This window comes from Tinamus guttatus, unplaced genomic scaffold (genome assembly GCF_059628265.1).
Source record: "Tinamus guttatus ecotype Peru unplaced genomic scaffold, ASM5962826v1 Tinamus_guttatus_pri_ptg000293l, whole genome shotgun sequence".
Classification (NCBI taxonomy): Eukaryota; Metazoa; Chordata; class Aves; order Tinamiformes; family Tinamidae; genus Tinamus; species Tinamus guttatus.
In genome coordinates this window covers 1,668,206-1,730,801 of record NW_028288827.1, presented here as the reverse complement: position 1 = coordinate 1,730,801, position 62,596 = coordinate 1,668,206, and the positions used below count along the sequence as shown (strand labels likewise).

The 62,596-nt window shown below is 48.5% G+C and overlaps 1 protein-coding gene across 1 annotated transcript; it reads right to left on the bottom strand.

Annotated features, from left to right (window-relative positions):
* Positions 1–20,069: 20,069 nt before the first annotated feature.
* Positions 20,070–50,949, bottom strand: MALT1 (MALT1 paracaspase). Its single transcript, XM_088527861.1, is given in 18 exon segments — positions 20,070–20,534; positions 21,591–21,716; positions 22,484–22,641; positions 23,997–24,146; positions 25,910–26,037; positions 26,401–26,475; positions 27,781–27,958; positions 34,291–34,494; positions 35,397–35,438; positions 36,305–36,331; positions 37,763–37,795; positions 38,500–38,596; positions 39,294–39,472; positions 43,405–43,452; positions 43,455–43,554; positions 44,500–44,621; positions 50,015–50,181; positions 50,789–50,949. Coding segments are annotated over 18 exon segments (2,460 nt in total).
* Between the last annotated feature and the right edge of the window lie 11,647 nt (positions 50,950–62,596).

The window sequence follows — 62,596 nt, the reverse complement described above, 5'->3', positions numbered from 1 at the left end:
CGCGAGGCGTGCGGCCGCGCTGCGGGTGCGGGCTGGGCGCTGTGCGGAGCACAGGCCATGGTCAGCGCGAGCCGTGCGCGGCCGGGCCCCGCGGAGCCCAAGTCCCCCACAAAGCCGCCTCCTTGGCGCAGCGGCGCGGCGGGGAGGTAGAGCCGTGCGGTGAATCGTTGTGCGGGAGCACAGCTCTGAGACAGCAACATCTGCCTCACCCGTATGAGCGAAGCGTGACCTTTTGGGTTTCGTGCAGACCACATAAATGACTGCGCGCGCCATGTGTGCCAGCGTCCCCTGCTCGCCCGCCCGCCCTCGGGCCGCCCGACGTGTGCGGACGGGCAGGTGCTGGTGCCTCCACGTGGCCTTGCTGGCGCAGCGGGCGCCAGCCTGGCCACGGCCACCGCCTGCACAGCCGCCAGCTCGGGCAAGCGGGCAGCCCCAGGAATCTACAGCATTTCCATAGAATGGACCCATCTGATAAGTTATATTGAACAGAAACAGATTTGTGCTCTGCGCAAAGGAAGGCCCCATCGTTTAGTTTGCAGAAGCCTGCAAGGAGCTTCCTCATCCTGCAGGAGACTGGTAGAATCAGGCCATAATATTTTAATACAATATTGTCTTCCCCATTAACTAATAGACTGTGGTTTGATTAAAAAAAAGAAAAAAGTGAGAACTACTTTCCTTATCTTAGATTTCTGTGGTCTGCTTGCATAATGCTATAAGTAAAATGGCAGCTGCTCAAAGTATTAGTATCTAAAATATTATGTTAATTGGTTTCACAGTTTATACATGGCATAAAGGTCTCTGTGCCTGCTGTCTTTCAGACTGATTTACTGTTTTCCTTCCAGCCAGGTGTCTCTGACATCCCCATGGAAGGAAGTCTGCCACTGCAAATATTTAACTGAAAAATAATAAAATAAGAGATTTATAGTATCATTTACAAATGGTGCCAGGCTGACAGCCTTTCCTTCAATTCCTTTTTCGTTCCAACACACAATAACAGGCAGTTTCAATGCAAGTGTCCCTAAAAAGCTACAGCTAAAAAGCATCCCTTTTGCTCCAAAAGGTTTCTGTGGGTTTTTAGTTCATTGACCTTGTATTACAGGTTTGAGGTTCAGTTCCTAAGCGCCCTCAGGAGCCTCATGACGCTGCAGGTAAAGTCAGTGGCCTAGGAGGCACAGGTAGTTTGAGTTACTGCACCTTTTCCACGGGAGCTAGAGCTGGCACCTCTGGCTTGTCCTGTCTCGGCCCTTGGTCAGCCCAGGGACGTAACCTGCATAGTCACCCAGGAGAGTTTTGGTGTCCACAGCTGCCCACCCTTGACATCATCTCAAAGTATTTTCTCTGTCCACCCCTCACCACCTTGCAGCCAGCTAGAAATGTGATACCACAGTCCCGCTGTGCCGATGAGGATGCCCCGAGGATGCCGTGAGGAAGACCGGGTGCTGCAGGAGCACCTTCTCCCAGCCCCGGCTCGGGCTGCCGGCAGCCCTGGGTGGCACCACAGGCTGTTGACCACCTTAGGGTAAGACCTGCCCTTCTTCATCTGCCAGAGAGTGTTGGAAACAGAAGCCCTTTCATTTCGCTACAGACACTGTGCACTGTGCACTATAGTCCCCTCTCTGAGGGCAGAGGATCCAGCTCCGACACTTGTCTGTGCTGTGTAGTGTCTGCAGTGGAGGGTCTGCAAACACAAGTGGAAGCACCAACGTACTCCAGTTAGTTACCCTCTGAACTGCCCCGAGGTCGGGGAACATTTGCTGCCTGCACTGGGGAGGCAGGAAGCCTGGCTGTTAGATTGCATGCTGTGCCTTTCATTCATACAAGAACCATCAATTTTAACCACATCTTGCCTATTTCCAGAAAAAAAAGACAAATAGAGGCTGCTCTCCACCAGTCAGCAGAAAGGAGTGCTCCAAATCAAGACATTCTCCCTTTGATGTTGCAGTAAATGCTGTATTTGTGCTCCATAGTAACTTTTTAATTATTTATTTTTCAAGGATATTTAAGACTCCCAAAATACAGACCTCTGAAACCTGCTCTATTCTTTCTACTTTCAGTATTGGAATCTGATTTAGCTGTATCAACTATAAACAGCTAAAACATAGCTTTTACAAATTAAAAATATGTTGGAGCCAAATATAATTTTGCAGGTGGATTTACACAATTAAAAATGAAACCTACTTATGTTTAATTTTTACTTAAGCCAATTTACATTTAATTTTTTGCTTTCAGAGCCTCTCCCATTCTCCCATTTTTGCTTGTTCTTTTTCCAATAAAATAACATTTCCCTCCTGGCTAGTGAAACATCCTTAGTTTAAGCAAAAAGGGTAATATATATATTCCATATTTGCAATCCTAAATTTCTTTTCTGACCCATAACTCTCTAACTTCCGGAAAATATTTCATAGTATCTGTCAAATTCAGTTTTTTTTTTAAGGTTTTCACCTGGAGAGTTCCTGTATCATGTTATCCACAAGAACACGGTGGAAGCCAGTAGTTCTTTTTGTATTGTACTTCTTTTTTCCTTTAATCACCATTAAGAATGCAAGGGCACTTTTCTTTAACACCGTCCTTTAAAAGTCAGTATTTTAGAAAAATGCTTAAAACTAAACTTCCCTTTTTTTGTTTCCTAGGCATTTTCTTGGCAAAACGACTTTCTTTTCTTGCTTATTAAAATAAATGTCCTGTTATGTTTCAAGCTAAAAGCTCTGAAATTGCTTCTAGAAAAGCGTAATAGACTTTTAATAAGTGTAGATTGCTTCTAGACTTAATAAGAGAAAGTGATCCTAGACAAGATAACACAGAAGAACGTTTGTAGGGAGAATTTGATTCAAAACCTGCATCTACATCAACAAAGTTTAGATTGTAAATGGCTTCTTTTAAGATAGCTCCTAGCAAAAGAGCGCCCTAAAACCTAAAAATTTGTCGTGCAATGTGTTTATCAAAGTGCTGTAGCATTTTGGCAGCTGGCCTCCAGCAGACTGCAGTGCCCTGATCTACAGCTGAGACCAGAGCAGCAGGAGGATGCAGGGGTTAGATATCACCTAGTTCTCTCTCTGGAGGCCTGAATCCAATCTGTGATTCTCTGAACTCCCACACAGCAGCCGGCTAACCTAAGGAGTGATGTTAATTCCTGCTCGTGCCTGGGCTTCGGCACTGCTCAGAGGCAGCCCTGGTCTCCGGGTGAGCTGAAGGACCCCTGCTCCTGCTGCCTTCCTTGCAGCATGGCAGCAGCTGCACGCGTGCAAAGCGTCCTTAGAAACTGTGCTCCCAAATACTCCATAGTTAGGAGTATTCCCAGGGTACAGAGGAATTGCTCCCTTTGCTCTCTTGTAATATTCAAACTTCCATCTTCTGTCTCCTAGAACGTGCCAGACTGGAAGGAAGCTCTGGCCGAGGTGCTCTGCTTGTGTCGCTGTGTCGAATGGAGCAAGGAGAGCAAGAAGCCATGACCCCAGCACCCCTCAGTGCGTGTGAGGGGAGCTTGGCTCCACGCCACTGCTGCACATCAGAGCGCTGCAACCCTCAGGAGTCTGGTACCGCGAGGGCCGGGCTATCCGTAGTCCAAGGAACATTGTGCTGCTCCGTGGGGGATGGAGCCGTGACCTCAAAAGGGATCGGGAGAACCTTATGAGCTGCTGGTAACCCCGTCCTGAGGTGTGCAGACACGAGCTGTGTGCTCTTCCAGTTCACCTGCATCTTCACAGGCACCCATGCCTCAGGAATTCATCGGAATGGGGAGGCATTTTCCTTAGGCCTTTAGTCCCTCTCTTCTGCTGCAAGTCAAATCCTATATATGTCACATGCACTACAGAGAACAGAGGACTCCTGCCCAGGGTCTGTCTGTCATTTTTCAGGAGGAAGCTTAGCAACATTTTCAAGGATGCTATACAGATTTAGACAGCTAATGTAAGTCCCATGTTCAACCTTGACTAAGATGGTAGAACCCCAAAAGTGGCTTAGACCACTTTTGTCTGATTAAGATATAAAGGAGGTCCCACTCTCTATTGTTGCTTAGTTCTGACCCTACCCATTTCCAACATTAAAGGTTTTTTTTTTATATATTAATGGACCTCCAAGCTGTACATCTTATTTCAGCCTAGGAAAGGTCTGCACACTAGTGAGTGTGCTGTGCTGAACTAGGGACAAGTTGAGGAGGATCTAAGGCCTCAGTGGAGATGGCCTTTTAGAGAAACTGATGGGGAAAGGAACTGTTTTCCACGGCTTCAGTACATTCTGCCCTTTGCATCTGTTAAAATAGCATACACAGCTGCTAACCTTTAACAGAACTCAACATGGAAAAGTACCTCAGCCAAGTCTGTTTAAACAGAACAAACATAAAATGCAGTGATACTAGTCTTCCAATAAATAAATAAATAAACAAACAGAAGATGGACTGGTTGGTTTTGAGCTTTATTTTTTTTGTAAAACAAACAAACAAAAATAGATATATGCTAGTTCTACAGGACTTTTGAAGTAAAATTTGGTAATCCTTCTAAAGACTATACTGCAGAACCAATGGACTTTGGGGTCCATTTGAGTTATCTCAAAAAAAACCCATGGAATTATTGTCAGTAATTACAAAAATATGGTGATAGAAAAGATGTTCAGGATGTGTACAAATGTATTCTATCATCTCCTAGGCCCTGAAGTACAAGCAATGGACTTTAAATTAGAGAGGTCTTCCTGTTTGATAGACACACTTTACAGTTTAGTTTTAGATGAGTGGGCAGTTGAATCGCTTTTATCCAACTCATTAGAGATTAAGAAATACCCTACTTATGTAAATGTATAAATGGCTGCTTCATTTAAGAAGTAAGATGATATTTAATCTGAAAATTGTCCAACTGCCTGCTAATTTTGTGGCAATGCATACATTACAGCATGAAAAGTAGAGCCATTTTTCTTTTAGAGATCATAAATCACTGTTATGAAAATATGACACCGAATCACTGAAAATGAAAATATGAAAATACTAACAGCCTTTGCAACCATGTCCTGATGGCAGTTACCCAATGCAGCGCACAAGTCCCTGTGCTGTGAGCTGAAAACCCCCAAGAAAGGGCAGGTCTCAGCCTGGGCTTGTGCTGTGCAGAACAGGAGGAGAAGGAAATAGAAAGAGCCTGTGCCTAAAAGCAGCCATGGATACCCCCTGCCAGGGAAACTTGAATGAGAAAACCAAGATTTTGCCCAGATTAGGTGAAGTTCTAGAGGAGCCAAGGGCATGGAACACAGATACCACAGGGGAGGGATGCTGTGGGGGACGGACACGAGAGGGAATGGACACCATGGAGGACCCGGGACGGACCACATGGAACATGGCTGCCACAGGGGACAGATGCCACGGAGGATGGACACCACAGAGGACAGATGCTAAGGTGGACAGATGCCAAAGAGGATGGATGCAACATGGAAGAGACAAGATGGGAGATGGATGCAATGGGGGACAGATGTGACAGGAGACAAAGCAAACATTTACAAGGCTGTGAAAACTAGCCATTATTCACATAAATCACTCTTTCTGAGTAAAAAGTATGGCCCTAAAAAGGTTCCATAAGTAAAAGAGATACAGGGCAATACACTGAGATGTGAGCATAACGCCATGCTGAAGAGGTTGCCACTGCTATGAAACTACCCGCAGCCGCAGAGCTGTGAACTGCCAGCTGTGGACGGCAGTTTGCCTTTCGCCCGCATACAAGGGCAGTTAAGCCCTATTCCTCAGGGGACAGGTTGGAGCAGGGGCAGCCCTCGTCCTCAAGGTTTCTGGAGAGCCTGGAGCGGAGGCAGAGAGGGGAAACGGCCCAGGTGGACTCGGGCCTGGCCAGCACGCAGCAGGCCAAAGGGAGCGGGCAGCGCCGCAGCCGCCTGCCTGCCCAGTGCGCGTGGGACCCGCAGGGCTGCTATCCCGGCGCGCCATCCGCTTTCCCTGTGCATTCCCTGGAATGCAGATGGACTCTGCCACAGAAATGCTTCACAGCTCTCCTTTATTTCCGCCGCTACAAGCCAGTCTGTAAGGCCCTGCATATCAGCTAGCAAAGCCAGCCGTGGAGGCTGCGATAGCGTAACTCATGCCTGCACTAATGGTGTCTCTCTGGGAGAGCTGTTCCACGGATGTGAAAATAGGGAATCACCCAGAGCAGATGTGAGAAGACCTCAAAGTTGTTCCAACAGCAATATCCACTTGCTATGATTTTCTGAGAACATCCTTGATTTGCTTTTCATGAAACAATTTATAGAAGTGAGGCTGCATTCACCCTGGTGACTGACAGACCAGCTGAGCTATTTTAGCAGATCTCCATTGCAGACTTTTTGGCAAAATTTGCCGGGCAGAAACTGAAGCTGCCGTGCCCTGGCAGGGCTTTCCTGGCCCGGTGACAGCTGAAGGGCTCCACGGAGGGCTGCACGTGCAAGGTGCCCTCCGTGGAGGCGCCCACAAGCAGCACGAGGTGCGGAGCTGGCTGCAGGCCGCACTCCGCAGGGCACCCACGCAGTGAGCAAGAGGAGCCTCGCAGCTCTTCCAAGGGCCGGAGCAGAGAGCCTGTGTGCGCCCTGGGGCAGAGCGAGGCCACATCAGTCTCTGCAGCGCGCAGATGATGAACAGCTGAGCAGCAGAGATGCTTCCTGGAGCCCATGCAGGCCTCAATCCAGCCCCCTCTTCAGCCGTACCTGCTACGCTTGGCAGATGTGTGGATCTCATCCTGCCAGAGCATCCATCTGAACTATGGCTGTGTTTGCAACATGGCATGAAGGGTTACAATGGCATCCCTCTTCACCCCTTAGTACTGCATGGTCACTGCATATAGACAAGGGGCCCGTTTATGGAGGAATCTGAGACCCAGTACTTATACAGAGGGAATACTTGATTGCCTGAGAAGAGGAAAGAGAAGAAATGTGTATCTGAGTCCTCAAAAAGGATGTGTGGAAAATAGACAGTTACTCCTCGCCAGAAGAGTACCTAATACAGGACACCCAAATCTCCAGATCCGCACTGTGCCCTTCCAGTAGCACTGCCAGAAGGGCTAGACATCACACTTGGCAGTGTCAGTGTTTTTGCAGTGAGGTTTAAGGACAACTCTGGGTCACTGTCTGCAACTGAGGTTTTAATGCAGTCAGAGAAATCCTCATGGGTTACATCAGTGCCAGACATGGTGCTCTGACCAACAGTGATTTGGGGACAGCCAGTTTTCCAGCCCAGAATGTCCTTATGGAGTTTTATAACAAAGTGATGGTCAAACCTTGGCAAGGCCTTTATTCTGTGCTGCAGTAATGCTTTCAAAGAACACAGGATTGCAACAGCCACAGGAGAGGCGCAGTCCCTGCTGAACCAACCCTTGTTCCAACTCCTCTCACGCTCCTCCAGCCCCCTTATGTGAGCACATCCCGAAGGACTTGCCTTTGCTGCCACGCTGGCTTGCATTAGCCGCGCTGGCTTGCATTAGCCATGCTGGCTTGCATTAGCCACGCTGGCTTGCATTAGCTGCGCTTTGCCCTCGCCTGCCGGCTATTCGTGTTTTGCACTAAGGCGCTCTCAAACAACTGGAATTGTTTATAGCATCTGTATCAGCTGCACAGAGGCCCCACCAGAAAAAAAAAAAATCAGCTTGACAATCAGCATTGCAAATGTGCCACACCATGCACTCCAGCACAACAGTTAAATGCTGCTTAACTGCAGTGATGGGGCACAGGTATTCACACGTGGAAGGACAGCACACACCGATCAAAGCCACCTGCCTAGTGACACAGCACAGCGCTATAGAAGGCCAGACAAGGACCTAGGTTTTCTCAGCTTTCAGCTCACAAGTTTGGACCTCTACCTATGTCACCAGCAAACTGCACGGCAGGGCTATGTAAAGATTACAAAATGCAGAGCTAACAGATCTACTCACAAGCAGTATAGTCTTTTCTGCTTACTAACACCTTCCAAATGCTGGGCCAGAAACCTCTTGCTCAGCTTTCTCTGCAGGCATTAGCCACCTGCATGATTAACATCCAGTATAACGAAGCTCATCAGCCTAGGACTTTGAAAAATGCCTGTTTTGTTCCCTTAATATGCCATATGTATGGGTTTTTTTTCCCTCCCTTCTCTTGATATTTATTCAAAGATACGAGGATTATTTCTGAATTATTCATCATACAATATCTGATTAGGCTGTGGCTCCCACTGCTTAATGAATGAGCCATTAGCCTTTTGCAGATGGTGCTATCAACAGCTATTTGAATGCTGCATGTTCACCTGCATTTACACAGCGCTCTGAGGAAAAGGCTGGAGCAGAGCCTTGTGCAAGGTTATGAGATAATTTTTTACTGTAACATCCATTTAGGTGTCATGTTCCTGGTTCACTCATTTTCAGACTGTCCTCTGCATGGCATTGCCTCTTCAAGCGCTCCTTATAGAACTGTAGATCGCAGCCTTCCAAACTGCCTCTTCTGAAGGTCTCTTTTGTCAGGCTAGAATCCTGTAATCCAGACAAGAAGGACAAAATTTACAACATACAAATTTTGTTCTTAAAAATACCTGACACAATGTCCTCAGTCTAGAAAACCTTTGTGTAGTTGAGTATATATCCTACTAACTACCTATTAGGTCACTTCAAGTGATGAAGCATGTACATAAAAATAAACTGCCCACAGACATGTTTACTTACATATACACTGCCCTTCTGCTCCCAAGCATCCTACAAGATTTGGTCTCTTGCTGTTTCTGCGCTATGACTCACCTGCCTGAGCAGACACAGACACCACCAATGGCCCCCTCGCTGCTGCCCTGGCATGGGCAGGTGACGTGCAGCGTGCTGGGCCACCCGCACCTCCCTCTGCCCACATGGACATCAGCTGGGCCCGAGGCCAGTTTGGAGGATGTGGCCTGGGGAGGTCACACCAAGTCCGGCTGCACTAACCCCTCTGCACCCCTGATCTGTGGACAGCAGTGAGCGACGTCACTAGCCCCAGATGTGGCTGTCACTGCTGCACTCCCCGCAGGATGCATTGGCCTTTTGTTCGCAACAGCTGCCCCAATCGCAGCTAAGAAGGTGCAGTGACCTCCTGGATGGAAAAGAGCAGAGGAAGCAGCACGGCTCGGAGGCACAGGGTCCCCCGGGCTCGTGACTGCCGAGCACTTCTGGGCACTGAGCCCAGGGCAGGCCATGGTGCGTGGGGACATCTGCGGCAGCTAAGAGATCTGGCAAACTTAGAGCTAGGAAGTGGTTTTGAAGCCATGAATTTATGCAAGGAACATCATGGAAATATTCCGAAGCGTGAAGCTGATTTTTCCCATGGTGTGGGAGGACATCTGCGGTTACCAAGTCTACAGTTTGAAGGGAAAAAAGGCTAGAAACAGCAATTAATGAGCAGTCAGGCAGGAAAAAGGGAGTTTGTCTCTTTTTCACTAAAGGCAGGTGCAAAATCCTGTACTGACTTGGAACCACGGGATACCAGGTTGAAGTAAGCTGGGCAAGCAGGGCTGAACCTTCCCTGTTCCTGAACAGCATTGCATGGAAACCTCAACACTGACGCAAGATCCTGGCCCTCCCTGAAGGCAGCAGCTCTAGCAACTCCCCTGCAGTGCAGTAAGTGCAAAATCAGAATGGTTAATCCCACTCAGCAGCTGCCTTAAAGCTCATTTTGCCAAACTCAGAGCTTTTGGGCACAGGAGTTCCCAGCTAGTCTCTGGCTGCCTGCTGAAGGGATGCTGCTTCTTGCAGTGCAGAGATCAGCACTTTTGTGAGGTGGAGCAGGAAAAGCAACTGCTGAACAGAATAGCCAAAGAGAAAACTAAAATTAATCCTAGAAATGAAACCAAATAAACCTCAATCCTTCAGCTTTCTGGAGAACTGTTTTTATCACAGCCAGATCACAGACATCTGTTTCTGCAGCAGTTAAGAGACCCTGCAAACTTAGAACTAGGAAGTGGTTTTGAAGCCACGAGTTTATGCCAGGACCAGCATGGCAATATTCTGAAGCATGCAGCTGATTATCCCCTTTCTGCTGAGCTGTCTCTAGCTGGAGGCAGGTATACAAATAGGGGTCTGAAACCATAACTTTGAAATCTTTTCTTCCCGCCTCCCTGCCCTGCTTTCCTGGGAGATGTAGGCCTGCACACATTGATGCTGTGGGGAATTTCTTTCCCTTTTGAACGCAGAGAGGATGAGGTCTCATCCCCTGCGCGTGCCACCGATGCTCCTGACAAGACGGGGCGGATACACTTGTTGTTTCCAGCTCAGCCACAGAGAGCAGCCCATTTAAGCACTGGTCGCCTGGCCTAGCTGCTCGTGTCCAAAACCTCATCACACAGATCCCTGCTGGTCCCTGGGCTTGCAGTTTTGCAGGGAGCATCTGCTGCTGTCAGCCATGGGACCACCACAGGGACAGGAACCAGATACAGAGAATTCTGCACTCTGGGTACGTCTTTCCTCCGAAATTACAAACTCAAAAGTGCGAGAAGACATTATGCTAAAGAACCCACTTGGGATTGAGAGCAGGCGTGCTGGTACTGGCACATCTATCTTTGAGGAAGATCTGTGACAGATGTTGGAAGAACGTTTCTTTATTTGTTGCATTTTGGAGCACCACAAAGCTCATGATGTCCATGAGCTTGTGAAATGCAGAGGTGAGTACATGGGTTGGTGTCCTGAGGGCCAGACGGGCACCGAAACAGCCCGAGAACGGGTCAGCTGGGAGGCGAGGAGCGGTGGGTCACGCTTGGTACCCGGCAGGTGCCTCCGTCACTGACAGCAGTTCTTGCCCAAGTAAACGGCAAGTTCAAAGAGGCAGAAGGAGGCTTCGACTTCCGCCTTTGCAGAGTGTGCCCCATAAAATGGAATAAGCGCATAATAAAATAAGGATAAAATAAACCCCACAACATCCAGTGCTGGGCTCTGAACAAGTCATCAGACGAATTAGGTGTGAAAAGAGAGCCCCTGGCAGCCAATTAGGAACCTTTAGAAAAGTCTGGATTAGCTGCAGGATTGTTTCCCACAAGAGCGATTTTCCCTGCTATTTGTCTATTGTGTTTACCTCGGAAAATACTGTCCTCACAGAAGAAGGCACCTTTAGCAGCTTCTGCGGTTGTGGCTGGGGCCGTCCGTTGTGTCGCTGCTGCAGCTGAGGCAGGAGCAAACACAAAGGCGCCTTGCTGTTCAGCAGCAGAGCGCAGAGCCTCCCAGCCAGCTCAAACTGCTCTGCTGGTTCCTGGTGTCTCCTGCTGGAGAAAGGACGTCTGATTCATCACCTCCAAAGGTTACGAAAGATGAGTCAGGATTATACAAATTCCACTTGTATAATAACTCTACTTTCTGGGCTTCAGGACTGCCTTTTCTGCTGCCATGAAGATCTCTGCCTGGGATTCAGGTAACTGTGAGTCCCATGGGGCTCAGCTCCAAGGCGGCAGAACCTCGACGCTGGCAAAGCTTCCTGATGGAAATGCTGGCTGGTATTGGCTAGCTATTGGCTAGTATCTAAATATACAATTAATGGAAGAAATATGAGAATTCCTACAATAAGTGACACTATGTGTTTCCTCTTACATCCCAATCCTGGTTATGTAGAAGACAGAAATAACTTTGATCAAGTATTTTGGTAAGATGAGGGTAAAATGCCTAAGTAGTTTATATTTGAATATTAAATTTGGTATATACTGATTTAGAACCCTGGATTAAATCAAGAATATTCAAAATATTGCCAAGCTCTTGTGTTTGTTACACAGTGTTAACCAGCCCCACCCCAAACCCCTTACAACCTTTGCTATTACACACATAATTTTTCCCTATTGATCATCTTAAGAAAATATAATGTTTTACAAAAGGTTTGTAGAGATCTAAACTCCTCAGTTTGTTGCTCTTTTGACAGTTGGGCACTCCAGTCACCTCCCATGGTACAAAGATGGAAAATGAACTCTCCTTGGGGGAAACTGGTACTATTATCACCATTTCCATTTCTTTAAAATTTCAAATATTGTTACCTCTTCTGTGACTCTTCCACCCAACCGTATTTAATGACATTCATGCATGACAGCTAAGCTGGTTTCTGTGCTAATGGTGATTTGGGGGATAAGTCAAGAATTAAGTTCATCAACCTCTGCTTTTTTCCTGTGAATTATCAATATTGTGAGGTTATAACAAAAACAAATCTGTCTATATTGCCATTTGTTTAATGGTGAGCTCTTTACTGACAATAATTCACATATTTTTGTGCTTTATATCATTTAGCATGTCTGTCACAGTGTGAGTTCCAAGTTAATAAAGCACTAGCTGGATACGAAGCCCCCCGGTGTGATGCTAAATTCAGTTTCTATAATCAAATAGCAAAGCACACAAACCAGAGGTGTGCAGATGTAATAGAACTGTATGATTTTGTCCATAGATAATCTCTCCCCTTCAAACTTGAGAAAACCTGAACCCTTCCTAAATGGCAAATTCCAAACCACCAACTGCCAGAAGATAACAGCCTGATGAGGAATGTTTTTGCAGCTTTAGGAGATAGGACGGTTTTTATTGAAATAAATATAATCACAGAACGTTACCCCCAGTTTCACCTGTGAGCCGTGGATGTGCCCAGGCTGGTTCCTGAGCTGCGTTACGAGGAAGACCCAGCCCAGCTGGTGGAGGGGGCAGAGGACAAGGACGACACCTCACGATTGTCACGACTGGGTTGGGCTGGGGAGCAGGGACACAGCGAGCCCCAGCTGGGGGGCCGCGCTGCGCCCCGTCCCTGGAGCTGGCCCTGCTGCGAGGAGTGGGGCTCCGGGGCACATTGCTGCCACAGAAAGGACACGCGGGGAACGAGGCGCACGAAGCAAGTGTGGGAAAGCAGGCGCTGAGGAGCGCGTCTGCGCGGGGCCCTCTCACGGCCTGCGCGAGGGCCCTGCCGCCTGCACCGGCAGGCTGGCTGCGCAGGAGGCGCTGACGGCCCCACCGCCGTTGTTATCTTCACACTTGTTTTGGGAGTAGTTGGCACCTTTTGGAGCTCTGCCTCTAAATGTGCTGTCTCTGCTCAGAGCGGGTGTTCATCCTGCTCAAGAACAGGAGGGATAAATCCAGGCCTGCTGCCAGTGCTGCCAGCCCTGCGAGGGCAGGCTGGGCACAAGCAGGGAGCCCCTCCTTGCTGCTCCCTCCTGATGCTCCCAGGAGATGCCCCTGTCCCGAGGAGCCGCCCTCAGAGCAGATGGGGACATGCCGGGATCAGACAGCCTGACCTGCTGCCACCACAGAGGGGCCTGCCGCTGACATTTGGGTTTGGGGTCTCAGATCCTCTCTGCTATCAGGCACCACAATAATCTCACAAGGGTCTTCTGCTTTGTTCAGAAGTCCTTGAGGACACATGTAAGGCAGAAGGACCAGGTCCAACAGAAGAGGGAGGGAGATGAACCAGGGGGTGATCCAGCCCAAGCCCAGATGCAGTTCAGAAGGTTTGAACGTCCATGGCAGCCCATGTTTACAGCGTTATCAGCCTTCTTTGAGACAGTCTCTAATGGCCTTCCCTTCTTTTGTGCGAAAGGGCAGGTGGTGCGCGTCTTTTGGTGTGTTTCAACAAAAGGAACAAATACAGGATAGTTATCTTGCTGGAAGGGGTCCCCAGGTGATGGAGCGGTCCCTGTGGGATGGCGAGGTGGGTTAGCAGCACATCCCCACCCCCAGCTGCTCTGGCCCAGTTACCTCCCAATAGAACGAGCGTGTTTTCCAGGCCCTGCCATGGCGAGCGGCTGTTCCCTGGCAAGACATCCGTTGCTGTCAGCGGTGACAATGCCTGCGTCTGCTTGCACCTGCTGTGGCCCTGATTAGATTGTGTTTAATTCCAGCCTGCTTGGGAAGATTGTGAGCATGTGGCGGGCAGCGGCGCCCCCAGCACGTGCCCACATTGTCCGCGGGGGCTAATCCACTGTTTCAGATGTGGAGTGTCTTGCCTTTGTCTCTTCTCCCCTCGGAAATTACTCTCCCACGCAGCTGCTGCTCCTTCCCCAGCGCCTGCCACACCACGGGGCTCAGCAGCTGCTGTTTTATTCCAGACTGGCCCTCCCTGTACCCCTGCCATCCCTCAGGGTCACGTCCTGTCCCCCTGCCAGCATGTCCTGAGGTGGCAGAGATGGCCAGGGCAGGTGGGAGATGTTGTCAAACCCCCTCGGCCGCCAGACAGCCAAGCTAAAGAAACTCTGAAGTTTGGGTTCCACAGAAAGACTTTCTTTTCACTACTTTTGAGTGGAACTACTTAAGTTCTCAAAAATCCTTCTCACATAGCATAATCTTAACAGTTCAATACCAGAAATTCACATTGTTACCCAAATGCCTGCTAGGAAAAGAAAATTAGTAGCTCAGTTAACCAGAGGACCAGGACAGACTGAAGAGCAGCCCAACACAGAAGTGGGACTGCAGAAAAACATTGACACCTGGTGGCTAATTCAGCCAACTGCTCAGGACGCAGTCTCGGGTGGAGTGTCAGGTTTTGTTTCAAATCAATTTTAGCAATTAAACAAAATAATTAAAGAAATAAGGTAAAGTTTTCCTGGCGTTAACCATGTGTCAACCTGTGTTAATGCATGTGGCAGAGAGCTGTGCAGATGTGGAGAACGCCGGGAGATGGAGTTTCTGTCAATGGGCTTTTCAGAGCTGTCTACAACCACAGTAAAACCCATCTGCTCAACAAACCCTGCAAGCACATTAGCGCCTTAAGCCTAAAAAGCTTCCTCTAGGTTCAAACTACTCTCCGCTAAAAATACTACTTTAGGTCTCCTTAATGACAAGGAGTAGCACTTATTCCTTTTGTACTATGATGCTACATTTTCCCATCAGCTTCCCTTTCATAATGGTGTGGCTGCATCCCAGCTGTCTCATTTGGGAGCATGGGGGTCTCTGGGAGGGCAAAACCCATGCTCTGGGAGACAGGATCTTACTTTGAAAGCAAACAAAAGCAATAGAGGCATATGACCCCTTTGTCTTTGTTTGCAGGTATCTATCTATAGCCACATTCACAGCCCAGGGACAATGTGAAATTTCAGGCTGTGTTAAAAAAAAATTACATAAAAAGGGATTTGAACATGCCTTTTTCATTAGTACCACACCTCCCTCCCCCAGAGGCTCCAGAAATTAATCCATTTCATCAGCAGGCACTCAGACAAGCTGCTGATGAATTCCAAAGAAGAATATGGTATAGGCAAGATTAGAATTAACAGGATGAAGTGTGTTGCTATTACTCCTCTAGAATTAGAGCTCAGAGAATAACACATCTGCACAACTCAATGGCAAACTGTAAACAGGCGACTGCTTTGTTTCTGGGTTATTTCAAACCCTTTCCTTATTAATAAATACATTTAAGACACTCTCGAAGCATGGGCATTATGCCAACAACAGTATAAAAGCACAGCATATTGGTTTTATTGAAACAGTTCCCTTCTTTTTTTCTGTCAAAACTATTTCCTAAGCATTAGTCACAGCTTTGCATGTTGCTGACATCCTTCCTCCCTTCCAAACTGTCTCAGTGAAGGAAGGAACAAACTTCTGACAATAGAACTGATGCCTGGGTCATAACTACAGTTACAACAGCACCTGGAATCTCAGCACAAGGCTGGGGAATTCGAGAGTTTATGACGTGAAACTCGGGCCCCGAGAGCAGGCGCAGAGGCACAAGCGGATGGAGGAGCACGGCGAGGGCTCCCTGCCTGCACGCCGAGGACCGTGCGCCTTGCGGCCACGCGGCACAAGGACCTCGGCAGGATGGAGCAGGAGCTGAGCGGGCCCTGACCCGCTGCAGCGCTGCGAGGAGCGGGAGCTGAGTGGGCCCTGACCCGCTGCAGCGCTGCGAGGAGCAGGAGCTGAGCGCGCGAGGTAACGTAGTCACCGAGACCCCGCCGTGGGCTTGGTAACTACCTGCTGCCGCTCGTGCTCATCGCGCCCAGGGCACCACGGAGCCTGGGCAGCCCCTCCGTGAGGGTCTTTGCCCCTTGTCTCGGTGCAATGGGGCTTGATTGCCAACTTTAGAAAAGTCAATTCATTTATAAAGCACGAATCTGTGTTGAGAGCCCTGTGTCATTTGGGGTGACAAAAATAACAACCTCGCAACATTATGTTTAACACTTTGCTGAATAGGTAACAAATATTTAATCAGTGAGTTGTTCTGCTGTGGTAACAAAAGAGGGGTAAACTGCAAAAAGCTGCTCTGAACCTGCTAGTTGTGTTTTATCTCTGAGACAGGTTTCAATGCCACAGCACAACCTTTGCAGGCAGAGGAGCCGGATTCACCCGTTCTGAAAGCCTTTCCTGACCACCCTTCCAAGGGAACAACACAAATTCTTACAAAGGCCTAACATGCAAGGAATGGCTTGGTAAAAAATAAGACAGAAATTACATTTTGCACTGCATGCATGCAGGTAATAATCTAAATACCAAATTAACTATTGGCATCATATCTCTTTGTCACTGCACTTCTTATTCCCTCTTTTCTAAAAGCTGCCCATAAAGAGTGGTCCGCCTTACATGTTAAAAGCAACATGAGCATGTGTTACCTCAAATTCTAATTATACTTTTTTTCCCCTATATATACAGCATGGTTTCAGATGTGCCAGGCAGATGGAGTTTAACAGGAAATATTACATCAACAGATGCTACTACCTAGTTATCTTTGTTCAGTCTGGAAATAAATTGAGGGGTAAAGCATGAAAACATGTTTTCTTCTAGGGCCACCATCTGCTAATTTTAGAAGTAGCTGTCACTGGTGACTCAGTATCATTTGTGTATGTAAAAACATTACTAATATCATTCTCAAGGTAGCTATTATTGTATGATCATTGCAACAATTGACTAGTACCGAGATGACAGCATATAAAAAAATGTGACTAATGATTTTAAAAGGAAAACAATTTTGAATAGGATTATGTGAGAAAGGACAGGGGTTTTCATGGGAAGTTTTAGAAAATAAAACTTGTTTTTATCCTTCCTTTCAATCATACTCTGTTAAGAAAGGAAAATGTTTGTAGTTTGACATCAGATAGAGCTTTTCCAGTTTCAGAAGTGTATGGTCTTCACAAAAGAAATGTGTTTGGCTGTCAGAGTTTGTAAAACAAAGGGTTAACAGACTGACAGCGGCAGTGTCCACGGGTTCCAGTGGTGTGTTTTATAAAACAAGATGAGGGTGACGGTGTTCCAGCACATGGGGTGGCCACGCGGCTCATCCCAGAGGACCACGGGAAGGGAAGGGGAGCGGATGGGCAGAGCAGAGCTGAGCGGGGGGTTTGCTCCTACGCAGCTGACACCAAAACGCGTCGCGTGCCTGTTGGGCCCGTCCGATGGGCAACGAGTGGAGGGGGCACCTCAGCAGTGGAACCGCGGGCTCCCTCGCCAGCCACAGCTGCACCGTCCGCACCGCAGCCGCAGTGCCCGAGGGGACACGGAGCTCCCAGCTCCCGGGAGGGCGCTGTCTGCCACTCGTGTGGGGCAGAACCGGGGCAAACGCCATTCCTTGCATCCATTAAGCAGGTGAACACAAAACTGTGGCTCAGGGCGGCTCACATTCTGCACTGTGCGCGGATGCAACAAACCACTAGCCAAACCCAGCCACCTCTCTGACTGATAAGGAATGATCTTTCAAAATCCACTCTCCTTCCTGCTGCCCTCTGCGCTTTGCCGACTCACGCCAAGTCCTCTCCTGCTGCAGCTTACGCAGGTTTCACTGACATTTATCGAACTACATCTCTTGGGCTCTCTGTTGTCTTATCTGACTCCAGGGCCAGGGAGCGCTGCTCTAAAAATAAACCCCAAACAAAATATATTGCTTTGTTAATATAAGAAAATCTGCAGGGAGAAGAGAAATTATCTGCTTCCCTTGTCATCCAGCAACGAACGCACATGGACTGCCTTTTCCTGCACTTTACTGCACAGCGAATAAGAACAAGGGACGAATTTAGCACAGATGCCTGGGAAGGAGGAAGCGCCCTCCTCACCGGTGCCCTGGGAGGGCTTGTGCTGAGGAGCGCGGCGCTGGACAGCCCTATGGGTGCACGTGCCAGGGAGGTTGTTCTCTGCAAACTGCCCATCACAGTCTCAGTTTTTAGTTTTAGCAAATACTTGGGGTGGTGCATTACCCAATCATCTGGCTTTTAAGTGAAAATTCACGTGCTTCCAGTGATTATGAGCAAGATGAGCAGCATTCAGCAGTAAATGGGCACCTCCTGTGACCTTCACCCTTGCTGTTGCGCCGCGCGCAGGGCTGTGGCAGCAGGACCGGCCCTGTCCTTCCCCCGCAGGGCACTCACGCTCCTGAGCGCCTCGGCAGCCCCAGCTCCTCTCGCATCACCCAGATCTCTGGACTCCTGCGCAGTTCCTGCCGATACGGAAAGTGCATTTTGAATCCCTTAGTAAGATAGGGACTGTCACAGAGTTACAGATGCATCTGCGCAGGCAGCGAGGCGGACGGGAGGGTGTCAGCGGCCGGGCCCCATGCAGGTTTGAGGCAGGAACACTGGCCCTAATGCAGTGGTTCCTGGCCTGAACTGCTCTGATCTGTGTCTGCTTCTAAAGAGTCCCCACAAGAAACCCAAGACAAGCAGGACTAGAGGAACTACCATTTTATTTATAAATCAATTCTGCAGAACAATTAATGCATAGGTACATCTTTCATTAAAAGTATCTAATACTGTCCAAACTTAGCCCATTTGCAGAATACTTCAGCCATGTCTCTCCTTATGAAACACACACAGGAACATGCAGGCACGGCCGCTAGCAAGGCGGGCACGAAGGTGCTCAGGCCTGGCGCTCGCTGCGTTACCGCTGCGGCCAGGAGCGCCTTGAGCCGCTGGTGGCGCCTCCCGCTCAGGCCTGGTGCTCACAGCGTTGGCGCTCGCTGCGTTACCGCTGCGGCCGGGACCGGACCACCTCGAGCCGCCGGCAGCGCCTCCCGCTCAGGCCTGGCGCTCGCTGCGTTGGCGCTCGCTGCGTTACCGCTCCGGCCGGGACCACCTCGAGCCGCCTGCGGTGCCTCCCGCGCGGCGGCTGCCTCGGCCAGGCCCCAGGGAGCCGCGTCCTCGGCGGGACGGCTATGACGGCCTCTCAACCCCGTGAGCCGGTCACTGGCCCAGCTCCTCTTTCCTCCTCACAAGGTCTGTTGCCCCTGCACTGCCCTTCCGCCATCCGTCAGCTTCTCCCACAGCCTGGACACCCGGCCAGGGAGGAGAAGGCAGAAGGCAATGGAGGCCGAGCACCAGCTGCCTCCAAGGGAGGGGAGCATCGAGACTGATGGAAAAGAAACTGAGCCCCCAACGAGAGGCGATTTTAACACTGAAATATTAAAATACTCGCCACATCTTCACTTCTGGAAAAGCTCCTTCTTTGCTCAGTTCAGTGACATTATGTATTATCCTATTTGCTCAACAGGAGGTTTTTATAACATACAGTAATACATAAAATATTGTTTTAATGTGGTATGTATGAAAATACCTGCATATCAAAAATATCTATCATTTCGTGGCTAGCAGATTTTTTAAAAATCAAGTTAAAAGCATACAGAACATGGAAATTCCTTTTCCTGTTTACTTTTGTTAGCATTTTTCCTCTGACTGCTATACAGGGCTATTTTACTTTTGTACAGAATGAACAATGCCCCTGTCAACTAAAACCGCAAGACTGAGGAAACGCAGGAGTTACTGTAAACGTGTAAGGGCAGCAGGTCCCACGGGAGCCGCGGGAGGCTCCAAGGCTCCGCGCTCGGGAGAGGAGGCAGCGGCACCAGCGCCCGGCGCGTTCAGCTCCCGAGCTGCAGCCTCCTCCTCGCGGGGACAAGTGTTCGCCCCTCCGAGCGCGTTCACGTCCCGTCACCAAGGGGCAACTCAGGGGAGCTCAGGTTTTTACCTGCATCTCACTTCAAGTAGCAGGAGGAAATATAAAATCCCTGTTTTTTATTCCTAAAAATACCAGTCCAGTTTTATCTCCTCGGATCTGAGCTTTACCCGAGAGTAAAAGAGACCAATCCCCAACATGGGCACCATCTCTAGGTGCTCCGACCCCTCTGTCGCCAAGGGCTCCGGCTCTAGGAGATGGATGAAGAGCGGCCATTCCGAGCCCCCAGCGACGCTGTCCACGCTGCACCCGTCCCAGCTACTGCCGCCGGGAGAAGCGGAGGCTGTGGGAGAGCAGGAGCTCCAGGTCAGCAGTGTCATCCGTTGTCTCTACGGGCACGTTGCTCTTTTCCGCAGGGGGTGAGTAACTCTGCACTTCGTGTCTTGAAGTCAACATACCTGAAGTCCCATTGCAAGAACATGCCCCTGGTTGCCTAATGCTGTCTGAACAAACAGTGGTTGGATGATAACCCCCTGGACAGGGATTTGCTCGGTCATGACTAGGGAAATAGTACTTGGCTGCCACTGGACTTGATTCCACTTGTTTAAGAAAAGGGTTATTAGGCACGCAGCAGGTCTGAAGACAGCTATTACTTTTGAATCCATGATGAAGGCCTAATTTAGCAATAAGGGGCTTCCCAACATTGACTTCCTTCCTCTCGTCCATTGTATCTTCTACCCCTGGATACTCATAGTGCAGGCAAACAGTGAAGATCAAGTGCTCCTGCAATGGAAGGGAAAAGGAGTTTTATTTCTCCCAAATAAGCAACATAGTAAACTTCTCCAGAGAAATAATTTACTGGAGAAGGAGATTAATCATTTTAGGAGCTCAAGACACATGCTAAGCAAGACTGTTAACCTCATCAGCTACACACAGTACATGGAAAGAGGAGGTTCTGGACCGATGCTGATTCATACACCAGAGAAATTAGGTGGGATTGCAGAAAGAACCTATTCACATAGAATATTTGCACACTCTCCTTACACCTGTGGAAGGAGTCAGACATCTCCAATGGCCTCTTACCCTGATAACCTTAAGATGACCAGGAAAAGCATTTTTTTTCCTACAATTTTGGTTTTGGTCCCTGGGACAGTCTATGCGAGTCTCTCAGCTCTTCAGGAAAGCCACTACAAGCTATGAAGGAACTAGGTGCATCCCATGCTTATTCAAAGTACAATTGCCCCCTACTGCTTCAAATTGCCTAAATTTTATGTGTAATCAACCCGCTCCTGAACAGGACATGCAAAAGCAGGGGAACTGAGCCATGTTTCAGTCTCTGTGCAAGAGGTACCCCACACCCTAGAAAATCTGGCTTCCTGCTACTGCAGGTGAGCTCAGCAGCAGAACCCCGGCACAAACATACCTCCTTTTCAGAGATGGCAGCAAAATAAACAGTGTTTCTGTCCCCTTCACTACCTGAAAGGGTCTCAGAACTTGCTGACCTGGGTACCTCTTTTGGTTACTAACTTGCTTACCCGACTTTTATCTTTTATTTCTAGAAGCCTTTATGTTTCACCACCTGCCAGAAGCCTTGGGGATGACACACCAAGCGACATCCAGCCCAGATGTTCACAGCACACAGACACAGGAAAGAGCCTAGAGAAGCCTTCAAAGGCTGCGTGCCCAAGAGCACGCGCTGCAGTGGAAGGAGGCGGCATGTGACAGTTTCAGCTCCTGCTGAGGATCTGCTACGATGCAACTCTGCTTCATTCACACTGAGTTACAAAATCTAAGAACATTCCCACAACGTGCACAGGTGATCTGCACAAACACACTAACCTTCAGCTTTTGCAGTGAGCTTAGCCTGGTGTAGAGACAGTGTTTGGGAAGGTCCTTTGACACTAAATAGCTTCCAGTTTCCTCAGGAGTTCCTTTATTGGCCTCCTTGGGATCCACATCCAGATCCTATTGCAAGAAAGAAATAAATGAGCTGAGTTCTACAATAGTTAGGAGCATTTCCTTTATTAATGTCAGAATTTTCTTCTTCCTAAAAGAAGATATCAGTCTGGATAACATGCAAAAGCTGCTAAAATCATTGCTAATCACAGGTGGAAAAGGTCACATTTGTTTAGGTTACTCTTTTTTGCTGATCCTTCCTCTCAGATTTGTTGTGTTTCCCTAAAGGCTGCTTTCTGCTACCTAAATCCTACTATAAAATAAGGTACCACAACAGTAATTTGCTGGCCTATAAATATATGTATTTATTATGCATATTAATTCAGATATGTTATTTATAATGAATCATTAGTGTCCTAAGTGTCCTAAGTGTCCTAAGAATGTTTTCTGCCTCTGAAGAGCTTTTGATTTTACTCTCATCCTAGATACAAAGGACTGTGAAGTTATAAAGCCAGAAAGACCTTGTCCAGATTTGTCTTCAGATCTCATTGGACTCCTTACTCCTGAGTACTGACATTAAATTTCTTTAATTAAATTTCTTTAATTAAACACAAGTACTGGATATTAGATAGTGAAAAGCAAAAGAGACTGACAAATACCATCAGAGATTCCTTTTTATGTATTTATATAGGTGTTTGTATATACACTGGTGTGTGCACCTGATTTTCACATTTTACGCTGGTTTTATTACGAAAGGTGCAGTCCAACAGGGACAGGCCGGGTCGTGTCACCCGGAGCGGCCGGCGGTCACTGAAACCCCAGCAGGAGACACTTACGTGCGCGAAGTCGGTAACGTAGGCTCTGCACACCACGATTTCTGGGGGCTTCTTTACTATTCGTGTGTAGATTATCATGACATTGGAAAACTCTGCTGCAAATCCCAGCTGAATCTGAACACCACATTTGAATTCGAGGTACATACTTTCTGGAAGCTCTGCAAATAAACACCACATTATTACACTTCAAAGAACTTAACACGTCTTGTCTTTTTTGAGACATTCGGAAGTTTTAAAGGGTCCGACCTCTTCTCCTGTCGCTTGCGGATTGGCCCAGGAGCAGCTCTTGGAAGCTCCCCAGGCAGCAGTGCTGGTTTGACACGCGCTCTAGAGCTCCCTGCAGCCTCACTCCACAGGCTGCCAACCTCCCTGCAACTGGCGCAGCAACATTTGATGTGACCAGAATGCAGCTTTCTGCCCCAACACTTGCTTTATGCTGCAGCTTTCCCCAGAGTAGCAAGGTTAAACTGCCTCACGCAGGCACCTCGTGCACACGCTGCCTACATAGGGCAGTCACAGCTATGACATTTTAAGAAGCCCTGCACTTGACAGCAGAACAAAAGAAATCAGGTTCACCCATTTTTTAAAAGCACCCTTTTGCTCAAAGATCAGCAACAATGCTTTGTGCTGATTTTTTCTACTTCCACGTGAAGTCTATTTTTAGAGGAATTATTATACTGCAACAACAAATTCTAAACACATCCTCTTCTATGGATAGGCTAAAACATGTACATTGTAAAATACCACTGTCTTTAGAATTTTGGCTTTGTGTTTCAGTCATTTAACAAACAGAATTAAGGGCTTGATTCCACAAGCAAGAACCTATGCCTGCAAGAGATCCTGCCCCTTCCATCAGGTAAGTCTTGAAAATGTCCACCAAGCCTCTGCTAGAGCTAGCCAAGAAATTTTAAATCATAATCCAATGCATTTAGCTGAAAAAGCTTAAAAACCTCCACTTTCCTAAAAGAAAAAAAGTGTCAGAAAGTCTAGAATTCCTTTCATCCTAATTTTAATTAACCATCTCAGTTGTATTTATCTAAAACTCCACTTCCAGCACTGTAGAGAATACTTTTACCGCACAGTTCATCTGGGGATTTGAGATGCTTTAGAATGAAATTACTGAAGCCCCAGAAAAGTTATAAGATCATCTCAAAATGTCACTAATATCAACACAGTGTATGGCTCTTCTCCCAAAGGTGGGCATCCCAAGTGTCCCCTACAGCACCTGTTGGTCAAACTCTGGATGTCACATTTTTCAATAAAATCTCATGCAAAGGTAACCCCCAAACCAAGAATGTTCAAGATCTGAAAATACTAATGAAAATTCAGACATGAACTTGAATTCCTTCCATTTCTTTCAATATTACAAAATACCTCCATGAACTAGAGACTAGTAAGAAGCTCGTCCTCGTATTTTTGAGGGAGCTGCTTGGTCCGAGGGACGTAGCAGCCCAAGGTGAGGCCCCGCCGCGAGGAGCGCCCCCACGGCGGGCTGGACCGTACCGTACCGTACCGTGCGCCTTGGCCCACTGCAGGTTCCGCGCCAGGGCCTCCGCCGAGGACGCGCTTTCCTCCACGGGGTCAGTTAATGCTCTTTTCTCAGACAAGCTGCTGCGGATCTCCAGAGCTTGCTTGCCTTTGGTAAGGTGACACTTGCCCATATCTAAAAGTAAGACGCAAATAATTTCAATTCAATTTTCGCATCAATGCTGTAGAAATTCCAACTAAATTAACCACATTTCACAAAAGTTGCCTGGCTGCGGTGCCTGTGACGGAGCGCCGGGGCTCCCGCATAAACTGGCGTTCCCAGAGCGTTCCCTGCTCGGTCAAGGGGCTGCGGGAGAGGCTGTCGCGGGGCCTCAGGAGAGGCCGGCGCAGGGCTGCGATTGCTGAGCCTGAAGAGACGGCTTGGGGGTATCTTATCAATGGATACAAGGACCTGAAGAGGGGGAGTAAAGGCAGAGCCAGACTCTTTTCAGGGGTGCCCTGCAGCGGGACAAGAGGCCACGGGCACACACTGAATCACAAGAAGTTCCGTGTGAACTGAAGGGCAACCATTTCTAGGTGAGGATGACAGGGCACTCCAAGAGGCTGCGGAGCCTCCATCCTGGCGGAGCTTCCATTACGTGGGACTCACGCACAGCCCCAGTACCATGTACTGCTCCTGAATGCTGCCCACCTATCCTCTGCCTTTTACGTGATCCCCCTCCTTATTCTTCTGTCTCATTGTTGGGGCACTAACTTGCACTCCAAATACCAACGGGTGCTGCTTTCACACTCTCCTCCATGGTAAATCTATTTCTTTCTTCTATGAGTTCAAGAAGAATGAGGTAATTAAGTAATGGGTCATGTGTTAGGATATCTAGAGCATGTGACATTAACCTGATAGCCCAGACGAGGCAGTAAGAGATGCTCAGCCATATTCTGCGTGACATTTGAGGAAGCTGCGGAATGTGGCTATAGGCAGGACTGAGCTCCAACGGAGAAGCCACGGGCAAAAAGAGGAGTACTGACCCACACTCAAAACCAGTGACAAAAACATTGACAGGAAAGAGAGGGTGAGAAGAATGTTTTTGTATGCTTCTTCAGAATACAATTTGTGAACTTCTATACTCATTGAAGTAGTGATTGGTCCGTGGCCCTTACAAAAACGTAAGCGAGTGTCTGCCATCCCAGCAAGGACATCAGAAACCACAGCAGAACGCTGTCGATCACCAAGCTTTGAATGCCCTAATGTGAGGAAGTCAGACACTGCCTGTGTAGAAGGATTTACCTACAAGTAATGGGATAACACACACTCGACTCCCCTAATGGCTGTATCTCTTCTGTGCTTTGAGGAAACACTGCCTCAAAGACAGAAGGAAATACGTTTTCCTTCAGCAATTTTTGCTTTAACTGCTTCCCCTGATAATACAGGAGGCAATAGCTGAACAGAGTCCACTAAGGCAGGGACTGTCCTTTGCTGTCCCCTCACACCATGATGAAGGGCAGCAACCACCATCACTACGGCAGGTTCGAGGTGGGCAGGACGTGGGTGACTGTCAGAGCGCCCACGGAAGCAAGTGGATCTGCAGCAGCATCAGATGTCACGAGACACCAGGGTCGTGTTAGTGGATGGACAATTCAAAGCTCCACGCAGAAAAACATTTCAGAACAAACAGTTCACCAGGCAACGAGGTACGCCAGAAAGAAAAGTGTAGTACCACTATTTTAAAGGAGCTCCAATCTCCTTAGAAATGGTGAACTTTGTTCACCTGCTGCCTCATAGCACCCACTTCTTTGGTAAGGGATATTTAACACAAGACAACAAGAAAGAGCTTAAAGAAGAGTACCACACTTGCTGTACAAGAAGAATGGCAGTGCAGCAAGGAAGTGTTTAAATAATTGAGGCTGAGAAGACAGTCAATGCAGCAAACTGGAGTTCACCTTCCGCAACCTCATCCAGCAGGACAGTTATCTTCTTGTCCTCCAACAGGCGCTCCTTCAAGAACTTCATGAAAATTCCATTGGCCAGGCCATAGTGCTGGATTTCGAAAGCTTCTGCCCCTTGGCACCTACAAGGTCACCAGTATCAGACAAGGAAAGATATTATAGATGTTACATGACTTAAGATCAAAGTGAGGACAAGTGGCATAAGTTCTGTTTGTGAATGTGAGGGAAGGAAATGCTACAATGGGAGAAGGAGGTCAAGTCTCCAGCCAGCTCTTTGTGACTTTGCAATGTTCATTTGCAACCAACTCATCTCAGAACGATCTGAGGAATGAAGTCAAAGACACAGCAAGAAGATACTGTCCCTTTAACCCAATAATTGGCGTTTTGGTCTAACAGATCAGCTATACAATCTCAGTGGTCTGTTCTGACTTTAAAAATCTCTGTGGTATTAAAAAAAAAAAAAAAAAAAAAAAAAGCTTCCTTACGTTGCATATCCAAAAACGATGTTGGCTGTAACCTTTAGAGCATCTAAGATGAGAATTGTGTCATCATATTCATTTCTGCAATACATGGAAACACACAAACAATAATTTGAGAAATAACAGTAACAAACTCTACAGTTGCTCAGAACACCAAACAACTTAGTTCACACACAGTATTCTCCCCTCTTACAACTCTGACGAACCCTGACAGCTCAAGAGAACAACTGGCACCAGCCAAACTCCTCATGGAAGGACTGCAGAGACACATCCCGGCGTCCTGCACCTCCCGGACGAGGGCCCTCTTGGACAGCGAGATCTATTAACCGGTACCGGACCTCGCAAACCCTCTGCAGAAAGTTTCCAGTGATGACGAGTCACTTTAGGCTACAATGAAAACTATTTGAATTCCTCCCTTGTTTGCAATGGTGACACCCAGGTTCTGCAGCAATGTTTTGCACTTGCACAGCAGGCTGTGAAGCTGGGTGGGATCTGGGGCACGTCGTGAGCAGTGGGGTTGTCAGGCTCCGCAAACACGAGGGAACCAGAACCAGCAATTTCCTACTGCAAAACGTGCACCGTCCTCAGAGACCGACTTCGCGAGTGGGGACTGCAGAGCTATTTCAGGCACGGTATTCATCTTCTCTTCATAAGGAAGGGGAGCAGGACTTGGTTTAGAAAAAAATCTGCTGAACCAGTGTATTTTTAAGCTCTAAATAAAAATACAATTTCTTCAGCATAAAAGCAGTCCATAAAATAAATTCATGTCTCTTAAGAGTTCTCAAAGTACTTAGCCCTCCCATCAAACTAATGCCTTTGATCACATGGATTCTCCTTCCTCCCCAAAATTATAAAGATGGTTTAAGATAGAAGGAAAATACTCACTTTGCTTCTGTAATGTGCCTAACTGCACTTCTACCTAAAGAGGTCAACGTTTTGTAACTTTTAAGCAAACAAACCAAAAAGCTGGAATCGAGAGGCAGGTATCTGCACGCAGACCCAGGATGCAGAGTCGTCACCTCCACATTCCCACGTGGGGCACGCGCACAGCGATTCCTACTGATGAGGAGGGCTCGGACTCGGGGTGCTCCGAGCTGGGAGCTTTCAAGATCACCGAATTCTCAATCTAGATGGAACTTCAGCTTGAAGACCAGCTTTCGCCCCAGCTTCCTCGCTATTTTCCCAAAGTGCCTGGTTATTCTTATTTTTTAAAGTAGGCCCAACTTTAATCTATCTTGCTGGGTGGGGTGAATAAACTGAACTTCCTACTTGGTTCCCCAAAATCAGGCATTACACCACCTCCCTACATCATGAAGTAAAACCACCTCGCAAATATTTCATGTCAGTTTTCACTGTTGGCAAATGATCAGATTGGATTAGTTCTACCTTTTCCGACACATATCCAGCAGGAAAACATTGAGTCCTGTCTCTTTTTCCTGCATCAGTTTGAGTATGTTCTGTACACAGAGGCAGTTTGCAGACCGGTAGGGATTCGGAGCATCAACAGGCACCATGAAGCTGTTTCCATAGTTTTCATAGCCGTGGCCAGCGTAGTATAACAGACCTGGGAGGGCAAAACAGATGGGTCTGAGGCCACAGTTCAGAAGCAGATCCCAAGCCTGGCACGGCCGGGACCTTGCGCTCTGCGTCCACAGCGGCGTCTCTGGGAGACAAAGATCATCTGAGCTACTCCAAACAGCTTTCTTTTTAATCGCCATGCCTTTGTTAATACAGGAAGGAAGGAAGGAAGGAAAAATAAAAGGGAACATCAACCTCATAATGCAGACATAAAAATAAAAGCTTTCTCTCATGAAATAGAATCATCTGAATATGTACTGTATAGTGACATATGTAATCAGAGACAGCTAAATACAACAGCTCTTAAAAATGCTTTAAATAGTTTAGGCCCCCAACAGAAATAACCAGTTGTGTGCCACACACTGGAACTGGAAGGTATGAACAGGGACCGGCGCCAGCTGTAAAGCAGCTGCTCCACGGGCAGCTACGAAGCTTCGAGTAGTAAAGTGTTAGTGCAGATTTTAACAGATAAACAGATAACTAGATAAAAAGATAACTACTGGATTTTTTTTGAAAGATGCTGTGATGTTAAAAAATACATCCTCTGATTTTTTTTTACCTACTATTACCACTAACAAGTCTTAAAATTACTATAACTAGAAATCAGAGGAAAATCTTGCTTACATTATGACAGTGTTTTTTCAGTTTTGCTTTCTTCTGCACAGTCAGTTTCTCCATTTGTTTTTATCTTTCTCATATGAAGGGGTAAGAAATATTTTTACATTCAGCGAAAAGAACGATGATTCCTGACCATACCTGGCAGCCCTCCAGAGCACATTCCTGTTATTCAAACCACCAGCTACTCACTTCTAGGTGATCACACCTACATCCTGCAGTTTCATGACCCGTAACTGCTATATGAGCAACTTACTGCAATGCTTACCTAGATGTAACAGATCATCCTAAAATAATGATCTCCCTCATATACCAATGCATAATGTTCTAAGACAGATTAAAGAACTTCAAACATGCAACAGTTTTGTACAGACAAAATATAATATACAATTAAGAATAGGCTTTTCATAACCCAACAAGTTGGGAACTCCAACAAGACTTAAATTTTACCTCTATGAATAAAACTGCACCAATTTACCGTAAAATTAGATAATCTCAGCATTAATTTTCACTGTCTTTATAAAGGACAGTTACCAGCAGCTCATGCGATTCAACAGTTTCCTTCTGCCTGTTCCCTGCACTGCTTTTGCTTATCCACGGCAAGTTCCAGTTTCTAAAAATAGTTATCTGTAAGTAGCTGTCTATGGTCAGAACTTCAATTGGTATCAAGTGCTGCAGCTGAATCGAGGTCAGAGATATGACAATTTATGCTAATCATGGACATGATCTTATATCGTTATTCTTAACAAATGCAGCCGTGGAAGTTGACAACGTAGAAGTGAAATACTCAGTAACACAAACAACCCTTGCCCTAACATGATAAACATAGTAAAATGCCCTGTCTTTAAGCCAGGTGAGGAGTTTGGGACGCCAGGTGACTTCCCCTTTCCCTTACAGTAAAGGCAGCAAACTCGAACCCTCTCTGGCAGGGCCTGCACACCGGGAGCAGCACCGAGCGGCAGCCGGAGCTGCAGCCGGGAGCAGCATGGAGCGGTGGCCGGGAGCAGCACGGAGCAGCACCCGGAGCTGCAGCCGGGCCCGGGCTGCCCGCAGGCTCCCAGGCAGCAGCACTTTCGTCACGAGGCCGTGGGGAGGCTCCGCGCCAGCGGCAGCCCTGCTCCGGGGCACAGAGCTCGTCCGGAGGCCATGGGGAGGCTCCGCGCCAGCGCCAGCCCTGCTCTGGGGCACGGAGCTCGTCCGGAGGCTGTGGGGAGGCTCCGCGCCAGCGCCAGCCCTGCTCCGGGGCATGGAGCTCGTCCGGAGGCCGTGGGGAGGCTCCGCGCCAGCCCTGCTCCGGGGCATGGAGCTCGTCCGGAGGCCGTGGGGAGGCTCCGCGCCAGCCCTGCTCCGGGCACGGAGCCCCGTGGCACCTCACGGGACGGAGCCCACCAGCACCCCTGTACTCAGGTAAGGCTCTCAAGGGCACAGGATTAACCATGTGGAATTTAAAATGTAAATACATATAGTGCTAACGGGCCAATTATAAGATTCCTATCTCAGGTACTTTCAAAGGAAATAAAAATGAAGTGCTAAGTGCCTTAATCTCAGGTCAGGTTAAGGAAAACTACTAAACACTGTTTCCACAGTGCTTGGATCTGGACCTAAATTGAGGTTATGCAGCTGAGTGCATGCTGGAGAAGTCACTGAGCTTTTTGAAGAAGGGGTCTCTAATTTAAAACCTTTTCGTTCTTTCTAAGGCCACACTGATATAATCTGTGTTGAAGTTTAATAAATAAATAAATAAATAAAAATGAGCAAAAATATGAGCTTTGATAATGCTTTGATCTGAAAGCATTTCTACAGGCAGCAGAGAAGCCCCCTGGGAGCCGACGCCTGCACCGCGGTGCCCGTCCCCAGGCCGGAGGCGGCCGCTTTGCCGACCGCTCCGCACGGCTCGTGCTGACTGGAAAGCGGAGCCGGCGGCCGGGGCCTCCTGCCAGCGCGACGCGGCGGCTCCCAGCGCGGCAGCGACCGGCGGCGCCAGGACGGCCGCGGGGCTGGCAGGGCAGGGAGGAGCTGCAAGAGGCCCCCGCGCCGCCTGGGCAGCGACCTGCAGCACCGCGGCGCCTAGAGCAACCGCGACTGCCCGAGCGGGGCCGCGGCTGCCCTGCGGCGGCTCCAGCGCCGCTTGTGGCCACTGGGATCTGCCCTGCAGCCAACGGGCCAGCCCGACCCGCTGCCATGTGGGGATGAGGGCACAGGGAGCCCCAAGCTCCTGCTCATGGCACCGGTCGCAGCAAACGGGCCAGGCCAACCCGCTGCGCTGCGGGGACGGGGGCACAGGGAGCCCTGAGCTCCCGCTCGTGGCGCCGGCCGCGCTCCGCGGCCCCGCAGGCTCCCACGTGCCGGTGCCCCCACAAGCAGCGAGCGCTGCTCCCCCCGCGCCGCAGGCACCTTGCAACAAGGCGCAGACTGGAACCAGAACTCACTGGCCAGCAAACAAATTCACGAGCCAAAGCGAGCGCCCACGGCCACAAAACCTCTACGATGTCCCACAGAGCAAACACTGAAGTCTTCCCTTTTGAGATAACTGCCCTTGACACCTTCCATACAAGAGAGGGTTTTCCACGGCACAGAACATGAAGTCAAGCAAGCAAAGTGCCAAAGCAGCCTTTAACCTACAGCAACTAGCCTCCGGGGGGAAGGAAAACTGCAAACTGTCCTTCTAGCAGGAAAAAAAGGAGAAACTCGGAATGCTGCTTAGCAGAGAGTTTGCTCAGTGAGCAGAAGTATTTCAGAACAGGAATAGCAACTGGATTCCTTGTCCATCCTTGAGCAAATGACCGTCATGCCTGTGAGGAGAGCGTCTGCAGCAGGCAGGATGTTCAAGACCAGAAGTGTCTGTGTGCCCAGAGTAAGCAAACATGTCTGGAGGGCCTCACCAGACATTCTTCGAGCGGGCTCAAGTTCCTCAAACATCAGCATTTAAGAGATATTCAGAGCTTTTCTGGGAAATCAGCCTAATTATTTTCAGCTCTAAAATGTAGAGCCTAAGCTTTTATCCTTTGCAGAACACAGCACCGATTGCATACTGCACTTAATATACCACAGACTGAGGCAATAAGGGCATAATCATTATCACTCTGTTTACTACTTCTGCTCTTAAGGAATAGCATCTGAAATGCCACTTTCCTGGCAGTAAGCAGCAATTACACAGTGTCATATTAGACACCATGGCTATGCGTAACAAGAACTACACTGGAATAGCCACTGTGCCTCATATATTTGGAGCGATGCCACTAAAAACGCAATAAATCATCAGCCATTTGTGCATTCACAGTATCTTTTATATGCACCGAGATATTAATAGCTGCTATCCAGAAGCAATAAAGTGACCACTTAAATCATAAAGCACTTTACTGCAAACACTATGGAAGGAATCCAGTGCTTAACTTCCAGAAGTATCAACTTTCTTGAAAAATACAAGTCTTAAAATGCACCTTAAAAGTGCCCTCAGATAGTGCTGATGAGAGACTCATTATAGCCTTTCAGATTTGGTTTTCTGAGCTTCTTTCCGCAGTTATAAAAAAATAAGGTGGTGTAATTGCTAAAAGCTCATTGAAACGTACAAGCAAGTGCCTCTAAATGGATAGCCATCGGGGAGTCTGTGAAACTTTACTGCCATAATCAGTCTTCATATCTTGCGAGTTTTGGCACTGACTGAACTGCTGAAATGTCAGATCAGCCAGTTCTGCACAGAGAGAGCGTCAGGTATCACCTCAGATTAAAAAAAAATAAAATAAATCTGACCTTGTGTTCCAAAAAGAGTCAGACAATGTTGCAATGTTTTCCTAGGTGGATGATGCTATGAGGAATTCTGCTCTCCAGAAGGGACAACTGGCTGAACTTTCTGGTCTGTCCTGAAGAACTTCTGGAGTCATTTCTGTGCCCTTAGGTTCTAGAAAAGAGGCCAAACGCGGGCAGCCAGCAGCCAAGTGCTCCAAGCCTGCAGAGGAGCTCTCCTTGTGCCCTGCCCTGCACATGACAGGGGCCTTGGGCTCACAGGAGGAGGCTGGCCGCCCTGTCCTAGGCAGCACGGGTGTCCTGCATTGCCCTTTGCACTCAAAGTCAACTTCGAGAATGACAAAGAATCCAAAGATGTGAAAAATGACTTAAGAACAGCAGTGATTCACATCAGCCTTGACTGGTTATCCATCACCCCATAAGAAGGCACCTCCTGAGCACTCTGTGGAGCATAATTTAAAAATACTATTAAAATTCTGTGGTAGAGACCACATAAATGAATGCATGACTCAAAAGCTTGAAAGAAGTGTGTTAAATATATCTTTCAGCATGCATGCTGCAAATTTTATATATATGTGTATATATATATATGTATGTATGTATAAACTTAAGACTTTAAGTCTTAATAGTTATATATATATAACTATTGTTATATATATATATACACACACATATATAAAACTTAAGTATTTATGGTGAGGTGCCACAATATAATCATTAAAGTGATGTTGTCATTTTAAAGGTGTGAGCCTTGAGGTTTGGGGAGTTTTATCTCAAGTTTAATGCTTTAAAAAAAAATAAAGTTTGAGGTACTATCTCCTTAAGCAACAAATTCCAACAAAGTTCAATTTTCTGAATAAAGCAGAGACATGAAACAAGGACAAATCCTTAATCTATATTCACAGCTTTTCTGTACAGATAGCTTACCTTATTTCTGCCCAAACAGGAGTCTTAGGAACGTCCTTTACTATTGACCGCTGCAGAAAGCTACAATAACCTGAGCGCTTTACCGAGCCACTCCAGCAGCCCTTGGGAGCGAGGTGCACACAGACACTTCAGCTCTCATCTTCCTGCCCCTGGGTCCAGGGTCAATTTCCCTAAACATTGTACTTGATGTTTACTGCACGGTTAAAACCTAGGAAAAGGTTTAGGTTTGGTCTTGCAGGGAAATCCTTAACACGAAGTAGCAGAAACAAGTATTTGCCATATAAACAATCACGTGGGAAAACATGATAATCTAATTTTTTTTTTTACAAATTTTGAGAAGGGGAGGAAAAGATATTTCTATTTTTGCACATATCAAAGGAGAAAGTGCAAAAAAGTTATAAAGCAGTTGGAATGTATAGTGCATCTGACACGTTCATGGCTTAGCTCTCAACCACACCTGAGATTTGTGAGCAGGTACCTGAACAAACCTTTAACCCGCTGCAAGCAGCATCCTCTCCTCAGAGCAGCTTCCACTCAGGACCACTTGGCTTGCACGCTGGTGCTGCTCCACCGCGAGCTCTTCACCCCAGCACCCTCACGCACATGGACTGGGCTGTTTGTGCTTTCACTTAAAGGATCGGTACACGTTCTCTCTAATGAGCACCTAGTAGAGATACACAGCCTGCTGCTGTACAGGCAGTTAAACACACTGGTACCACCAACCAGAGAGGTGCTCAGCACTGCAAAGCCAAGGACCATCCATTTATGCACGGCCCAAGAGCCTGACCATCTTATCTGTTCCAATAACGAGCAGCAACCACCTCTTTAGTGAAGGTCAACAGACATGCAGGTGGCACTTCTAACTTACCTTTCCCAATCTACACACACATTAGTACAGTGAAGTTTGCTTTGCTATCACATGATAGTAATTTGGCAGAGGTAAAACAAAACGAAACCAAACCCACAGAAGTTTATGTACTTGCTACATCACAGAAAACAACCTATTCCAGCAGGAATATCACAGGTTCTTACCATATACTCCTTTGTCCAGGAGAAGTAAAAATTCATTCACTGCATTTCGCATCTCAGACTCAGTAAGATCCAGCAGAGAAACAACTTTGAAATCCAGTTGTCTCAGCAAATTGGTCAGTTCATAGACATCTACCATCGGAGCCTTGAGCTTTGGGTGATTCCAGTAGCTCATATTTCCTATCAGCAGAGCTACCTTGTCTGTTGCTGCAAAGGCAGGGGAAAGACAAAGCAAATTTGTATGTTTCCTGGGTTCAATACCCTTAAATTTAGCTTCTTCTGAAGCTAAAATAGTATCAAAGCTAAGTATTTTACATGGTATTTTTAAGTTCTCCTCTATTATCTCTAGAACTCAAGTCTCTCTCATCCAGGAAAACAAAAAGACATCACAGCATGTGCTGACAGTCAATGCATTTAAACTGTGATGAACACAGAGGTTCTCAGATCAGCTAATCTGCCAGTGAGTGACAATAAGAGCCACTAAGGCTACTTTTCATTTGTTTTGTTTACCTGAAAGCACAGACAATTACTCAATTCCTCCAAACACGATGAATATACTCAGAGTTTTCTTATGTTTCTTAAAGGAAGCAAAGCTCTTTCATTCAGCCACCTCCCATGCTCCTGTTTCTAAAATAAGCACCATTTAAGTGGTAACTTTTACAGGTCAGAAGTGAAAAGTCTCTTCCTGTTTGTTAAGATGTTTTGCTGGGGTTCTCGATAAAAACAATAGCATGAGCATGCTCCCTTAGCAGAGAGGCTGCCACTGCGCTTTGAGATCATCCTGATGCCACCACCCCGGCTGTGCAAGCACCCAAAGTTACAGGCGAGTGAACTTGTTAAGGTCACACTCAGAAGCATAAACTGGAAGAGATAAGACGTTACAGGCATTCCACCACGTATTAAAAATACTAGTGTTCTCACCCAGGTTTACTGCTGAAAATGCAACCAAGCTTTATAAGGACTATAAAAACAGAAAAGCTCCCCTCCCTGAAGCTCTTGGCAAGCACTGCAGTTACTCCACTAGCTATGGCAGAAGATTTGTCCAAACAATGTTTTTTATTGTGTTCCCAATAACGCACATTACTCAGCACGGCTGCAAAATTACTCACCAAAAGGTCTGCCATTTGATTGCTCTTCTAGGTCTGCTTGAACTAAATTAAAAGAATGGAGCATCAGTAACAGCAGGCACAGTTGTTAACATAAGAAAGTGAACTGCATGTCCCACAAAGCAATAGTCCATCAGCACTACTTTGCTTACAAGTTATTTTCTAGCTTTAAATAACAGTAATAGTGCTTGACTTTTGTTTTCTGTGGTTATTAGGTAAAAGAACAACAAAAGATAATTTATATAATATGCAGGAATATCATATAAAAGAGCAGTGTTAGCAGCCACCCTATGCTTCACTGCAGATTTTTAAGTTAATTTATTGAATCAAGTAAGCTGCACGGCCCTTTACATGACCCATGGCCCTATTAAATCCTCAGTTATGAATACATACAAATAATGGAAGTTACACACGGCAGCACAGTGAAGTTCAGTGACACTGAACAACACTAGAAATTGGAACTCAATTTCTCTTTTGCCCAGGCCAGTAAATGCTGCTCGTACACCATTGTACGAGGAAAGAGCAGACGAGCAGGGCCTGTTCAGCCTGGAGAAGACTGAGAGGGGATCTGATCAATCTCCTCTGTGGTGGCCGGTGACAGGACAAGGGATAACGGGTACAAGCTGAACCCCAGGCAGCTCCATGTCCATGTGAGGAAGAACTTCTTTGGTGTGAGGGTGCCCGAGCCCTGGCACAGGCTGCCCAGAGAGGCTGTGGAGGCTCCTGCCCTGGAGATCTCCAACCCGCCTGGATGCGCCCGGGTGCCCCGTGCCCTGGGTGTCCCTGCTGGAGCAGGGGCTGGACTGGGTGATCCCTGGAGGTGCCTTCCAACCTCAACCACTCTGGGATTGTGTGACTTGTACTGTGAAATGAAGACCTGAAATTAAAGTTTTTCAAAATTAATAACTTACCAGGGTTTTGAAGGCCACTTAGATCTTCTGTGAAAAAATATACCAACAAGATCACAGTTTAAAACAAGAACCGAATAATAATTTGCTTATTAATAGAAGTACCATTCCATATTAATAGAAGTCAAAAAAAATTAACTTTACATGTAAAGACAGCCTTTCGTGTGTTTATTCTAGAGGTGCAGAAGAGAAAAAGAGAAAATCTGGCATCAAAACACTAATTACGCAAGCCACAGCAATACAATATAACAGATCTCAAATAAAATCAAAGGGAAAACCACCTCCTGCCCTCAGTCCCCCAGGCAGGAGGCAGCTTGAATGCGGGGAAAGGAGCGCAGCAACGCGTGGGGGTGACATGTTCTCCGGCCTGCTCAGGAGGCAACACCCTGAGCAGAAAGCTCCCCTCCCAGCCCCGCACGCTCCTGGGGGGCTCCTGATCTGATCTGCAAACACGCCAAGCTGCCAGAGGGGTCACCTGCCTGTTTGGAGACCCCTGGAATCTACGGGAGCGTCACCGACCCGACCTGGAGGTCTCCTCGAGCCGGCCTGGCCCACGCAGCCACCGCCAGGCACTCGCGTCGGTCACCGGGAGAGGCTGGAGCGTCCCCGGGAGAGGCTGGAGCGTCCGCGGGGCGCCCGCGAGCGCCGGGGCAGGGGCTGTGCCGGGAGCCGCACGGCCCGGCCGGGCGCCGCTCTGCAGAGCGCGGCCCGGAGCCACCGCCAGGACCCGCGGGGCCAGCGCGAACCAGGCGGCTCCCGCCTCGCTCCCAACAAGGGACAATGCAGAGCAGCCTCGCTGCAAGACAAACAGGGCAGAGGGCCATCTATTGCACCCTGGGAATGCATTTGGTTTCCCTTTGCTGGTAGATAAGTTCAGGGAACGAAAAAATCAAAATATAATTAAAAAGGCTTTCTTCCTTTAATTTGGTGTAAATTTTGCATGCTTGAAGATGCTCAGTCATCAAGGGATAATATCAACATTCAGGTCATGCTATGTCTTCCCCTCACTCTTAAGCAATGCAAAGGAGAATGAAAATCTTCCTAATAAGGTTGCTGGAAACACTCCCCTGCGGGCACCAAGCTGGCAGAATCACTACAACGAGCTCTGTCCCACTCTGAGGTCCCCATGGTCCCTGAACACTGCTGGCTTTCTTGCAAGGATGTTGCCTCTGAGCTCTGTGCAAGTAATCTCAAAATCTTTGCGTTCGTATCTTTGTGCATGTATGGAAATGATGCAAAAATCATATCACTATAATTGGAACATCATTTTAGTACTGCGGATGAATAAAGTGGATTGGTGTTTTTCATGCGCCCTAGATCATGGCATCAAGGCAAAGAAGGGAGAAGCACATGCACAAGTGACACACATATCCCACACCAGGGCTTTACAGCAGCGCCACCGACTATTGTCCCCATGAGTAATTGAAACAAAATTGATTCACAACTAAAAGTTTACTTTACCTTCTGTGCACTCCACTGCCATAGCTTTTCTTCCTTGTGTTTTAAAGGGGAAAAAAAAGTTGGAAGACAGTTGATGCTCTCTGTTATGAGAGTTAGCACGAGCGGGAGCCAAGAGCGGCTGCCAGGCTCCTCCACAACCCGGCTCGTTTCAGAGCAGCGTGGGCCTGCGGCACTGACTACAGCACTGCTACAACCGAGGACACCGCACGAGAACGCTTCGCACAGGAGGAAAGAGCCGCTTCCTATGAAGCAAGTGATTGTATTTCCAAACACACCCGGAGGCTGAGCCCCCCTCTTTACCTTGCTGTAAACACATGCAGATCCACTGGTGTCATACCCAGCTGTGACACTTTCTGTGCATAATGTCACCTGCCCTGGCTGCTGTCACAGTTGGTGGCACTAACGAGACCTTAATGGCATCTCAGGAGTTAAACTGGTAGCTGCCAAGGGACGCATGAGGATAGAGCAAACGGCCCAGCTGCGGACAAGCCGCACACACGCCAGCCTTGCGAAACCGCGGTGGCACCTTTACGCAGAGGGAACTCAAAGCACTTTGTATCAGATAAAGCTCTAAACTTCCTTTGGGTGCTAGCAAGGATATCTATTTTACCAAATGGATAAACCAAAATTTCAGATTTATGTGCTTGGCTTACTACTGAAAGCTTTAAAAATGAATTCTAATCACAGGCCCGTCAGCCTATCAATTTCTTCCCTATGCCAATGGAAAGCCTCCTTACCTACAACGACTTCTATCTTCTTGCTGTCTTGATCTTCCTGCTCGTTGAACACACGGCACCAATACGTCCCTTGATGTTCCACGCCCACGCAAGCTACCTGTGTAAGAATCACAGACGATGGGGATAAGCAAAGCCTATGCAAATCTAAAAAGCTGTATATACTCTCACTGCATGGACATCGTTTGTATTTTAGAAACTATTTCAAGAATTCAAGAACGCCATGCTGCAAAGCCACGCGCAGGCTTGAGCTGCACTGAGGACAACAGCATGGGACGGCAAGAGCAGCTTGCACTTTTACTGACATTTCATCCTTGCTGGGTCAATACATCAGTCCAGTCCAGCGCAGGTTTAAGTCACTTCCACAGCTTCCCACCTCATGACTAGCACCTCAAACACAGTGCCAGTGACCAGGAATCATAGAATCATAGAATGCTGAAGGTTGGAAGGGACCTCTAGAGATCATCCAGTCCAACCCCCCTGCACACGCAGGGTCACCTAGAGCACGTGGCACAGGGCTGCGTCCAAGCGGGTTTGAAGATCTCCAGAGAAGGAGACTCCACAACCTCTCTGGGCAGCCTGTTCCAGGGCTGCAGGAGATTACGTCTCCACACCTCAGAGCCTCAGAATACTGTTGTCACATGAGCAACACAACATAAGCACAACTAGCATAACGTGCACCTGTATGCGAGGTTACCAGGACATGAGAAAGTTATTTTCTTCAAGGAAGCTTTATACGACCAGCAGAAGGTGGTTACATACTAACTGTCGAACGTTGGCACTAGGCAGTAACTTACCATGTAGACATTTTTGCTCCCATCTGCCAAGGGAAATCCATTTCTGAACCACTGGTAGTGAGGAATTGGGTTTCCAACAGCTCCACATTCCAGTACCAAAGCATCCCCAACCGACAGGTTCTGTGCCTGAGGCTCAATACAAATACGTAACTGTTTTTCAGGCAAACCAATCAAATTCCCTTAAAAAAAAAAAAGACAGAATTAATCTAACCTAATGTGTATTAGTAAGAATTAACCAAGTACAGGCACATCATCCTATAATCACAGAAGACTTAAACTAGCAGTGAAATTTAGTTTAAATTGTATTTCCATAAAGCATATGAGAAAAAAAAAAAGCAGCACCTGTTTTCTACTTCTTCAACTGAAGATTAACAGAAACACACACTAAATGTGCCCCCAAGCAAGCAGATGTAAAGCTCTCTTTGCATCATTTATTCCCACCGGTGCCATCAGCAAGGGGCAGAGCTCCAAAATGCAGAGCTGTTCTGGAAAGGCTCCAGCTACAAAGAGCAGGGGCCACCAAAGGATGCATAGAAACCCCAACCTGTGTGCACGTGTGTAGGCAGGGACAAAAATTCCCTGCATCATTTATTTGCTTCACTGTAGGAAAAAAAATAAAAGAACAAGGTAAAACTTCAGTGTCTACAACAAACCTTAAAATCAGTTTTAGCATACCTGTATTCTTCTCACTCTAAACTTAGCCTCAAATTTTATAAAAAAAAACATGTAAGAAGAAAATAAAAGTACACACCAAAGGTTTCTGATCTGTATGTGCTGAAGAGCTTGATTAACCAAGGCCCCTTCCAGCCTCAACCATTCTGTGATAACACGGCCAGCTCAGACCCACCTGCAAAGGCCACCCCAGGGATCTTCCCTCTCAGCTGCAAGGTCACTCACCTTTATTTTTAGACCAAGCACGTAGACACTTATTGTGTCACCAGAACTATTCGTGACTGACGACTAAGGGCTGACAACACTATCCTTCACATACTAAGGGCAGGCAGTGATATGGGTATAACACCATACAACGAAAAGAAGAAGAGGGGTACTTCACAAAGATGGCCTCAAAACCAATTTGCCAGAAAACTACAGAGAGACAAGCTGGTAATGTCACGGAAATCAAAATATGTCAAAATATAAAAATTCAACTTCAAATCCTTTCAGCTTCTGATTATAGCGCAAACTTAGAAATACAGAGAAAATTGATTTGGGAAAAAACAAACTTAAATCTGTACATCTACTACAGAAAAAAAAATCTTTTCACTAGCTAGACAAAAGAGAGGGCACATCTAATGAAAAGAGGAGGATGTGTTGCCTGTCCAGCTAGAGTACTAGGGAGAATTACGGTTTCTGGAAGAGAAGAATAAGTGTTTTATTAAGACGATACCTTTACCCGCAAGACAGAAAAATCAGCGTTTCCTTGTTTTGGAAATCATCTTCGTATGCCAAAGTTTACTAGGGATATCCAATCCACTGTGCATTTCAAATCCTGCTCCCTTCCTTGCCAGGAGGGAGGAAAAATTCATGGATAATCAGCAGGCAAGCAGAAACATTGTTTTTATCATAACTCCCCCTAATCCTTTGCTGTTTATTACGTTGTCATGCAAGCTGATAACCAAAGAAAATCAGCTACCATGAAGGTTATCAGGCAAAACACAACCACATGGAATTCAAGTCTACTCCATTAACTATGAGACTCTCCGCAGACGCTTATTTGGTGGTGATTATTATTATTCCTGTCACTTGAAAATACCTCTGCAAGGTCTAGCAGGGATCTCTCTTGCTGAAACGAGCCCTTTACTTCATGTCTGTAAACAGTAAATGTGAAGAAGATAACCCGTCCCTCTGTGCAGCTGCTTTTTAGGAAGCAAATGTTTGGAAGATGCTTTGCATTTCATATTCTTCTCTTTGCAAATCTCAACAAGTTCCATTTGGTGAGTCTTACGGAATGTGCCACTTCCTATGATTTGCCAGGACCTGTTGACACAGGAGAACTTGCCCTAAACTCATGCATGTAAACTGAGATATGCAAGCACAAAGTCGCACTGAGGACGTCACTGTGATTGTGCTCATTACCAGTGTCCATCAGACCTTTGAAAAGAAGACTATATTTTCTAACCAGCCTCTAGACAGTTAAGGAAACTGCCAATATATGTTGTACAAGTGTGTACAGCATTTCAGATGGAGAGACCTTGGCTTACTGAGTCCTCTAATAACCTTTTCAAAGGTTTTTGTTTCTTAGGAAAAACTTTGTTGTTTCTTTTTTCCACTTCTTACCATATTAAAGATTTTTATGTCAAAATAAACTCTAGTCCCTTTCAGTCAACTGTTCAGAGCCTTCTCCCTCCCTCCCTCACTCTCTCAACTTGATATTAGAATCTTTACCAAAAGGAAAAGAACTAATTTCCCTCTAGGGCAGAAATGCAGAAGTAAGATGAGAGGTAAAGGAACTGCTGTTGTAGTCAGGTTAAGCAAGATTAATCTTTAAAGACAACAGAACACATGCACAAGCTACAGATGGTGAAACTGAACATGAGAGTGAAAGATATACAGCTTGTGTCCCCGGCGCGGTGTCGCACAGCCCGCTGTGCCGTCACTCACACAGCGCCCAAACAAACCTGCAGCCGCCTCGAGATGTCTCTGAAATTGTCTCTGGCTGCTTCGCTGGTCACAAGCTGACAGCAGAGCTGAGAAAGACGGCTTTGACAGGGGAGGGTCAAGCTCTCATCAAACAGAAAGCAAGGAAAAGATAGGTGGTAAAAAGAGACCTGGGGAAGAAAGCAACCCAAGGGATCAGGAAAGAAAGAACGGAGTGAAGCAAAAAAAAAAAAAAAAACCCAGACTGCCAGCAGCTGAAGTAGGAGAGCTCAGTTCCAGCCAGCATTTGCAAAGATGGTGCTGTCTGCACCACCTAGTTCAATTCGATCACAGGCCAAACGGTGCAGGAAAGAAATCCCCCAAAAAGGAATCCTTCCCCGCTCATGCTTTTGTCTGTCACCAAGACTTAACTTTGACTCATCTACTAGTTTTTCCTACTATTTACATTTCAGATTTTTTTTGTGGCTTCTTTTCATATTATTCATTGCATGTTAATATCATGAAGCTGATAACTAGCCAAAGCATATTAAAAGCTCCTTCCATTAAGGTTTCTGGTTGCCCAATACTCATGAAGCAAATCAGTGCACTACTCTGTGAATGCCCACTGTCCTTTAGTCATCAAAACTTCTGCAACAAACGTGAAACAATGTCTCCTCTTTTCCCTCAAATTCTTTTATACACACACAAACATCTCAGCCTCCTGGTGCAACCAGCAAGATCTAAACCTGCACCTTTCTGACTGAAGTGGGAGCGAGGGAAAAGCAGAAGAAATCATTGTTCAGATACGGGATGGAGAAGATGTTGGAGATTCAAGTGTTGAAAGGTTATCCCAGCTGACGCTGCAACAGCCTTTGATCTTTTACTGGAAGATCAATACTCTCTACCTCTTTTTCTTCCAGGAAAAAAATTTATGGGCAGGATGTAACACTGCCCGATGATATAAGGCAAAATGAGCACTCTGTAGTCTGAGGATGGACAACGCCACTCACTCCAAAAAGACTCATTTTACCTCATACATGGCTTGTTTGCATTTTATTTGCAGTCAGGAAAGGGAAGAAAAAAAAAATCCTCAGGATTCTTATACACCCGGACTGGCAGCCAATAGAGAGGCCAGACAGCCCTGAGTATTAGGCCAGTAGGGCAGGCTTTCAGGAAAGACTGTTTCCAGTCACTAACAAGTCACAGGCTTCAGGAAACAGCAAGATAAGAAACGTTTTTGTGGTCCAAGGCTCCTCTAAAGATTAAGGCAATTCTGAGTCTCTGCTTGTTTGCAATCTATTTTTATCCATCACTCAGGGGAACTTCCTTTCTCTTCTGCGCTCGTGGCCAGCACGAGAGAGCAACAAGTGACACCCCCTTCTTCCACGAGCCCCCTCGCACACCGGCCGGGCCCGGGGCTCCTCCAGCCAGCAGGAAGAGGCGGCTGCGTTTGTCGGACGTGGATAACCCAGGGGGGCAGAGCAACAGCCCTGCCCGGTCCGAGGGGTCCCCGGCACGGGGCTCTCCCGCTCACCGTGAGACGCGTCCCGGGGATCGCAGACCTCCAGCCGTGCCCACCGCTGAACGCGAAGGAAGAGTCACTGTTCACCCGGCAGATGTAGAAGCCAGAATCACTGACTTGCACTGGACTCAAAACCAGCTCTGGAGAGTTTCCATGGGGAACCTGAATTACATATGAACCAAGGAATATTTAAGTTCAGACTGTTTTAAGCTAAACCAGGATCAAACATTTTATTATTTGTTTCAGTGTCAGAAAAAAACAGCCTCAACTCCTCCATTTTTGCATGAAGCCCTTAGCAGAGGAAGTCATGTTCTAAGATCTTTCTGAAATTTCTAATTTTTCCCCACAAATAATTTCTTGAGCTACATTCTGTTCTTGTCTTAATGCATATTCAACTAAGACCAGGAAAACAACAAACTTAACATTCAGTATCAGAAAGTTTTTTTTTTTAAAAACTACATCTATAGTGAGAAATGTATTTGTGTATGTGTAATGAACTGACTGTAAGCATGTTTTTATTTTAAGCTATGGCTTGGAGGAGCTAGATAAACCTTTAGAAAAATGGAGGAAAAGGAGTTCCCAGTCCTAACAATGATTTGAATGTATCAAAAAGTCTAGGGCACCCCTAGAATCAGGCTTTGGGAGCTCAGGGAAAAAAACGTTCATTTTTAGGAAATGAGTCCCCTCTTTCTGAGGCCCACAGTGACCGGCCTTTGTCCCCCCGCAGCGGTGTCTCACTGGCCCGTTCAACACTGCTTGGTGGATGGACTGTCACATTCCAGGAATAGTCCTCAAGGATGAAATAGTCTTCACATATTGAACTATCCTATCGTTTCAGCACATTTACAGGGTCACATTGCTGCATTTATTGAACTTCTATTTCTATTTCTAGATTGAATGTCTCTCCTTGAATATGAAAATCATAGCTTTCAAAAAGAATTAGTATCATCTGAAATCTCCAAATTAATATCCAAGGAGAGAAATAAAATTAGTAAAAATTATTCCACTGAGTCCTTACCTAATTATTCATTTCCACTTTTATATATATATGCACATACACATACATGTATATACATGCACACGTATATATTGTATACCAACTATTACCTCTTTTTCCTGCTTGAACCACTGGTAATGCACAAACGGGTGCCCCGTCGCCCAGCAGCAGAGCTTGACCACCTGCCCGGGGAGCACTGCTTGAGAGTCTGGCTGCACAACGATCTTTATACCTTAGGAAAGGATGCACAGAGAGGAAAGTTTATTAATAAACACACCCCTGCCATTTACATTTGCATTTAAATCATCCTCTGAACAATGAAACTTCCTGTTTTTCAAACCACTTAAAAATAATCAAACTAGCTGTACTATATTTACACAGTTACAAACAGCTATTTAAATTTAGGATACGTCACTCCTCTTGCTCTCTTTTCATTAACACAGATATTATTTCAACTGCGTATGTTCCCCTGGAAAAGCATTCACAGTTTTTAAGAGTTTGCTAATTCCCAAGGATTTCTTTGAGCCTTTTAATCTCAAAATAGGAGAGAAGGCATAACCTGAGGGAGGGCTCAGACCTGTAACAGCTCGTTTAACTAGCTGCATTTTTCTGCTATTGCTCAGACAGCTTTATTAGCTCACACTGGTTATAGCTTCATGCCTTGGACTTCTACAGAACACAGAGCTAGGGTTTTATTCTGCCAATCTGCAAGAGAAGATTTTCCACTTCAGATCGTAACTGCCAGGAAATACCACGAGCTAAATGTTGACATCAGTGTGGTAATGATCCCGTTGTGTTTTTAACCTGGATCATTCCAGAGATCTAGTTACAGCCTGACCCCAAAAACAGATCCACCGGCGTAGCCAAGGTCACGGCGAGAATGGGAGGGGAAAAAAGAAAAGTTAACTGCAAAACACAAAGTTTAATCTGGATTTGCTGCACACAAAGCGCAAGTGGACCTAAGGCCAAGGTGTTCAACAATACAGAGCCCATAAAAGACCAGAAATCATTAGCTTAAAGTAGTGCTTGCTGTGAATAATAAAATACATTTAACAACCCTACTGGGACCACATGCAATACTAATTGCTACCAATCATACTAGCAAGAGAAATAGCGCAGAAGTAACAAACATTCCAGAGGCACTTCATCACCGCCTCAAAACTCTCTGAAACCAGCCCTAGCTGCTAAAGAGGAGCTCGTACTAAAGACTTTGTTTTGCTTGGATTCAGTCCAGTTTCCCGTTGTGCGAGAAAGCCAGTTCCTTCCCTACAGCCTGATGAACTCTTGCTGCAGGAGCCCAGCGTGAAAGCTGGCACAGAAGCAGCATCTGAGACCGGGCAGGGGAGGGAACTTGCAGGCTAATATAGAGCACGGCAGAAACTGTGTGCAAAGGCAGCTGCAAAGAGATCACCAACACCCTGGTAACAAGGCTCAAGATTGTCATTTGCTCCAATCCTTTCTACTGCAGTCCGCCAGGGATTTTCTTTTTGTCTGCTTTTTCTGCTCGTTTAGTTTAACAGCTAGGCAGGGACACGAGAACACTCTCTGAATGGAGGAGGCACAAGGGGAGACACTGCACCTGCGGTGGTGCGGAGAGCGCGTCGAGCCGCGGGCAGCGCAGGGCTGCGGGGATGGGGCTGCAGCCGGGACGTGGGCACCGCGGGGACGGGGCTGCAGTCGGGATGCACGGGCGCCGCGGGGACGGGGCTGCAGCCGGGATGCACGGGCGCCGCAGGGACGTGGGGACGGGGCTGCAGCCGGGACGTGGCACTGCGGGGACGGGGCTGCAGCCGGGATGTGGACGCCGCAGGGACGTGGGGATGTGGCTGCAGCCGGGACGTGGGCACCGCGGGGACGGGGCTGCAGCCGGGACGCACGGGCGCTGCAGGGACGTGGGGATGTGGCTGCAGCCGGGACGTGGGCACCAAGGGGACGGGGCTGCAGCCGGGATGCACGGGCGCTGCAGGGACGTGGGGATGTGGCTGCAGCCGGGACGTGGACGCCGCAGGGACGGGGCTGCAGCCGGGATGCCACGGGTGTCGCAGGGACGTGGGGACGGGGCTGCAGCAGGGATGCACGGGCGCCGCAGCGCTGCGGCTGCAGCCGGGATGCACGGGTGCCGCGGGCGCCGCAGCTGCCGGCCCTTGCAGCCCTCCCGCTCGCACGGCCTCCTCGGCTCCCCGCTCGACGCGTCCCCGCGGCAGACGGCACCTTCAACACGGCGATGACCTAACCATAACCGAGACAAACAGGAAGTACACGAGCTCAACTTAAATAACGCACGAGAAAGAAAAATTAAGATTTGCTCATTCCAAAAGACTTCCACTTTCATGTTTTAATCTCTCCTCATTTGCATCACTAACATGCCCTTTACGAAAGCATCCAAAAAAACCCAAATTCTCTGAAAAAAGTAGGTGTTAAAAAGCAGGTGTTACAAACAAGTTCCAAGAAAATCTGATTCATAATTTCTTCAAAGCTTCATTTATTTTCCTGACCGATTCTTATAAATTCATTTTGAAGTCACTCCTTTAGTATCAAACAGCTACTTCCTGCAAGCACCAGAGAACTGAAGAGGACAAAAAGCAAACTCCTGGCTCAGTTGCCAGAATGATTACAAGGATATGCTCATACTTCTTCAATTTCCCTCCAAATACAAATGCAAGAGGTTTGCCCTCAAGGATAGGAAACTGGCATTTCATGTTTAAACGCAGCCTTGGAGATGTTCAGGCTGCAGTCAGAGAGCTGCCTGGGGAAGGGAAATGCCTCCTCGCCGCTTCCAACCAGCACAGCCAGCCAGGCTGGACAAGGACTAGTCTAACACCACGGAAAACGGAAGAAAGGACAGAAAAGTGACCCAAGAAGCAGAATATCTAGGCTTTCTTATCACCAACTATGGAGAAACTTTCCAATTATTAGTATTACTATTTTGTGTGTCTGATCAGAGGAAAGAGCTCTTCTATGGAGCTAATCCAGTGCAACAGGCAAGTCTGTAAGCTTGCAAAGACCAATAATTTCCAGGGCTCTACAACTCTCCCCGAGATCCTTTGGGTCGCTGCAAAACAAAGGCAAGTCTCAGCCTGCAACAACACATCTGTGCATTTGTGTCTCTGCTGTTGCACAGATTAGGTTGGTGGAAAAATCTAACAAATGGCCCAGGCTCCATTAAACCACCTCATTGCTAAAGGAACCCGAGCAGCATTCATGCTTCTTTTGGCTACTGGAACAGGCAGTTATGAATCAGCACCGTGACTTCAGTGAAGGCACAGACTGAATTTCTAGAATTTAAAATTTCTGAATTTATAAAAAGCAGGAGCATCCCTCCATTTCTAGCAGGTCTGGCTGAAAGTCTAGCAGCTGGCTTGTTCTCCTCAACATACAGGTCTTAACCATCTATCCACTTTTCCAACTTCGTTATCTCTCGATTCGCGATGCGACGCAGCAGGTTCCACTGCTCACCCACGACTCAGTCCTCATCACATATTTCAAAACGCAGCCTGTGTGCCAGTCAGAAACCCTTGACCCAGCTGCAGCCACAGCAGGAGCCGTGTTGTGGCTGCTAAGGCACCACTCTGAGGGCAGGCATGAGCTAGCGGGTTTTGGATTTTCAGCTCTCCACCACCAGACAGAGCCCACTAAAGACACCGCTTTCCTACTGGCAGTGGTGTGTAGTGTAGGACACTCTACACTTCACACATTCCTTCCCCCAAGGCTTGCCCCAGGAGCACAGCTCAGCAGCACTGATATCACCAGTTCTCCTCTCCTCCCCAGTCTGCAGTGGTGCATTTCAGTTAGACTAGATCACGTACTTCAGCTACACCTCATTCAACACTGTGGATATCTAGTGCAGGAAGAAGGAGAAGCCTTAAATGTTACTTTCCTCTTACCAGGATGTAAACACATGGCATATAATTTCTACAGCAATTATTCATATACCCAGGTCAGCATTTACATTTTCAGTCACTGAAAGACTGAAATCTTCCTTCCTTGCCTCCTTTTCCTCTTTTTCAAAACCCTAACAAGTCAACCCATGTACACCCCTAACTACGAGCCTTGCACAGGTTGAGGGTTACTACTGGATGGACAGCTCCAGTACCTTGAAGGATTATTGTCTTACCTTATTGCCTTTGAAGGATTATTGCAGCTTATTTTATACAACATTTTATATATATATATATATATATATATATATATATATGTATGTATGTATGTAATACTTTAACCATTTTTTATATCTTGTCTCATTCAACTGACAACAGCCAAGGGATTCAAAACAGTTTTAGGGATAAACCACAGAAGTTTAGCTTTACAGTAAAAACAACAAAACTAACACTCCCACTGCTGGATCATACTGCTGTGAAGAATGAGGTCAGTTATCCCAACTTACAGTTGTATAAAACTGCTTTCATAACCGCAAAAAAAAAAAAAGAAGTGTTTTAAGTTAGTTCCCTTAACTTCCATACTGAATGCTTATACCTATGTACACAACACTACAACACCTTTCAGCACAGGAGTTCTGCAGTTATGATCCTGGCAAAAGCAAAAACTGAATTGTAAAAACCTGTAAAGAAAAAAAAAAATGAAGTGTTTTAACTTATATTTAGCTCTCATTTTAACAGCTTGCAACGCATCAGATTGCACAGGATTGTAGAACCAAAAAAAAAATGACACTTGAAAGAATTGGAGAATTTTAGGCAAAAGCCTAAGTTTGTAGCTCATTTGCTCAATAACGAAAACTAAAAATTGTTCTTCACAGCAGTTCTCAAAGAGGAATCTGAAAAAATGCAGCATACTTCCTGAAACTGATAGACATCCTTTGCACATCACGCACAAAACACCTGAGGGCAAGCCATAACCTTAGTTACTTAAGCAGCAGGTGAAGATGAAGCTTAATAACACTAGTTTTTGGTATGCTGTGCTATTCTGAAAGGCATTAATAGCTGGTATCAGCAAAGGGAGACAGAAAGGATTAAAACCTACATACATCCCAGCACCACTCTTCAAACTTGGAAAATGAGTCTTTCAAGACCCAATATTCCTGGAAGACAGCTGCACTGTGATGCCGGACCTCAGCAAAAAGGAGTTTAAATTTAAGGCCTGATAAATATATTAGTGCTACAGGGTGCATGGCAAAGGTAACTCATGGTGCAGTAGGACCCCAGGGAACATAGTGAAGAAACACACCCATTCTCCAGTTATGTTGATATACGTGAGGGACAGTAACACAGGACCTCAGTATTTACGTGCCTGCACCCAAGGGCCATGCTCTTCAGCCCTCTACAGCTCCATGCAACCACAAGAAGGGGCGGCTCGCCGGACCCAGCGACTCGCTCATGACTCGCTCGTGCACCAGCACTATCCCTCACAGTCGTATCCATCACCTGGCCAGGTGAATCCGAACAGGGAAAGGACCCCTCCTGTCACTGGCTTGACTCGGATTAGAGGCCCATTTGGGGCCCTCAGATCATATACTGTTTTCAACTGCCCTAATATACTCCAATAAAACATATGAATGACACAAATCACGAGTGTTTAAACAGCAGAAAGGTAATCACTGCAGAAAACTCTCCCACTTCACTGTTTCTCATGTAAACCAGAGTTGCTGGGAAAGCACGAGTCGGAACTGACCTGACAGACAGAGGCACTGGAGAGCCTCGGTGTGCTCCAGGGCCTGCAGGAACTCGGCCAGCTCCAGCACGGTGCAGCCCCGCTCGCCCAGCAGCTTCAGGAGGCTCCAGCTTGGGCTTCCCTCTGGCTCCAGGACTTTGAGGGAACACTGCTCTAAATCCAGAGAGCTGCAAAACAGCACAACAAGGTCGGGGCACAGGCCCTTTTAAGGCATTTTTCCTCACAAAGGAGCTGGGTTGAAAACAGTTTGATATGTTTTATATTCTATTTCTACAACAGCTTTTCTATATACAGATATGAGAAACTGTGTGTGTGCACATGTGCGCAGTGGGAAATTCCTAGTTAATTTGGGAATACCTGCAGTACTTCTTCCAAGTCCTAGGAGTCCAGAGGTCTAGGAGTCCAGAGGTTCACAGAAGCACCATGTTTACGTATTATCACTAAAAAGGTTGATGAACTTTTCTTTAACACCAAGGCCACACCATGCTGGAAGCAAGATGTGTTCCCTTACCTAGGGCCAAGCAGACCTTGGCATACCCCCAGATTTGATAGTGTTTTACTGGATGATACAGAGAAGGAAACGCAGCCACGGGCCTTCAAAAGGGTCGTATCACATGCCCAGAGTGAAGCTCTCTGTATTACCAAACACAGCCCCTATAGCGCGCTCGTACCCTGCGAGCAGACAGCCAGGGCCGCCCCTGGAACGCGGGATTGGCGGTGACCGGAACGCGCGTCCCCGCAGAGCCCCCCGGCCGCCCGCCCGGCCCCGCTCACCTGAGGCGCAGGCGGGCGCGGCTGCCCGCGCGCTGCGCCAGCTCCCGCCAGCCGCGGCCGGGCGCCGCGCGGTCCAGCAGCGCGCTGAGGCGCCGCAGCTGCGGCTCGCCCAGGCGGCCCAGGGGCAGCGCGCCCGCCGAGCCGCGCGCCGGCACCGACATCATCGCCCCGCGGGAGGCGGCCCGGAAGGAGGCGCCGGGCGCAGCCGCGGCAGCAGCGCCCGCCGCCCGCCCGCCCTCCGCGCCGCCCTCCCCGGCGGCACCGCGCGGAGCAGAGGGACGTCCCGGGCGCGCCTGAGCCCGGCGCTGCCCTCGGGCGCATCCCTCCTCCGTGCCCGGGAATTCCCACCCTCGCAGGGAGCTTCCCTGCGCCTGGCACGGCGCCTGGGGCACGTGCGGGCCGTGCCTGGTAGGCCCTGGCCTGTCCAGCGCCGTGAGGGCTCCTCGCACCCAGGCCGGGCCAGGGCCCCCTGGGCCCGTTCAGGAAGGCTCCTGGTGCGGACAGAGCCGCGCTGGTGTGGCGAGGAGCGCGGGGCCGCGGGCGCACAGCCCAGCACAGCCGGAGCGCAGGGCCGCGGGTGCACAGCCCAGCACAGCACAGCCGGAGTGCGGGGCCTGCGGGTGCACAGCCCAGCACAGCCGGAGCGCGGGGCCGCGGGCGCACAGCCCAGCCCAGCACAGCCGGAGCACGGGGCCTGCGGGTGCACAGCCCAGCACAGCCGGAGCGCGGGGCCGCGGGCGCACAGCCCAGCACAGCACAGCCGGAGCGCGGGGCCGCGGGTGCACAGCACAGCACAGCCGGAGCGCAGGGCCGCGGGTGAACAGCCCGGCACAGCACAGCCGGAGCGCGGGGCCGCGGGCGCACAGCGCAGCACAGCCGGAGCGCGGGGCCGCGGGTGCACAGCCCGGCACAGCACAGCCGGAGCGCAGGGCCGCGGGTGAACAGCCCGGCACAGCACAGCCGGAGCGCGGGGCCGCGGGCGCACAGCGCAGCACAGCCGGAGCGCGGGGCCGCGGGCGCACAGCCCAGCCCAGCACAGCCGGAGCACGGGGCCTGCGGGTGCACAGCCCAGCCCAGCACAGCCGGAGCACGGGGCCTGCGGGTGCACAGCCCGGCACAGCCGGAGCGCGGGGTCACGGGCGCACAGCCCAGCACAGCACAGCCGGAGCGCGGGGCCGCGGGTGCACAGCCCAGCACAGCCGGTGCGCGGGGTCACGGGCGCACAGCCCAGCACAGCACAGCCGGAGCACGGGGCCTGCGGGTGCACAGCCCAGCACAGCCGGAGCGCGGGGCCGCGGGCGCACAGCCCAGCACAGCCGGAGCGCGGGGCCTGCGGGCGCACAGCCCAGCCCAGCACAGCCGGAGCGCAGGGCCGCGGGTGCACAGCCCGGCACAGCCGGAGCGCGGGGCCGCGGGCGCACAGCCCAGCCCAGCACAGCCGGAGCGCAGGGCTGCGGGCGCACAGCCCAGCACAGCCGGAGCGCAGGACTGCGGGTGCACAGCCCAGCACAGCCGGAGTGCGGGACCGCGGGTGCACAGCCCAGCCCAGCACAGCCGGAGCGCGGGGCCGCGGGTGCACAGCCCAGCACAGCCGGAGCGCGGGGCCGCGGGTGCACAGCCCGGCACAGCCGGAGCGCGGGGCCGCGGGTGCACAGCCCAGCCCAGCACAGCCGGAGTGCGGGACCGCGGGTGCACAGCCCAGCACAGCCGGAGCGCGGGGCCGCGGGGGCACAGCCCAGCCCAGCACAGCCGGAGCGCAGGGCCGCGGGTGCACAGCCCAGCACAGCACAGCCGGAGCGCGGGGCCGCGGGTGCACAGCCCAGCCCCGCACAGCCGGAGTGCGGGACCGCGGGTGCACAGCCCAGCACAGCCGGAGCGCGGGGTCGCGGGCGCACAGCCCAGCCCCGCACAGCCGGAGTGCGGGGCCGCGGGTGCACAGCCCGGCACAGCCGGAGCGCGGGGTCGCGGGCGCACAGCCCAGCACAGCTGGAGCGCGGGGCCGCGGGTGCACAGCCCAGCACAGCCGGAGCGCGGGGTCGCGGGCGCACAGCCCAGCACAGCACAGCCGGAGCGCGGGGCCGCGGGTGCACAGCCCAGCATAGCCGGAGCGCGGGGCCGCGGGGGCACAGCCCAGCACAGCCGGAGCACGGGGCCGCGGGCGCACAGCCCAGCCCAGCACAGCCGGAGCGCAGGGCCGCGGGTGCACAGCCCAGCCCAGCACAGCCGGAGCGCGGGGCCGCGGGTGCACAGCCCAGCACAGCACAGCCGGTGCGCGGGGCCGCGGGTGCACAGCCCAGCCCAGCACAGCCGGAGTGCGGGACCGCGGGTGCACAGCCCAGCACAGCCGGAGCGCAGGGCCGCGGGTGCACAGCCCAGCACAGCACAGCCGGAGCGCGGGGCCGCGGGTGCACAGCCCGGTACAGCCGGAGCGCAGGACTGTGGGTGCACAGCCCGGTACAGCCGGTGCGCACCCCGCCACAACGGCTGCATTTGGCCACGGGTTTGACGGGGAGACCTTCCCATGGCAGCTCTGCCTTGTGCTCATGGATGGATGAGCGTGGCCATGGTCCAGATGGAACTGTGAGCTTCCCCAGCCTAGAAGTTGATATTTAGTAAGACTTAAGGACGTGGCATTCAGTGGCTTTTCCCCTTATCATTAACCAGGAGTGTCTTTCTCCCAAGGGGTGCCCGGAGCCAGTCTCTGCTCTGGAGATGGTGCAGGCGGGATGGTGGCCTTGCCTTCCTGGTGACGTGTCCTGCGCAGCCGCGCGTGGCCTGGCGGCCTCGGGGCCAAGGGGCAGGTGCCCTTGGCCTGGCCCGGCCTGCGAGGTTCCTGCTGGCATCGGCCCGGAGCCCTCAGGCCGCTGCCGAGGCAGCTTTCCTCAGCTCGAGGTCTGGGATCCTGGTGCGTCTGCCCATTGCCTTGACCGCTAGGCTGGTACACAAGAGAGATGTCCCTGCCGCTCGTCCTCAAGGAAGGTAGTTCTAGTTGCTGTATTTTTCGCTGATCCCACCAGTTTTGTAGCCTTTGGATTAGGTCCAGGAAACGCTGAGATCTGCCTGGCTTCTGATAAGCAGAGATTCAGCTGCACTTTCAGAGTCAAGAAAAACTTGGCACAGAAGTTGTTTCTGAGCCTTTTCTGCCCCTCTGAAGCTCAGGGCAGAATGTGCAATTCTCACAAGTTCCTCACGTGTGAGAGTTGGCTCCCAGTGGAAAAGGAGTGGAATACCTTCTAATTTCGGGATTCATGCAAATGTATGTTAGACGAACACTGCCTTTAAGCAGTGTGAATTGTTGGATGAATCATCGCAGTAATAGTTAAAAGTTCCTGATCCACCTTTGGTTTCCTCAGCCCTTGTAGGGGGTAGCTGTGCAGTTTTGCTCAGTGTCAGCAGTTTTTTGTGCTTGCCTTTATGCAAGTAAGCAGTGCCAAACATGCCTAGCAAAGGAGTTGAGCAGCCTTAAGCGCATTCCCTAAAAAACAACCCAGTGCTCCATTATGAAAAGCTAAAGCCAACGTTTCCTCCCTATCAAGCCCACGAGGAAATTCCCAGGGACTTGTTACAGGGGTAGGATGTACCCTCTCCTCCCTGCCAACTCGCGCTCCGTCGCAGTCTCTGGCTGAGAGTTGCCCTGGAAGAACCATCTGCTGCCTGTAATGAAATAGTCTCTGGAAAGACAGACTGTTCTGTCATCAGACTCACTACGCTAAGGTCGCACCAGCAGAACAGCTCTGCAACTTTCAGGCTGCTTCTTAGCCTTTAAGCAAAATGCATGAATTAAATGTGTTTTGCGTCGTAACGCAGGCTCAAGACACCGGTCTGTCCCACACTAGAGCCTGAGGACACCGCAGCCAAGGGTAAGTGCACATGTCTGTGGTTTTGGAGATCAGATTGTTTATGCTTTTAAAAATTACTTGACTGCTTGCTCCTCCTGTGTGCAAGTGAAATGCATGGTCAAAAAAGATAAATAAATGAAAAAAGTAAGTTATTTTTTCTTAGTGCACTACATGTTTATAGTGATTTTACTGTTTATGTAGCAGGAAATACGTTTTGTTATTTGCTTCTTCCATTTTTAGTCATTTTTGATTAACTCAATGCATTTTGTTAACATGTTGTATTTAAAGTGCTTTTGAAATTACAACTTAGCGATATTTCCACTAAGTTTCAAGCAGAATTGCAAAAGCCATGTGAAAGTAAGCTTCCTTTTCTAAAAAAATGTGTAAATGATACTAGGCTTCCAGAAATACTTTGGCTTGTGCTTTCTAAATATGTATTATGATACCTAATAGTCAAAATTCCCTACATTGCTCAAAAAATAGGCCTTTTGGTAGCATGTAGATGATTATGAAGCTGTATGAGCAAATTGCTTAGGCTGACTGTGTCAGATACTTCACAAACGTTAAAAATAGATGAAGATAGATCAGTGTTAAGAGTTGTGCTGTGATTGCTTATTTTAATTGCTCTATTTTAGTCTCTTCATTAGAAGCCCAGCCAGACACTTGCTCCCCTGCGGCTTAACCAGTGAATCGGAGCTGTTCTGATTTCTCTGTGCCTTAGTGCTGTTTGCCATAGCCAGTGCAGGAGAGAAAGAAGCTGGAAAAAGCTGTCAATGCCAGAAGCTAAGGAACCACAGTGTCTCACAGTATATTAGCCCAGGACATATTTTCCAGAAATGTGCTTTTTGAGCGGCTAAAACTTCCCTAATGTTATTTTTTTAACTGAACCTTGTTAATACAATCCGTGTGTCCAAACTGTTTCAAATAAAGTATTTTGCTAGTTTGATTTACAGGCTTTTGATAAGTATTCTGCAGCAAATGTTTGATTTGATCACAGGGTCTTCGAGGATTTGTAGAAGAGTAATGTGCTCGTAGTTATTTGTATGGCAGCGTGGGGCATTCCAAGGAGAGATACCGAGTCAAAGTGACCTCCCCTGAGATGCAGAACAACCAGAGAACAGTCATGGTAGATCCTTGCATAGGTTCCCACTACTGTTAACCCGTCAGATGTCAGACTGCAGCAAACAAACTGCTGTACCAATACTTCTCATGGCTCTGGTGTGAACAGAGTCCACAGAGTTATGTGCGAGTTCTAGGGTTCCAGTTTTTGTTGGCTGGGAGATTTTGACTTGTCTCTGTTTTGTTTTGGAATAAAGAATATGTTAAGCTTGTGAAATTTGCTACAAAGTGAAAAATCTCTATTAGTATATGCCTGAAAAAATGCCTGTATTCCCAAATGCAAAGCACTTGGCAGGCTGCAACAGGAGGTGGATGGAATTACGGCATTTATTACAGGAATGTTGTAGAAGGCTGTACGGATGCCTTGCCCTTCGTAAGACAGATAATTGCGTTTAAGTAGGAGACTTAGAGTTCACAGGTGAATGGACCCATTGTACACAGCGTCAAAGTTGGTCCTTCTGGGAGTGAAGTTATTTGCTATTGCAAGTTACTGTAAGAACTATTTTAGTTTGTTCTTCTGTTCTTCTTTCAGTTCTGATATGCATATATTAGGAATCATCATGGCCGATGAAAGTTAATTCACTCTCTGCCTGTTGGATATGGCCTGTAATGCCTATTCCTGAAGAGTACAGCCCGTTATTGACAAGAATGCACCCAGAGGCGTGTTCCTGTGAGCACGGTGGCAATCGGTAACCGCAGTCACAAGCCTTCCCGCGGGGAGCGTTTCTCCCCAGGCTTTCCTCTGTTGAGGCCCAAACCGAAGGGCCCTTGTGTCCCTCCGTGTTCCCGAGGTTGCCGTCCCTCAAATGCGCAGTCGGAGCCTGTGGCCGGCCCCTTTCTCGGTGCATGATGGTGGTTTTTCTGTGGCAAACATGGGCTAAGGAGAGAAAGGTGCAACCAGCACTCGCTGCAGAACCTCGCCTCGACGGAGGCGGCGGGTTCTGCCTTGTGCCGCGGCTCAGACATTGCCCATTTCAGGTTTTTCTTGGGCTTGTGCTACTGGTGTCCTGGTGGTTTGGAGATTTCTGCTTTTTGTTTTGTTTTGTTCAGCCTTTGCTGAACAGAGATTGTCTCTTTTACCAAAATCTTCATACAGCCTGGAGCCATAGGGCGCATCTCACCTGCCTCAGAGAGCCGGCAGCTCTCTAGATTATATTATAAATATTATATATAAATGTTTTATGTATGCATGTGTAGATATATATTATAAATAATATATTCTCTGGCTCTTACTATAATTACTATAATATAGTTTTATCGTGTTTAGTATGTTTGTATGAGTCCTGTGGCCCCAGGCCCTAGGAAGAGCCTGGGAAGCAGGCGAGCGATCGCTGTCCTGTGCCATTCATGGCATTTGGGGTTGTTTATAAGGTTGCCAAGAGGCTTCCTAGGGCATTAGTTGCTGAACCTTCAAATGGGAGCACTTCCCTGGGACTGCCTGTCAGCGACGCAGCTTCATCAAACCCTGTTTTAAAACACTCTTCCGTCACATCCGCTAGATTTAAATTGGTCTTTGTAATTTTAGGGAAATACTGACATCCAACAGGTCTATAAAGGCTAATCTGCTCAAGGCCCCTTGTTTTGGATTTTAGTCCAGAATCTATAATGTGACACTTCACCATGGAACACTTCTACCTGTGGTCAGTTTGGCGTGTGTTTATCACTCGTGCTTCTGTTTCTGTAAAGTGTGTGTGTGTCTGAAGAGATTCTCCAAAGCCAGGAGAATTCTGCCCACGCTGGAGTTGCAGATCTGCTCTAGCGTCCGGGCCTAGCACCAAGTTATCAGGAGCGAGACTTCGGCTCGAACTGGTGCAGTGGGATCACCTGCCGCCTCTTTCCTTTTGATTATAAACTGCGGTGTATGGTGGCAGTTTGCATCTACTCTCACTGTTATCAGAAAAATAACTGTAATTCTTTCATTAAGTGAATATGCAGAAAAGGCAGTGAACACTTGGACTATGTCATTTGATTACTGTCAAGAAGAAACCTGCCTTACCCATTTTGCAAAATTAACTTTTAGCTCCGAGACAGAGTATGTATGCAGTAATATATTTCGATCTGATGTAGTTATAAGTGTAGTCATCCAAATAAATTATGATTATGCTTGGAATATCCAGATAAATGTAATTATCTGAATAATGCTTCTTCCTAGGTAATATGAAATAAATAAATCACTGAGACATGCAGCATTCTATTAGTGAGTAAATGTCCATCGATAATGAAAGAATAATTGAGTGAAAGTAGTATTGACTTCAGGTTGGACTCTGCAGTGGTTTTATGTGCGGCTTAAAATAGTCTTTAATATAAAATAAAAGTACTTTCCCCATGATGTTTCATAATCGTTCATGTATTATTTAATATTTCATATAAGTTTGCTTCATAAAGTTTCAGTAGAAATAATATGACATGGATTTTTCTGCAAAATTTCATTTTGCAGCTCAATAATTTTTTGCCTATTTTGTCTTGCTAGACAAAGAGCTTTCATACAGTTTTAGATGACAGACTGATAATTATCAAACAGTTTCATTCTGGTACTCAGGCATCAACTTTCTGTGCAACTGGGGACAAATCACACATGCCTTAATTCCTTGTTCGTAGCACTGGAAAAATAAGCGTCTTCTCTACTCCTCCTTTCAGTTGTATATTGTTCTCCAACCACACGTTTGTAGGAGAGAGCTCTAATAGAGTAATGCCTGGACCTTGCAAAAAATATATGTACAGAAAATAGTAGGCAGGTAAATTTGAGTAGATCCTTTATATAAATGTTGTTTTCTAAAATAAACAGTTATGAGACTTAGCAATAAACAAATAACAGCCGTTGATAAATAAACAGTTTGCAAGAGATAATGAACAGAACAGTTAGTCTTTCTGTTGTGTAAATTCTCCATTACAGAGAGTCAATATTCATTAAATGCCTCAGAACAGCACAGAGGCAACAAAGCATATATGTTGTAGGCCTAAGAAATTTCTTGTTTTTTCTTTACAGTATTTGTCGCCTTTCAAAATGATAGAAGAAGAGAGAAAGCAGCTATATAGAAACAGCAGACAGTAGAAAAGGTAAAGTGGTTGCATTTCATATTTTCAGGACGATATAGCACGGAATTCAGATAAACCCAAGTTCATTTCTGAGAAGCTTACCTTTTTATCTGCTTAGACTTCCCAGTTTGTTCCAGAGCTGGTGATGTGAGATTTGCCTTTCAGATACCTGGTAATCCTCATAGCTGCTTTGACAAATAAACATTGTTGACCCGATGCACTAAGCATGCAGTCATCTTTGCATACAGCGAGAGCTGCGTTTGGTTTGGAAAGTTACTGCCTTGCAGAGGTTCTGTTTTAGAGGGCTGTGCATGGGACTCTCTGGTGCTGCGTTATTTCTGAACAAAATCTACAGCATAACACCTAATAGATAGTTGTGCTAGGGTGAATAGATGGATTACTGGCAAGCTTGGAGGTCAGGACAAGCACGGTGCAATTGCTAGTATGTTATTTAGGTACCTATCCTTTTTTTTTCATATTTTCAGATATTCCAAAGCCAGTGTGAAATTGGTCTAAGGAAACAAAAATATTAGTGAACTGAAGGATACTTTTTAATACGAAACACTGGAGGATTATCAGCTTCATTCCTCCGTGTGTTTAGCTAAGATAATGTTCTGCGTGGGCTAGTGCAGCGTCTCCTTTCCCACTCTTGCCCTGGCGTGGGTGTTCAGAAGGGCACGTGTAGGAAACGTGCAGCCATATGGAGGTATTTATGCAGTCGTATGGTGGTTGTTAGTGTAGCTGCACAATGCACTGATTGTCAGAGCGTGTTTCCGTGGGTTGTTTGCACAGCAGGACTGTGCGAGCGCGGATCGGGTGCCCGTTGTGCCCGCGGCACGTGAGTGCAGTTCACAGGGCTGGGGCCTTAAAGATAAGGGAGGGGACAATACGTGGACGTAAATGACGGGTCATGTGGGAGAGGGAAGGAGCACCTGCGTCTGAAAGATAGGGATAAATCCCGTTGAGAAAGGTGTGGGCTGAGTCGGACTGCGCAAAGCAGAGGGATTACGTGGTGCCTAGATAGCAAACAAGAGCAAAGCTTCAGAGAGGCAGTAAGGAGGGCACTTCTGTGGGCTCGAGGGCAGCCGCGCCGCACCGGAGGGCTCCGGGCTCCTCCTCAGCTCACAAACTGTCCAAGCAACCGGGGAAAATAACTTGAGTGAAAGGCGAACCGCTTGAAAAGGAGGTTTTTGTTTTAAGAGTAATCAAATAAAGCAGAAAAAAAGCATGATGCAAGAGAGGAAAACTAACTGACACTATATAGATTAAGCAAATCTGTATATTTTTGTCAATGAACATTTTTTTTGTCAATATTACGATTAAGATTAAGCCCACAGTTCCCACTGAAATAAGCAGATGCAGCTTTGGGTCCAAAACCACCAAAATTGCTGTTTTTAAAAACAGTTAAAACATCATTCCTCCCATGTTAAAAAGTAATTAAAATATATATTTTAGTCTTAATTGGAATAAATAATCTACAGTTGAAAATAATCTGTATTTTCTAACTGAATTTCAAATTGGAACGCGTTGACATAAAAAGACCACAAATAAAAGGCGCTTTCCTTCCCGGCGCCGTCCCTGCTCGCGCTTGGCAGGCGGCCCCAGCGCGCTCGAACGGGATGGACACCCGTTTGCCTTCCGAGTTCTCTGCTCTCGTCGTGTCTTCACCAGAGTTCTGTACCCGAGGTGTTTGGAAATTGAGTTTCATTTCCAGTCTATTAGCCAATAACCGATGATAAATTATCATGATCTCCCGTTCATCCCTCCTCAGTGAATTTCATTATACATTTTCTATGGCAAGTTTTCTTTAGGAGCTGAGAGTGTGTTACGCTAACAGTTCTTTTCTCAGGTTCAGTCTACATTCAGTAATTGAGATTGTGATTATACCTAACATCTTACATTTTCTCCTTGTTTTTTTTTAATCATATATTTTCATCTCAAGTGGAAAAAGAGCATTTATTGCATTTTCCTCATGGAATATTTGCTTTAATTTCCATTGTTAGAACTGGCAAAGTGCACGTCAATATCATCTAATCTTCGCATCAAGAGCTCTGACAGCTCTTTTCCCCTTGATGTCAAAGTGCAGCTGTATTAACATGATGATGACTGTACAGTACAACTGCTTGGGTAAAGCATAGTCACGAGCTCAGCCTGCTCGTGAATATTGAAAGAAATGTGTCCATGCTGTTTTCTGCTGGTGAAATTATCAGGCTTTTTAAATAGGAACCCTCCAAGAAGAGCCAAGATGCAGCTGCCCGTGTGCCAGGCGGTGCCGGGAGCAGCCGCGGCGGCAGCGACCGGGCCGCGAGGCCGGAGCCTGCGGGGCGAGGGGCGGCTGCGGGGGCCGGGGCTGCGCGGCTCCGGCTGCGCGGCTGTTGTACTGCGGGTGTGACGGGCTGTGCGGCTGTCGCGGTGCTGCGGGTGTGACGGGCTGTGCGGCTGTCGCTGTGCTGGGGTGTGACGGGCTGTGCGGCTGTGGGTTCCCCCAAAGCCGCCCGTGGCGGCCGCGTTCCCGCGCGCCCGCTGCAGACATCGCTGGCCAAGCCGCTCCGCTCACAGCACGGCCCCTGCTTTGAAGCTGTTTTGTCTTTCCCGGTGCCTGGCAGCTTCCCAGCCGCACTCCCGGCTGGCGGATCCCGCTCTGGCAGCTTTGACTCACTCTTCAAATCATCCTTTCCTGTTGGCCTTCGCTTCCCTGCATGTTGGATCTTTGTCAATTTATTCCAAGACTAAACTGATAAACGATGTCACCTCCCCGCTGCTGTTTCCTGAGCTCCTGTCACAGCCTCTGCTTCCCCCCATCCTGCACGCAGAGCTCCTCCGCTCCCGTCCCTGGTGTCCCCGAGCAGCCCCCCGTGTCCCGCACGCAGAGCTCCTCCGCTCCCGTCCCTGGTGTCCCCGAGCAGCCCCCCGTGTCCTGCACACAGAGCTCCTCCGCTCCCGTCCCTGGTGTCCCCGAGCAGCCCCCCGTGTCCTGCACACAGAGCTCCTCCGCTCCCGTCCCTGGTGTCCCCGAGCAGCCCCCCGTGTCCCGCACACAGAGCTCCTCCGCTCCCGTCCCTGGTGTCCCCGAGCAGCCCCCCGTGTCCCGCACACAGAGCTCCTCCGCTCCCGTCCCTGGTGTCCCCGAGCAGCCCCCCCGTCCTGCACACAGAGCTCCTCCGCTCCCGTCCCTGGTGTCCCCGAGCAGCCCCCCGTGTCCTGCACACAGAGCTCCTCCGTTGCTGTCCCTGGTGTCCCCGAGCAGCCCCCCGTGTCCTGCACGCAGAGCTCCTCCGCTCCCGTCCCTGGTGTCCCCGAGCAGTCCCCCCCGTCCTGCACACAGAGCTCCTCCGCTCCCGTCCCTGGTGTCCCCGAGCAGCCCCCCGTGTCCCGCACGCAGAGCTCCTCCGCTCCCGTCCCTGGTGTCCCTGAGCAGCCCCCCGTGTCCCGCACGCAGAGCTCCTCCGCTGCTGTCCCTGGTGTCCCCGAGCAGCCCCCCCGTCCTGCACGCAGAGCTCCTCCGCTCCCGTCCCTGGTGTCCCTGAGCAGCCCCCCGTGTCCCGCACACAGAGCTCCTCCGCTCCCGTCCCTGGTGTCCCCGAGCAGCCCCCCGCGTCCCGCACGCAGAGCTCCTCCGCTCCCGTCCCTGGTGTCCCCGAGCAGCCCCCCCGTCCTGCACGCAGAGCTCCTCCGCTCCCGTCCCTGGTGTCCCCGAGCAGCCCCCCGTGTCCCGCACACAGAGCTCCTCCGCTCCCGTCCCTGGTGTCCCCGAGCAGCCCCCCGTGTCCTGCACACAGAGCTCCTCCGCTGCTGTCCCTGGTGTCCCCGAGCA